Genomic DNA, 72,089 nt, shown 5'->3' with positions numbered 1-72,089 from the left:
GATAAAATACATTGTAGGGTGTAACGGTAATCTAATCCCTTTACAGTGTAGATCATTCATATAGAGGATCATTGATCAAATTAGGATTATAACAATGGATAACTAATGATGTGTCTATGTGGTGGAACATATAGAGCATTCTATATACTGAGAGTGCAATTCTAAGTTCTATGCGTGGATTCAACGAAGAATTAATAAGACAGTGAATTTAGGTTATAAATTCTTGATCTGCTTATGGGAAGCTCGGTTATATAGACCAATGGTCCCCCCACTAGTTGAGACAATATTACTTGTAAGACTCATTTAATTGGTTTTGATTAATCAATTATAATTCTCAAATTAGACTATGTCTATTTGTGAATTTTTCACTAAGTAAGGGCGAAATTGTAAAGAAAGAGTTTTTAGGGCATATTTGTTAATTATGATACTTTGTATGGTTCAATTAATAAATATGATAAATGACAATATTATTTAATAATTATTTATAGTTATTAAATAGTTAGAATTGGCATTTAAATGGTTGAATTTGAAAATTAGCGTTTTTGAGAAAATGAGATGCAGAAATGATAAAACTGCAAAATTGCAAAAAGGGAGGCCCAAATCCACATAGCTATGGCCGGCCACTTTTATAGGCTTTATCATCCGATATTTTTATTATTTTAATGTCAAATAATTCAAACCTAACCCTAGTGGAATGCTATAAATAGATAGTGAAGGCTTCAGGAAATTTACACACTTTACATCTGATTTCCTTCAAAGAAAACCTGAACCTTCTCTCTCTAACCTAGCCGCCACCTATACTCTCTTCATTTCTCTTGAATTTCGAACCTCTTAGTGATAGAGTAGTGCCCACACACAGCAATTGATACCTCAATCATAGTGAGGAAGATCGTGAAGAAAGACATTCAACAAGAAGGAGTTTCAGCACTAAAGAAGGAGAGAAAGAGATCCAGGTTCAGATCTTGATAGTACTCTGCGACAGAAAGGATACAAGGGTTAGAGATCTGAACGGAAGGAGACATAATATTCCGCTGCACCCAATATAAGGTTTCTCACAATTTATATGTGTTTATTTCATAATCGTTTTAGAAGTTCATATTTAGGGTGTTAATTAACATACTTGTGAGTAGATCTAAGATCCTAGTAAAATAATTTCCAACAGTTATTTATTTGGAGCTCCTAATATAGTGAGAATTTGAAATAAGCCTTATCTAAAAATTCTAGAAGAATTTAATACATGTCTTAAGTGATATAAATTCTAAGTCGCGCGCATTATATGACAAAGATCTTTGTATGAAATAAAGACATGTAAGTAAATTATTGTTTGAAAAATACGTATGGTTGTCTATGCAATATAAATTCGTAAATTATACGTTGTGATAGACTCCATGAAAAGTTTTTGATTAATTGAAGAACAACTTTAATTTCTTTTGTATATCAAGAAATATTAAATGTATAAAGTTTGTTCATCAGTATTGAAGTCCTGAAGTACTTCATATGTATCAAGAATTATAGATATATGATCATTTGATATGGAAATTAAGATCATATAACAAGATGGAACAAATATATGGTCTTGGAGTACGATCATTGATTATCACAAATGAAAATTTATAGTACCATTAATGTGTTATGTTCACATCTACTTGAAATTTTAAATTTTAGTATGAACAAAGTTGTATACACACATGAATGAAACAATTAGTTGGATAAAGATTAATATTCCACGAACCCCTTATCTATAATTTAAAAGTCCATACATACTCTGGAAGAGTTATAGAAAATATATGATCAAAGATTGTATATGGTGATATTTTAAAAGTGATAACAATAATCTTATGAGATATATTATCACCAAAAGAATTATGGATCATATGTGCATGAGGGGGAGACATATTCATGTTGCACTCTTTTTCCCTTAGTTCAGGTTTTGTCCCACTGGGTTTTCCTGGCAAGGTTTTTAACGAGGCAACTTGCAAATAATTATGAATATGAAATATATATTGTACTCTTTGTTAGATATATTTTACCAGGATCTAGATTTACTAACAAGTATGTTTCATTAACATCCTAATATGAATTCTTAAACAATGAAATAAACACATATAAAGTTTAGTAAACCTTACATTGGGTGCAGCGGAATATAATGACTCCTTCAGTTCAGATATCTAGCCCTTGATTCCTTTCTGTAGCAGAGCATTATTAATATCTGAACCTGGATCTCTTTCTCTCCTTCCTTTGATGCTGAATCTCCTTCTTGTTGGATGATCTTCCACAGTCTTACACACTATGATTGAGATACCACTTGATGTATGTGGGCACTCACTCATTCACTGAAGGATTTCGAAATTTAGAGAGGAAAAGAGAAGAAGAAGTGGTTCGGCCTATAGAGAAAAGAATAGGAGGCTCAAATTTCATCTGACAAAGTTCACAAAGTTAAGTGTGAATGAGAGCCATCACTATCTATTTATAGGTAACCACCTAGGTTTAAGTTAGAATTATTTGCCATTAAAATAATGAAAAAATAAATGATAAAATCCATTAAAGTGTGGCCGGCCATGGGCTTGGATAATAGGCCTCACTTATGCAATTTTGCTGTTTTATCATTTCTGCATCTCATTTTCTCAAAAACGCCAATTTTCAAATTCAACCATTTAAATACCAATTCTAATTATTTAATAACTAAAAATTAATTATTAAATAATATTGTCACTTAATATATTTATTAATTAGACATATAAAGTCTCTTAATTAATAAATAAACCTAGAATCTCTTTTCTTTACAATTTTGCCCTTGCTTAGAGAAAATTCACAAAGTAGACATAGTCTAACTTTAGAATTATAATTGATTAATCAAAATCAATTAACTGAGTCTTACAAGCAGTATGGTCTCAACTAGTATGGGGACCATGGGTCTATATATCCGAGCTTCCAATAAGTAGATCAAGAATTTATATCTTAAATTCACTGACTTATTAATTCTTCGTTGAATCCACGCATAGAACTTAGAATTGCACTCTCAGTATATAGAACGCTCTATATGTTCCACGATATAGACACGTCATTAGTTATCCATTGTTATAACCATAATGTGATCAATGATCCTCTATATAGATGATTTACACTGTAAAGGGATTAAATTACCGTAACACCCTACAATGTATTTTATCCTTAAAACACTTAACCCTGTATAAATGATATTTCAGCTAAGTGAAATGAGATATCCACCATTTATTTTCATTTGGTTAAGCTCGAAGGAAATCATCTTTTACTTTCTATTCCCAGATAAAAGCTATAGATTCCATATTTATGTTAGCGCTCCCACTCAATTGCACTACCGTGTTCCCAAAATGTACGTATCACCCTGACCAAAAAGTAGGCTTAACTAACAAATCAAAGAACACGAATAACACTCTTGAGATTGAACCTAATTATATCAGGATTAAGATCATTTGATCTAGGATCAACAGGTGATATTGAATTGAATAGATATTACGGTAAATTCTAATATATCTAATCAAAGTTCAATATCGGTCCCTTCCGATGTATACTCCATACATCCGATGCTGGTAAACTTTGCCAATGTTCTGGAAAGGACATAACACTTATCCAAGGTATAAGAATAACTATCGCTGATTATACCATGTTAGTCTAAATCCAGTGTTCTGACAAATCAGGGAATAAACTTTCGAACATATAATTAAGATTATATTCCACTGTGTTGACAACACTATAATCATTAACAAATTGATATGTTCTGGACTTAAATAGAATTTATACATTATGTACATATAATCATAAAATAAATCATGTGAATCATGCAACATTAAATTTATTTCTGATCTATATTAATAAGTAAATCTGATTATATTGTAATGAGCTTTATTTAGGGCATAAAACCCAACACTCTTTTTCCCTAGCTCAGATTTTGTCCCACTGGGTTTTTCTGGCAAGATTTTAAACAAGGCAACTATAAATCATGTTAACATACTTGCATTTTATGAAGCAAGTAGAGAATGTGTGTGAGTGAGATCATTGACATTGCATATTCGGGAAACATATGGATTGCACTCAATAAAGAAGTATCAACCCAAGCAATTCTCTATGGATAATATTGCTTGCATCGCTCAACTAAAAGGAGGGTACATTGAAGGAGATAGAGTTAGAACACATTTCACCAAATTCTTCTTTATGCGCTTCAAGAAAATGCATATTGGTGTTCAACATATTCAATCAAGTGTCAATCTTGCAAACTTATTCACAAAGTTATTACCAACATCAACATTTGAGAAGACGGCAGACAAGATCAAAATTCGACGATTAGAAGATCTCCACAAATGCCTAAATGAGGGGGAGTTAGTTTACACTATACTCTTTTTCTTTTGATCAAGTTTTCAACAAGATTTTTAATAAGGCAATTATTGTGGACATCCAAGGGGGAGTGTTATAAATATTAATAATTATGTGGATGTCCAAATCTTTTATTTATTACTGAAATTCCGTATTTTAATATTCCCAGTTTGATTATTTAATTAAATGATTAATTAAATGCGGAATAATAAAACTGGTACTGAAAACAGTTTTCTGTAGTTACAGAATGCAACTCTGTAACTCCAGAGAAACCCAGAAAAACAAACAGTGCATAAAAGTAAAAACACACAAGATTTTTGTACGTGGTTTCAACAATCCTTTCAGATTGTTACTAGTCCACGGGGCCACGCCCAGAGATAAGATTCATTAGATCGGTATCAAAAATACAAAGTAATTGACTTATGCATAAATAGACTCCCTCTTATTGTATGCCGCAAGCTTGATGTATTCCACCTACTAACCGAATCTTGATAAAACTCCAAGAGCTCGAACTCCCTTCGATCTCCTTGAAGAGTGCTTGAATCCTCCCGATTCAAGGCTTAAAGGCTATCTCCCGAAAGCCTATACAACCATCTCCCGAAGGTTGTGTGCTTGTATCCTCCCGATGCAAGACTTCAAAAGCAATCTCCCGAAAGCTTGTAAATACCTTCTCCCGAAGGTGCACTGATGTTCTTCTTCGTTGTAGACTTGAATACAAACTCAAGACAATACAGACAACAAATAAACAGAGTAAGAGTAGAACAACTCTTCTCTACAAATCAAAGACACTCTTTTCTTATGATATGAAAGTGAATAAAAGAGTTAACATAACAAAGACACTCTTTCCTTAAGATATGAATATAATTCTAAGTGTGTGAAAGAGATACAAAACCTAGCTACTATAAGATGTATTTATAATGAATATACATCTCATAGACAGCTTACATTCGGTCTGAACAAGACCTCAACCCACTAGAAACTTCCCTAAATTAATTCTTCAATCAGTCCAGGAATTTCCGTTTCTGTACCTACAGAATCGTGGGCAGTAACTACAACTTTCCTTTTATAGAAAAGGAAAGTTTAGCTCCGGTTTTCTCTTCAAGAAACCTGATCTAAGAAAATGGGAAACTCAACACAAGATCAGATTACACAGCTGGTTAGATAAAAACGAAATGGGTAACCAAACTTACCATTTTTACCTTTTTTCCAAAAATAGGAAAGCCAGACAACTTTCCTTTCAAGTTTGAATACACCAAATAGGAAACCATATTAATGTATACCAGCCGAAAATATACAATGAATAATAAAATATTTTTGTCAATTAAATATGCCAAAAATGGAATTAACAATCTCCCCCTTTGGCACTTTGATTGACAAAACATTTTATTATAAGAAAACCTACATCAAGTGTTAGAAACCAAAGCAAATAGCTTTTTAGAGATACAAGAGTATAGAAAATACTCCCCCTGCATGAAAGCTCTCTAACACATAAAACATATAACTTTTTTTGGACGGAAAAGCTTGCAAACCGATAACTTTTTTTGGACGGAAAAGCTTGCAAACCGAAGAACACAACTTTTTAAATGGAAAAGTGTTAAACCACAAACAACTTTTTAAACGGAAAAGTGTTAAACCACAAACAAGCAACTCCCCCTAAAACCAAGGGTTCCAGAGTTGTAACAAAGAGTTCAAAAAATAATACTACTCCCCCTTTTTGTCTATCAAGGAGCCAAAGATAACAAAAACAAACATGGACAAAGTCATAAGTTCAAATAAACATTAATAAAAAACAAAAGATAAAGGATTGAACCACTTATTCATCATCATTGGGTCGGAAGTATTTCATGATGCTGTCCATCTTCCTAAGAAGCAGGGCCTGACTTGTCTCCATTCTTCCCAAACGCAAGTTGAATTCTGCCATTTCTGTAGGAGCAGAAGTGGAAGCAGATCCAGCAGCAGGATCATTTGTAAGACCAGGGGAAGCAGACCGAGCCTTTCTTTGAGCAGCTTTTCCTTGAGGAGGCTTCTCAGGAATTTTGAAAGTGGTTCCAACAGCAGGCATCTCAATTGATTCATTCTCAAGAATCAATTCCTCTTGATCAGATAAAATTTTATAGATTAAGTGAGGAAAAATGAGATTGAGCCTAGGTTTCTTACCCTTTCGAAGAGAAACAATTTGCTCCCAAATCATGTCAGCCAAATCAATTTTAGCACCAATTGAAACTTTATATAAAAAGAAAGCAAGTTCATTTGAAACATTTACCGGATTGGAGCAAGGAAACCAATTGGATAGGGCAAACCTCATGAGAGCAGCATGTTGATAGGTGAGTTGAGACATATGCATGGTGTCGGAGAGTTCAATTTCATCATCACCAGAGAGATAACCGAACACCTTTTGACGATCAAACTCCACATCAGTTGGCTCAATTCCCATAGGCAAATTGAGAGCCTCAGCAACATCCTTCACAGTAAAGGAATACCAATGTCCTCTGACAAAAACTTTGCCAAACATGAAAGAGTCCTCATCGAGAAACTCATCAGTGATGTTAGCATAAAATTCCTTCACAATTCTATCCACAACCCATCAAACTCGATCAAGGTATCTACCCATTGTCTTTCTTTCAACATGTTATACACTCCAAAAGGCTTATGAGCAATAACATTAAAATTTTTCTCCACAGTAAAATTCCTATTCTCATAGAATTTCATATCTCTAGCATGATCATTATAACAAAAATAATGAGAGTGGGGCTTGAAGTTATCAAGAGAAATACCAGAGGGTCTTTTTCTTTTCTGTGGAAGAACAGGATTAGAGACAATGGGCCTTTTTCCTTTGTCCTTCTTTGGAACAGCAGGAGGGACTGGAGCAGATCAGTAGGATCTGGTTCGGTTTACGGTTCTTCACTCTCGGATCCAGAATCATCAACAACAGGAAGATCTTTGGGCACAAATTCTTCACTTGAATCGGACAAGCCCTCTGAATCATGATCCTCCTCACTTTCTTCTGGTTCAGAATCCGAGGAAGAAACCGAAGGGGGATTTTCCTTGAGATTTTTGAACTTTGAAGATGAATAAACCACCTTTTTCCCTTTGGATGCAATTTTAGGTTTAACCACTTCAGGCTTTGAAGGAGTGGAAACCTTGGACCTTGTTCGAGAACTCACCGTGGGCAAGGTCACCAAAGCTTGGTCGACATTAGGAGCACCATTCGAAGAAGAGGACTTCGACAATGTGTGATCGGATGAATGAGATTCATCATGATCACCCAACCCAGGTGTTGGAGAAGCAATAGGAGAGGCACCAACAAGAGGAGATGAGAATTTTGCCACTGATTTTTGAGCTTGGGTCTTCGATTTCTTGGCAGACTTCGTCGGAGCAGAAGACGAACCAGAAGCTCCGGTTCTTTGGAAAGCGGGCGGCGCAGGCGGAGTCACCGGAGAAGCAGAAGCAGATCCACGAGTGGGCTTCTTGGATGGTTGGGCATTCTTAGTTTTGGCCATTTTTTCTTTGAAACCCTAGAACACAAACCCTCTTACTTTGAACAATGTTAGACCTTTGAGAAAAAACAATAAAAAGAGAAGAGAGAGAGGTGATCGTGGGATAATGGGAAGTTGAGAATATATAACTTTCAATTTTAAATGCCCAAATTAAAAAAAAAAACTGAAAAGGAAGGTAACTTCCTTGCCTTTGACCAACGTGTGGAAAGAAAAAAGGAAACCAAAGAAAGGTTTTTCAAATGTGGTCAATGTTTCCTTAAATGAAAAAAGGAAACCATATATTCCCACAAAATCCAAGAAATAAAAACCCCACCAAATCCGAAATAGCCACCAAAAAAGGAAACCAACAAATGATTAATTATTTAATTACAAGTTTCCTATACACACCAAAAAGACCAAATCTCCACAAATAAAGGAAACATTCTAAAATAAATACAATTAAAACATGTTTCCATAAAATGAAAAAATAAAAGAAAAAATATAAACAAGGATTCGAAAATGAATTCGAAAAAAAAAAAATATGCCCCCCTTTTTCTTTTATTTTTTCAAAAGATGTCCCCCAAAGAAAAAATGCAAATAATGAACAAGAGAACACACCAAGACACAAAAAACACTAATCACCACTTAAGAGCAAAAAATGTGTCTAAGAACATAATGAAACATAACAAAAAATAACAAAATTTTTAACAAAGCTCACTTGACAACTCGATCACGAACCTTTTTTTTTTTTAATTTTTGATTAATAGACAGAAAAATAAAATAACCTTGATATTTTTGCAACTAGAATTCACAATGTCCATTTGTCTTTGTCCCTGATGAAAAAATCAAACTCATAAGAATAATCAGAAATTATTTTATCAAACTAATGAAGTAATAGAATGAGGTCATACCGGTTCACAGGAAAAATTGACTCCATCACCAAGAATATTAAAGCACATCAAACAGTATGTAATAGCTTTATAACACCATTTTCGAGAATAAACAAATTTTACCACAAACTGTGTCAAGCATTAGTGTGTGAAAGTGTAAGCAGGGAACATTGCCCAATTTGTCAAAAAGACCTTTTCTGATAAATTGTACCCATAGGAGACGCTGTCACACTACCTCAATGGTAGCCCTTTTCAATTGTAGCGTATCTTCTACATAACTCCTAATTACATAGTTCCAACTTACTCAGAGATGGCTTTCACACATTGAGATAGGTAGCTCTATTCATCCAATGGAGCTTGAACACACAGTTTTTGAACAACATTATTCGAAAATGGTAGCTTACATAACACTGTTTGATGAACCTGAATATTCCTGTGAGGAGTGGACAATTTTCCTGACAAACCTGTATGACATCATAATATTACAACATTAGCAATAAAATAATGACTGAAATTCTTATAAGATTGAAATTTTCTTCTAGGACAAAGACAAGACATTATGAACTCTAAGACAACTCAAATATCAAGGACTATGGAAAAATAAAAGCATTAAACAGTACAAATCCCTAAGGATTTCCTTAGAGAAATAAATCGGACCGAGTCAAGAGCTTTAGTAAAAATATCTGCAATTTGTTTGCTAGTTTCAACATATTCTAAGACAAGAATTTTATTTTCCACAAGCTCTCTAATAAAGTGATGACGAATGTCTATGTGCTTTGTGCGAGAGTGTTGAACAGGATTCTTAGAAATGTTTATAGCACTAGTGTTATCACAAAAGATGGTTAAAGTTTTCAAATCAAACCCATAATCTGCCATCATTTGTTTCATCCATAACAATTGGGTACAACAACTACCCGCAGCAATGTACTCAGCCTCTGCTGTGGACAGAGAGATTGAGTTTTGCTTCTTGCTATGCCATGAAACCAAATTGTTTCCAAGATAGAAACATCCACCACTAGTACTTTTTCTATCATCTGCATTACCTGCCCAATCAGCATCACTAAAGCAAACAAGGTTAGAATTAGTGTCTTTTGAAAACCAAATCCCAAAATCAATAGTGCTATTTACATAGCGAATGATTCTTTTCACAGCAGAAAGATGGGATTCCATGGGATTTGCCTGATAACGAGCACAAACACCAACACTATAGCAAATGTCAGGACGACTAGCAGTAAGATAAAGCAAACTACCTATCATACTTCGATACAAAGTTTGATCTACCTTTACTCCTTGTTCATCTTTGCTTAATTTCAAAGTTGTGCTCATGGGAGTGTTGGTATGTTTGGCTTTCTCAAGACCAAACTTTTTCACCAAATTCTTTGCATACTTGCTTTGAGGGACAAAAGTTCCCTCATCTGATTGCTTCACTTGAAGACCGAGAAAATAAGTGAGTTCACCTACCATACTCATTTCGAACTCCTTTTGCATTTGGGAAACAAAAACCTGCACTTCAGAGTTAGAAGTAGTTCCAAAAACAAGATCATCAACATATGAAAAAATAATATCAAATTGAATGTGTGTGATGAACTGTGTTTTAATAACATTTCCTTTTCTATAACCATGAGAGTGTAAAAACTCAGATAGACGCTCATACCAAGCACGGGGTGCTTGTTTCATGCCATACAAAGCCTTGTCTAAAACATGATCAAGAAGGTGGGAATCCTTAATCGCTCCATTTTGTTGTGGGATTTTAGGAGCAGAAAGATTATGAAAAATACCATAGGATTTACAGAATTTACCATACACAGTATTTTCAAAATCTTTTCCATGATTACTCTTACCACGAACTATCTTACCAATGTTGCAATCTTTTTGAACTTTTAATTTCAAGCAAAGATACTTAAGAGCATCAAAAGTATCAATGTTTTCTCTAAAAAATTCTACCCATGAAAACCAAGAGAAATCATCAACACACATAAAAATATACCTCTTACCATTCAAGCTTTCAACCTGGATTGGACCCATTAAGTCCATATGTAGGAGTTCGAGAACTCTGGAAGTATTCACATCAGAAACACTCTTATGAGAAATTTTCAGTTGCTTACCAAGCTGACATGGTCTACATTTTTCCAAGGACTCCTTACCTAATTTAGGTAATCCTCGAACAATTCCTGCATTAGACAATCTCCTCAGATTTTTAAAATGAATATGACCAAGTTTTTCATGCCATAAATCAGTGGTGTTAATAACAGAGTGACAAGTAGCATAGGTAGTGATGGTGTAACAGTTATCATTAGATCTGAACCCTTGCAAGACAATTTCACCAAGAATATTATACACATAACAATGATTACTATCAAAGCTCACAGTATAACCCTGATCACAAATTTGACTAATGCTAAGAAGATTAGTTTTTAGTCCATCAACCAACATGACATTCTTCAATCTAGGAAGCCCTTCGAAATTGAGAGTTCCTATCCCTATGACTTTTCCAACAAGACCGTTACCAAAAGTAACTTCTTCACCTTTGCATTGGTCCGATGTTCTCAAGATATTCTTTTTCACTGTCATGTGTCTAGAACACCCACTATCAAAGTACCACATGTTAGTAGCAATAGTTTTAAAACAAGAAGAACCTACCAAGCATTTATTTTTGACAACCCATTTTTGTTTTTGTAAAACATGTTTATTTCCAAGGTAATTAGATTTAAACATGTTTTGCATAGTGATGCATTTAGGTCGAATGTGACCTTTTCTCCCACAAAAATGGCAAATAGGGATGAAACGTCTTCCATTCCCTTTAGAATTGTCAAACTTACCGTGGTGCTTCTTTTCTGTAACAGTAGAGTGCTTTCTTTGTAGAGACGAAACACGGGAGGTAGAAATAGTTCTTCCAGAAACAAAACTATTAGATTTAACAAAAGTGGTATTAGAATTAGGTTGATTAGAAACATAACCCAGACCAACATGATTGGTTTGGCCAGATTTTTGAATTTTTTCAAAGATGGTGGAACCTGGATTTAGCATTTTCACATTCTTTTTAATGTTATCAAGTTCCTTGGTTAAGGAAATAATTTTAGACTCTTTTAAAGATAGTTCAGATTCACAACATTTAAGTTTATCTTCCAACTCATTAATGTTGTTACACAAGACTTTATTATCTTTAACCAGGGAGCAATTTTCAGCACATTTTTCCATCAACTTACCAAATATTACCTTGTAGGATTCAACCATAGAATTCTCATCAATTTCTGACTCATCTGATTCGGATCTAGATTCTTCCTTGTTGTCATCAATCGAGGTATTATTCATGCACATGAATTTTCCTTTTTCCTGCAAATTTCTTGACAAAACACTTGTTAGAGCAACTTTTTCTTTTTCATCTTCACTACTTTCAGAATCATCACTCCAAGTAACATTCAATCCCTTTTTATTTTTCTTTAAGGTATTGGCACATTTAGATTGAATATGACCATACCCTTCACACTCTCTGCAACGAATACTTTTGTTAGATGAAAAAGGTTTAGAGGGATTGTTACTTGAAATGTTACCATTTGAGTTCTTTGAAAAGTTCATATCTCCAACAGATTTCAAGTATCTTTGGAAATTTTTTGCTAACAAGGCCATTTCATCATCATTTTCATCATCAGAAACAATAATTTCAGAATCATTGAAAGCATTACCATTGATTTTCTCATTCGAGAGACTTTGCTTACTCTTTTTCTTGATCTGTTGATTCAACTCAAAAGTTCTTAAAGATCCCATGAGTTCCTCAACCTTCATTTTGCCAAAGTCTTTTGCCTCTTCCATTGCAAGCAATTTTGTATCAAACCTGTCAGGAAGAACTCGAACAATTTTTCGAACCAAGACAGATTCATCTAATTTTTCTCCCAAGGCAAAGAACTCATTAGAAATATCAGATAATCTTTCATAAAAATCATTTAAAGTTTCAGTATCTAACATTCTCAATTCATCAAATCTAGTTTGCAACATGGTAAATCGTGATCTCTTTACATCAGGAGTACCTTCAAATTGAATTTGAAGGATTTCCCATGCTTCCTTTGCAGATTCACAAGATGAGATTAATTTAATAAAACCTTCACCAACACCATTAAAAATAGCATGTAAAGCTTTATTATTATAACCAGACAATTTTTCATCTTCAGTGGTCCAAGCCGAGTTCGATTTTACCTGAGTATTACCTTTTTCATCATTTTCAGTAGGTTGAGACCAACCTGTAAGAATAGCTCTCCATGCCTTCTCATCTTGCAATTTGATGAATGCTCTCATCCTGACCTTCCAATAAGTATAATTCGACTCATTTAACAGAGGAGCTCGAGAGATAGAGCTTCCTTCTGCAAACAAAGACATCTCACACAAAACAAGTTGAACGGAATAACCTCAAGATCTCACTAAGAATTTAGTGACTTGCTCTGATACCAATTGAAATTCCGTATTTTAATATTCCCAGTTTGATTATTTAATTAAATGATTAATTAAATGCGGAATAATAAAGCGAGATCTTGAAAACGATTTTACGTAGTTACGAGAATGCAACTCGTAACTCAGGAGAAACCCGAGAAAAACAAACAGTGCATAAAAGTAAAAACACACAAGATTTTTGTACGTGGTTTCAACAATCCTTTCAGATTGTTACTAGTCCACGGGGCCACGCCCAGAGATAAGATTCATTAGATCGGTATCAAAAATACAAAGTAATTGACTTATGCATAAATAGACTCCCTCTTATTGTATGCCGCAAGCTTGATGTATTCCACCTACTAACCGAATCTTGATAAAACTCCAAGAGCTTGAACTCCCTTCGATCTCCTTGAAGAGTGCTTGAATCCTCCCGATTCAAGGCTTAAAGGCTATCTCCCGAAAGCCTATACAACCATCTCCCGAAGGTTGTGTGCTTGTATCCTCCCGATGCAAGACTTCAAAAGCAATCTCCCGAAAGCTTGTAAATACCTTCTCCCGAAGGTGCACTGATGTTCTTCTTCGTTGTAGACTTGAATACAAACTCAAGACAATACAAACAACAAATAAACAGAGTAAGAGTAGAACAACTCTTCTCTACAAATCAAAGACACTCTTTTCTTATGATATGAAAGTGAATAAAAGAGTTAACATAACAAAGACACTATTTCCTTAAGATATGAATATAATTCTAAGTGTGTGAAAGAGATACAAAACCTAGCTACTATAAGATGTATTTATAATGAATATACATCTCATAGACAGCTTACATTCGGTCTGAACAAGACCTCAACCCACTAGAAACTTCCCTAAATTAATTCTTCAATCAGTACAGGAATTTCCGTTTCTGTACCTACAGAATCGTGGGCAGTAACTACAACTTTCCTTTTATAGAAAAGGAAAGTTTAGTTCCGGTTTTCTCTTCAAGAAACCTGATCTAAGAAAGTGGGAAACTCAACACAAGATCAGATTACACAGCTGGTTAGATAAAAACGAAATGGGTAACCAAACTTACCATTTTTACCTTTTTTCCAAAAATAGGAAAGCTAGACAACTTTCCTTTCAAGTTTGAATACACCAAATAGGAAACCATATTAATGTATACCAGCCGAAAATATACAATGAATAATAAAATATTTTTGTCAATTAAATATGCTAAAAATGGAATTAACAATTACCATTAATTGTAATTAACATTCCTCTTTTTCTTAGTTTCCCTTTTTCTTAGTTTCTTAATATTTCACTCTTGTATTTGTATAAATAGGGGTTCACCCCATTGGAATAAACAACTGAGAAATTCTCATTCACTTTCTCTTTCTCTCTTCATCTTTTTCTTCTTTCTTCTCATCTACTTTATATAATTTTATATTATTTTATAACAAAAGAGTATTTTTTTTTATTGTGAATACCATATATATATATAAAGGAGAAGTATAAGACGGTGATGTGACAGTCTAAAATCTCTTCAATTAATATTATTTGCTTTCTCCTTCATTCTCTCATTTTTTTAATTTTTTAATTATATTTTTAGTTTATTTTTTAAAAAAAAGTTTAAAATAATATACCCACTAACCATCATTAACGTGTCTAACTACTTATTAATATAAATTTTTTATTTTAAAAAAATTAAAATATCTAAATTTCCATGAGTCTTTTATACATCACTTATACAATTTTTGCTATAAATCTCAAACACAACTCAAGAAAATACACTTTAAATCAAATAAAACCATATTTTTTATCAATCTCATTTCATTTCTCTCTCGGCCTATCTCCTTCTTTTTCTATTTTTTCTATTTTTTATTTTTCATCTTTTGAGATTGTGGTTAGCAATTATAATATAAATCTACCAAGAACACTCATACATATACTCAAAGAAAGAATGATCAACACAAAAGAAGTTTTCAAAAAAAAAAAATGATCAACAAAAAGAAAGAATTGGTTTGGCATTCCTTTTAACATCACTTATTCTTTCATATTATCTTTATGCTATATTATTTCTCTTCATTTCATAACTTCACTATTGTAATTAACTTTTTTTTAATTTTAGTTCTTTCTTCGTACTTTTTTAATTTAAGTTCTCTCTTATTTTCAATAATGATAGAGTATTTTTTTTTTTCTTAAACTTAAATACTCACACAGATACTTGGAATATAAAAGTTAGAGTTTGTAGAATGTAATACTCTCTCAATCCGAAGAAGAATGGAGAACTCACAAGTCTCAATATAGTTTTATTGATGAGAAGGTAATTTTTTTTATTCATATTTACTCTCTATTATTTTTTTTTTTATGAATTTATCAATTATTAAATACTCAATGTGTCTACTATTTCTCCTACATAAAAATTTAATGCATGCAATAATAAGAAAAAAATTAATTTCTAAGTTTAAGAAGTTATTGAGTGAAAATTATTTGTACTAAGTATTTATTAGTAGTTATTATTTGTATTTAAAAAATTTAATTAATCATCAATCATATTTATATTCTAGCATTTTCATATTATTTTTATATTATACATAGATGTTATTGGATGCTTATATGTGTAGAAAATTGAGATTGTTAAAAATATTTATAAGAAAAAAATATCAAAGTTAACAATCTCTCTTTATATATAAAGACATATAAAGATGAGATATAAAAGAGACATAACTCTTTAAAAAAATAGTATATATAAAATATTTGTTATTATTTACCTATTTTCTAATTTTTATTAAATTTTTTTTCTATATTTACAAACAAAAAATCTACACCTAAACCTAATTATCTATTATTTTTTAAAATATTACAAAAATATATATATATTTTTGTAATAGATTATATTATAAAGTTTGGTTTTTCATTATATAAACATTGACACATAAGAGAATAAAGTGGAGAAAATAAATTAATGAAGATGAGATAAATATGTAAATGAGATACAATGATGATAATAATTTTAAATGTAGTTGCTATTACGAATAAGATACGGTAATGACAATAATTTTAGGAATAATTACATAAGGTACAATTTTTTGTAAAAATATTACAATTTTACGTTTAAAGAATTTTTTTTTTACATTTTTACTGTTTTCCATAGAAATAACATGAAAACAACAAGAAAACTACATAAAACTAACAAGAAAATAACATCCACATAACATCAGAACAACAACAAAAAATAACATACAGATAACAAAAATTCAACAACAAATTAACAAGACTACAACATAAAAGACTGGATTTTCTATAAATAAAATCGTAAAAATGTTTAAAATTCCGTACAACCGTATTTTTGTAATTTTTTTTGTTGTTTTTATATATTCGTAAAATAATTCCATAATTTTAAATATAGTGGTAACTATAAGTGACATACGATAATGATTTTGAATATAGTGGTGAAAGTGAAATACGGTAATGACAACGACTTTAATTTTTTTTGTTTGTCTTTCAATTTATATAACTAAAATATAGTTTTTGCATTAATTATATTTTAATTTTATTAATCACATAGCATAAATTCTGTTATTTGTTATGATCAACACATTTCTAATAAATCAAGAATCAGGATTTTTTGTTTTTGTTAGTTTGAAATTTTTAAATGCAAATATCAACTAATTATATCTAATTAATTTATAATACTAAATGTAGATTTGAATTTAAATAAATGATTCATCAATTATTTTTTTAAAATACTTATACTATGACAAACACCGAATTGAATACTAATTTTATTAGAAAGCTTCTCATATTATTTTGAAAAAAAATAATTATAAATTATTATGGTTAAAATTCAATAAATTTTATTACTCAATTATAATTAATTTATTTCATATATAGTTTTAAATTTTTTTAAACATCCGCCTAGGGTTGTACATCGGTCGGTTTAGTCGGTTTATACTACATATTTTCTAACCCAACGTAAAGATCGGTTTATAAAATTCTACATACAACCTACGTACCCAGTTAAAAAAAAAAAATCTTAACCCGACCGACGGTTTGGGCGGTTTGGTCGGGTTAACCCGCCCAAACCGAAATAAGAGGGTTTTTTTTTTAAAAAATTTCAACTGAAATAAAAATTAACCACATAAATACTAAATATATGTAAGAAAGAATTTTATTGAGAGGTTGAGAAAGAATTTTAGGATTTGGGACTTTTTTTTATATATATAATATACATATATAAAATTAAAAAAAAAAATGTAAAAATGGGTTAAATCGGGTTGGGCGGTTTAATTGGGTGGTTTGGGTCAATTTTCAACCCGCCCAATTAACTGATTGGGCGGTTTAGACTTTTGTCGAGTTATGTCGGTTTGTATTTTTTATCGGTTTTGTCGGTTTGGTTTGGGCGGGTTATTCGGGTTGGGCGGTTTACAAAAATTTTTGGGGTAAGTTGAAAAATGCCTCTTTTATTAATCAATTAACTAAATTTGTCTCTAATTTTATATTTATTTGAAACATACCTCTTTTTATATGTATTGTACCTAAAATACCCTGACATAAGAGAGTCACATGGAGAGTATCTTGAAGTGACAGGGGCAAAATTGGTACAATGTTTAAAAAAAATAGGTAAAAATAATAAACTTTAAAAAAGAGGGTAAAAATGAAAGATGACAATATAAAAAGGGTATAGAGTGTAATTTCCTCAAAATTTTTGTACACCCCTACATCCGCTGCCGCGAAGCGCAAATTGTTTACTAGTTCTTATATATGATATAACATTAGACCAAATTAATAAATATTTTAGCTTTATTTTATTTTTTATTGATCTCATGACTTTTTACCTTGGAATTTTTCGCTGCTTTCAATAAAACATAAATAATTGAGTTTTTATTTTAATAGTTTTTAACCAAAATTACTCTTGTCTTAATATCACCACTAAAATAGTATCAAAAATTAAAAACGTCGCCTGAGAGATTCGAACTCTCGCGGGGAAACCCCATGTACTTAGCAGGCACACGCCTTAACCACTCGGCCAAAGCGACTGTGTTGACAACGTTGTCAATATTACTAATTTGAATGATTAATATCTTCCATTCATTATTAAACACTTTCCTCCTTTCAAACTGTTATCACGGTACCTGCCCCTACCTATTAACTAGTATGTATTGCTAGTCAAAATAAACAATTTCATACTAACAAAAAAAAAGTCAAAATAGACAACTATGTCTTAGCTAGAATATTTTGAAAGCTTATAGTTAATAATAGTAATCTTGAAACCAAAACCCCAAAATGGATGAAAGAGTAACAGTCTGTTTTTGTTTCTCCTCAAAGAAATCTAATGGTAAAGGAAGTAGATCGTCAAAGTGGGAAAAGAAAGAGAACTTATTGTCAGATATGAGCACTTTTTCGGTGAAAGAACAAGAACGAAGGCTTAAAAAGGCCTTAAAGGAAGAAGACAAGGCTTCTAAAGAGGCGGAGAAGGTGGTTCAATGGGTCAAGCAAGAATCGGCTAGGATGGACGCTGATGCTATCCACAAAATACTCACCACTCCATCATCAACCACTGCAACTAATCACTTTTAATCATATACATATATAAATATATCTATATCTTTTTTATATGATTGATGCCTTGAAAGTTGAAACTTATGTTTGGATTTTTTTCAGTTCTATTTGGCTGTACTGATGATGAATTTCTCTAGTAAAACTATTACTGTGCAGATTTTTGTTTTGACCAATAAGTAATTGGTAATAAACTATATCTTTCACTCACAAAAGTTTTATTGCTGAGTACGTTTCTTTGTTTTTTCTTCGTTCGCTCACTGTTACAACATACTCATATAATAACTCTTTTTCGATGTCTTATTATGTGGTGCACAGATGCATCTTACAAGAATTCAAGGTTAAACAAGGATAACAAACATTAACGTGGCGTAGAAATGATTAGGAATAAAAAGAAGAATGAGAATAAGGATGGAAATTAAATGAAATTAATTTTAACATTCATACAAAATATTTATAAAAAGATTAATAATTTTTTTTAATCTTGTATTGGAAAAATGATGTTTTTTTCTATTTTAAAATAGAATTGTAGAAAAATCATTATATTAGAATGACATAAATAAATAAAAAATGAAATATAATTTATTTCCACTCTATTTTATAACCTCCAACTAAATAGTATATGCAACAAGATTATTAATTTTTTTTTTTGAAATGAACAGATTATTAATTAAAGAGATATTGGCGGCTAAACCACTTGAACTTTATAGTTCATAATAGTTAACCACAAAAACCAAAATTTTGACGGCAAAACTACCTAAACTCCCATTCTGTTTTACTCTGTACACCTTCGTCCAAAAATCTCATTTAAATGCCACACGTGTAGATATTACTTATTAAAATATTATAAAAAATAATTTAAAATTATAAAATAAATAGATTATAAAAAATATATTATTTTATTTTATTCTTTTCCTTTTTTCTTTTTTTTTCTCCTTTGTTTTTCTTTTTTTTCTTTTTTTTTCTGCTTCTCCTTCGAAAATCCTTATCTCTCCCTCTTCTCTCTTGATAATGTCTATCTTTCTCTTCTGCTTTTTCTTTTCTTTTTCTTTTTTTCCCTAAATAAAACAAATTCTATTCCATTACACTACCACAACACAACAAACACCACCTCCCACAACCATCACCACTTCATATCCTAAACCCCTGCATTTAAAAGCTTCAAAAAATCAAACCTCAAGAAAAAATCAACAATGGCAGTAATTAAAAAAATAAATCTGGGCTTGTAGCTCGTAAAAATGCGAGTCCACATCCTCTTCTTCCTCCTCCTTCAGCTTGTTGCTCGATCGGATCTGGGAGGACCAAACCTGGTCGTCGTTGAGCGAGGAGAGACAAGAATCAAACCTGGCCGTCGTCGTGGCTATGGGAAAATCACCATTAATGGCGTCGAGGGTGAGCTCGTGTGGGGGAGGGAAATCGGAGTTTCGGGTATCTTGGTTTGGGGATTCCGATTTTGTGGTCTGACTTTAGTGGGCTGGAGCTCTTGGTCCGTCGACGGTGCCGGCGGTGCGCAAGCAGAGAGGAAGAGAGAAATATAAGGATTTTCAAAGAAGAAGAAGAATCTAGTATACAAATGAGCAAGAGTTGCCCAAAAACCAAACTGACCAGAGTAGCTCTCCCAAGAGCGCTTTTGTTTCCTTGACCAACACCAACCATTTCACAATCCATGGCTATGGCATCTGTTACACTGTCAAAAAATTTATAAGATCAGATTCTCAAAAGCATGACATTTTCTTTTTGTCCTTTCGAAAGAAGTGATAGTCCAAGCTAAAAACAAGATTACTAGAAAAGAGAGTGACTGAAATAACCTAAAATCATCATTAACAGGAGTAAGAGGATTGACTGAAATTTGGGAATCTGACCTCTCCTTTAGCTTCCCTGAAAAATAAAAAACAATCAATTCATCAAAACAAAGAAAATCATCAATTAAACTTTTAACCCCATTGACCCCGTTTGGAGATTTGGTGAGACGAGAGAGAGAGAGAGAGAGAGAGAGAGAGAGAGAGAGAGGGCTGGGAGGGTTTCTGCAGAAGAAGAAGAAGAAGAAGAAAAAGAAAAAAAAAATTATTTTTTTAAATTAAAAAAAAAAAAAAAATCTGATTTTTTAATTTTACAAAATGTATAACTGAATTATTCAAAAGAAAATGAATTTAATTTTACAAAATAATTGTTTTTCTTTTGAATAAATCATATAATTTTATTAATAATAATTAACTAAAATAATAGCCTACAATCGAGACGCCAAGATTAGAATTAGAATAACAAGCCAAATAATCAACTGCCTAATTTCTAAATTGTTTGACAAAAAAAAATTAAAATAAAATCAAATAAAAAAGATTACAGTATCACAATCTTACGAACACTTATATTCAGTTTCTACTACTGCTCAGAAGACACAACAGTGGAAACTGTTGTAGAAGGTTCATTCAACCTCGTAATTTGAGCACTCAATTATTGTGCAATGTACGTAATTGTGCTACTAACAACCATTTTAGTCACAAAGAATTTGTTATTCACAAAAACTAACAGTGATTCGATCGCAAGTCATTGAAGAACAAAAAAGAACCAATAACGAAACAAAATTATGTTATAGAGACAAAACTAAAACTCTAAATTTATTTATTTTCTTAAAATAAAAAAAAAATAAAAAAATATAAATATTAAAATCTAAAAAAAATTTATTAAATATTTTAATTAAAAAATTAATTTATTTTAAGTATATAACTAAATTAAGTCTAAAATTTAAAAATAAATTAGTATTTTATGTATATTTTTTTAAATAAATATTCTTTAAGGACCACAAATATCGTCATATATCTGGGAATTATGAATAAGGTGGGAGATGAAATCATTTTTTTTATGAAACCTGTGTATCCATTTGATAAAGAAAATAATAGTCCAGGATACAAACAAGAAAATAATGGTGTTCAAAAGACCAGATAACGTCTATTATCTAGGCCTAAACCATACTTTGCTAGGGAATGAGCGGCTGTATTGGCCTCTCGTGCCATGTAGCTAACAGTAGCTTGAGAGAAAGAAGATAATAAGCTATTAATCTCAGTCACAAAGCCCTGTAAATAGATATTGGTGTTGGCAGAATGTTTAAGGCAATCTACCAAAACTTTACAATCAGATTCTATGTAATCAATGTTAAATGAATTTACAATACACCATTTGAGAGCTTGTTGAAGAGAGAGAGAGAGAGAGAGAGAGAGAGAGAGAGAGAGAGAGAGAGAGAGAGAGAGAGAGAGAGAGAGAGAGAGAGAGAGAGAGAGAGAGAGAGAGAGAGAGAGAGAGAGAGAGAGAGAGCTTCCATCATAAGAGGTGAAAAAAACTCTTGCCCAAGGAAAAGATGCAGCGGCAAGGACTGTTCCATTACCATCTCGAAGCAGAAATCCTAGACCCATTTTGCAAGCTTTGAGATCTTATGCTGCCTCAGTATTCAACTTCAAATGGCTAGGTGGAGGCGACTCCCAGTGGGGGCTAGAAAGACTAGCCTGATGTGCCAAGGAGGATGTTGTTAAAGTGTGGAGCACGTGTTGATGTTTTAAATTGATGAGTCATGTAGTTTGTTTAATCTTTTTGCTGAGTCAATATTTTGTCCTATTCTTTAGGTGTTAATGATGTTAATGGGTAAATAACGTGATGTCATGTAGTCATTTCAATGCTTTAACTTTTGTTTGTAATGCCTATATATAGACCAATCAAGTATCAATTCAAGCGGTGTATTATTTAGATTTCTTTACTTTGAGTTTCTTTCGTAAAAATATATATAATATATTTATTGTATCAGTGGTATCAGAGCCAAAATATAAGAGAGAGAAAAAAAAGTAAGTGTGAGATAGAGAGTAATACAGCAGTTTTATTTCTATTTCATTTATTCTTTTGGTCTTGCAGATCAATCATGGCCACCAATAGTTTTGTTCAACCAGCTATTCCCAAGTTTGATGGTCACTATGACCATTGGAGCATGTTAATGGAGAATTTTTTAAGATCTAAAGAGTATTGGCAACTGGTCTCTGAAGGAATTATTGAACCAGCAGGTGACACAGCAGTGTCAAATGGACAAAGAACATAGCTAGAAGCTCAAAGGTTGAAAGATTTAAAGGCAAAGAATTATCTGTTTCAAGCTATTGATCACTCAATCTTGGAGACTATTCTTTGCAAGGACACTTCCAAGCATATTTGGGACTCTATGCAGAGGAAGTATCAAGGCTCTACAAAAGCAAAGAGGCAGCAACTTCAATCACTTCATACGGAGTTTGAAACACTTCGACTGAAAACGGGAGAATCAGTGTCAGACTATATTGCTCGAACAATGGCAATTGTGAACAAGATGCGAATTCACAGTGATAAGATCGAAGATGTCACTGTAGTTGCAAAAATCCTTCGAACCATGACACCAAAATTTAATTATATTGTTTGTTGTATTAAAGAGGCTCATGATATTGATGAACTTTCAGTTGATGAATTACAGGGTTCTTTGTTGGTTCATGAGTATAAACTTACTCAACAAGAAAAGGAGAAAGAGGAGCAAGCTCTAAAGGCATCAACTGAAAACAATACTTAGGCAGCTAATAGATCAGCAGATCGTGGACGAGGACGAGGCAGAGGTAGAGGTCAAGGAGGTCGAGATGGAGGAGCACGAGGCTATGGAGGCAAACAATTTCAGAACTTCAGAACTGAAAATGAGCCATTTTTTCCTCAAAGCTGGGGAAGAGGACGTTCTCAAAAGCTTGACAAATCCAAGATTGAGTGCTACAAATGTCATAAATTTGGGCATTATAAATCTGAATGTTACACAAGACTGCCGCAAAATAGAGAGGTGGAGAAATCAAATTTCGTAGAGAGAAAGGAAGAGGAAACTCTGTTGATGACAACTCATGTAATGACCGCTTTAGTAATTTGGTTTAGTAAAGGCAATTAGCACTAATTTTTATTATTTTATTATTATTTGTGAATTAATTTAATTGTGGACCACAATATTTAGAAATAAATATTAGAGTTATAATTTCTCAATTCCGGAGATTTTATTAGACTCTAGGGGTATTATTTAGTTTATATGTGAAATATAATATTTTTGTAATTTTTGCTCGGCGACAACGGAAAATACGATGGATGGCTAGATTGATCACGTGGGTAAGTTTAGAACCTTATTTCTTAGTGGGAAATATTTTAGAGGAAATAAATTATCGGGGTTGAGCGGGGTTATGGAATTTGACAATTTTACCCCTAGCTTTAAAAATACCTAAGTTATAACTTAAAGGGCATTTTTGTCATTTGGGCAAATGGGGAATAGGTGGCTGCCTAGGTGTTTGACACCTAGCTTAGAATTATTTTCAGCAAGAGTAATTGGAAAAACTCTTTTCATTTGCAGAAAATTAAGAAAAGAAGAAAAAATTGGAAAATTGTATTATTCTTGAACTCTCTCTCTCTCTCTCTCTCTCTTTCCTTCGGCTGAAGCAAACCAGGGCAAAGATCAACTTGTTCATCTTGTTTTTCTGGGATTTAGCTAGAATTCAAGGAGCTTTCATCTAAGGTAAAGCCCTAGAACTTTTGAAGATGTGATTTTAAGCTTTTTCTTTGGTTTGAATATGTGAAATTGTAAATTAGGGGCTGTTAAGGTTTGAATTGCCTAGGGTTCGAATTTTAGGGTCTTGTTGAGTTGATTTTAAGTCCTAGTTGCTGGTTTTAATGATTGATTTAAGTTTTGTGCAATTCTAGGTTTAGAGTTCAAAGCTTTGAGCTTTAATGGCAAATTGATTTTGAATGGTTTGTTCTGTGAATTGCTGGCTGGAATATGTTGTTTATGCCCTAATTAGGTACTCTGGAAGGTTTCATGGCATTTGGTGGAAGATTGAGCATTGAATGAAATGCTTTGGGGAAACTGGTGCAAACCAGCTAGCCGGTTTGCAGGGCCACAAAAACCGGCTAGCCGGTTTTGGCAGGGTTCCCCGGGCCTTTCATTTTCTCAATTTTTGCCATTTCGATGCCTCGGTTGGGTGTTTCCCCATTTCCAGAGTTAGAATAACCCATTATGAGTATAACAGAACCTAGGGTTTCGGTTTTGGGTTTCCCGGGATTAGGGTTTAATTCATGTAACTTACCCGGTCTCCATTGTGATTATGGCATCCATCTAGCACAAGATTTCCATTCAGGTCGGCCAGCACACTTGAATTCGGAAAACAGGTAAGAACTGTGTATAATGTATGATGTAATTATCTGAATTTATGTATGTGTTAATATGTATACATGCTTATTTGTTGTGATTCATACACTACCAACACTTGTACGGTTGCGGTACGGAGTGCATTGGTAAGGTGTATGATGTTTGGAAGTACGTCATGGTGTTACCAGCACTTGTACGGGAAGGTACAAGGTGTTTGTGGTACAACACTTGATAGTACTCAAGGTGCGGTCATACCCTACCTACACTAGTACGAAGGTATACTGTAACACCCAAACTAGCATAGGCGTATTACGTGATTTTTAAACATGATGTGCAGCTCGTTGCTAATCAACGAGGTTTATGGAAAACGTGATTAATTAAAATTTTTTTGCTTTTTAATTAAACTTGTAAAATATTTATAAAAAATACTCGGGATCTTGATTACAAAACCATTTACAAAAGTTTACTGTCTATACAAAATATTTGTCGCCTAGCGACTAGTTACAAAAATAGCCTCATTGTCCCGATGATCGTACGCTCCAGGCCTAACCGCCCCGACATGTACAATCTTCATAGGCTCGTTCACGGTCCATCAACTCTAGCCTTGCCCTTACCTACACATAAACATAGCACTGTGAGTTGACAGACTCAGTAAGAAAAGCATAATAATACTCATACATAAATCCCGGTCATGATCAGACGCCCATACCCCTGACCATAACCCTAACTGCCGTGTCCAACACGATACTGAGTCCCCCTAACTGCCGTGTCCAACACGGTACTGAGTTCTGAACGTTCATAGGGACGGTACTATTGACAAGTAACAGCCTAATCGGTCGAACCGGTCATACTCCGCCGTCGGTCATACTCCGGCTGTCTGCAGACGTGTTACAGTATCAGCCTAATCGGTCGAACCGGTCATACTCCGGCTGCTGGTCATACTCCAGCCAGTACCGACGTGATACGTCAAATAGTATGGAACGACCAACCTAAGTATCAGCCTAATCGGTCGAACCGGTCATACTCCGGCTGCTGGTCATACTCCAGCCTGTACCGACGTGATACAGTGTCAGCCTAATCGGTCGAACCGGTCATGCTCCGGCTGCTGGTCATACTCCAGCCTGTACCGACGTGACACAGTTGGATGGTTCGAAGCCAACATACATATCTAATGTAATCTAACAGGCTTCCTACATGCACGCTAAACATGTAATCTACATATGCATACTGTTATACTAATCTTACCTGGATTCCAAATTCAGGTGTGCCGGTCAACCTGACTGGAACTATCTGCGCGGCGGATTACAGGCTCCTAAACCATAAAAATCACGACACTATAAGTGATACGCTAAATCACTTCCCGGGGACTTAAACTAGGAACTAAAAGTTATCCTATCGATAAAAAGCATGGCAATACCCCAAAAAACATAAAAACGAGGAAATCTAGGGTTCCTGAAATTTCCCCAACCGGTAGACCGGTTGACCAACCGGAATTCCGGTTCTGGGAATTTTCAGAACCCCATCCGGAATTCCGGATGCACAACCGGAATTCCGGTTCCTCGCAGGCAGATTTCAAAAATTCACACAAATTTTTAAGAAGAAGAGATGAGGAGCTAACCTAGCTTGGATTGAACACAAAAGAGATTGAAATCACAAGAAAAATTCCAAGTCCTTTGCTGCACCAAGAGGCCGAAAAAGAGAGAGGAAAAGAGAGAGAGTTTTCCAAATTTTTCTATTTTTTCTAACTTTGAAATTTTTGAAGCTTTGTAAAGTAAAATGAAATAAAAATAAGGGATTCTACTTATTCATTTCAGCCAACAAATAAAATCAAATAACATTTAATTTAACCAAATAAAGTCCACTAAAGGACAAACTAATAATGGGGCAAAATGACCATTTTGCCCCTTCACACTAAAATCACATAAATACACTAAAAGGGTATTTTTGGGAAATTCTAAATTCCCGACCATTTCCGACATTCCCAATGTCTAATAAACCGTCCCAAACTACTAACATACTAAGTTGTGATTTCACTGAGCCAAACACCGAGTTCCATGATACCGGGCACCGGAAATGCAAAATTGAAAATTACTAAATGACATAAAAATGCACCTCTGAATTCAATAATAACAGTATAAATAATTATTAAATAGCTATAAATAATTTCATAAATAAACGTGATTAACTGCTAATTTCCAAATTAAACTAAGCGGTCTTTACAACTATTCCCCCCTTAAAAAGGATTTCATCCCCGAAATCTAACCTGAATAACTCTGGATATTGAGCTCTCATATCTGATTCTAGTTCCCAGGTGGCTTCCTCCACCTTGCTGTTTCTCCAGAGAACTTTGACCAATGCTATGGTCTTATTCCGAAGGACTTTATCCTTTCTATCCAGGATCTGCAGTGGCTGTTCTTCGTAAAACATATCTGGCTACAGTTCTAGGCTCTCATAACTGAGTATATGAGAGGGATCTGAAACGTATTTTCTCAACATCGAGACATGGAATACGTTGTGAACTGTTGATAAAGCTGGAGGCAATGCTAACCGGTATGCCACTTGACCTATCTTTTCGAGAATCTCGAAAGGTCCTTTAAATCTAGGGCATAACTTGCCTCTTTTCCCGAAGCGTTTAATCCCCTTCGTTGGAGATACCCGTAAAAACACATGGTCCCCTACTTGGAACTCAACATCTCTGCATTTCGGATCTGCATAACTCTTCTGTCTACTCTGTGAGGCAAACATTCTAGTTTTTATCTTCTCTATTGCCTCATTGGTCCGTTGCACCGACTCTGGACCTAAGTATTTTCTCTCCCCTGTCTCATCCCAGTGGATGGGAGATCTACATTTCCTACCGTATAACAGTTCATAGCGAGCCATCCCTATCGTACTCTGATAACTGTTGTTGTAAGAAAATTCTATCAACGGTAGATATTTATTCCATGAGCCTTCAAAATCCATAACACAGGCTCGCAACATGTCCTCCAATATCTGAATTGTCCTTTCGGACTGACCATCTGTCTGAGGATGGAATGCTGTACTGAATTTCAGCTTTGTACCCATTGCTCGTTGCAAACTCTACCAAAATTTGGAGGTGAACTTCGGATCCCTATCCGAAACTATAGACTTCGGTACCCCGTGAAGTCTTACAATCTCTCTGACATACAATTCTGCCAACTGATCCACTGTAAACGTTGTTCTAACAGGCAGAAAATGAGCAGATTTTGTGAATCGATCCACCACTACCAAGATGGAATCAAACAAACCCGTAGTTCTAGGTAACCCGACCACGAAATCCATCGTGATATCTTCCCACTTCCATTCAGGTAGGGTTAGAGGCTGCAACAACCCTGCTGGTCTCTGATGTTCAGCCTTAATCTGCTGGCAAGTGAGGCACCTCGACACGAATTCTAGCAAATTCTTCTTCATACCGCTCCACCAGAAGTATGGTTTAAGATCTTGGTACATCTTAGTGGTGCCGGGATGCAGAGAATAAGGGGTAGAATGAGCCTCCTCAAAGATCTCATTCCTGAGTTCCACACTATTCGGAACACAAACCCTAGCTTTATACAGAAGCATCCCGTTATCTAACACTGAAAAGTCCCTGGCTTGACCAGCCAAAACCTCATCTCTGATCTTCACTAACTCTGGATCAGTCATCTGAGCGGCTTTAATTCTTTCCAACAGACCAGATTGCAGTGTTAAGTTGTGAAGCTGACCTACCACAAACTCAATGTCGGATCTAACCATATCCTCTGCTAGCTGAGGTGAAATCTGAACCATGCTAGTTACTTGCCCGGGACCCTTCCTGCTCAGGGCATCGGCCACTACATTGGCCTTCCCAGGGTGATAAAGAATCTCGCAGTCATAATCTTTCACTAATTCCAACCAACGTCTCTGTCTCATGTTCAAATCTTTCTGAGTAAAGAAATACTTGAGACTTTTATGGTCGGTATAGATTTCACACCTTTCTCCGTAAAGATAATGCCGCCAAATCTTCAATGCAAAAACCACCGCGACAAATTCTAGATCATGAGTCGGGTATCGCTGTTCATAATCCTTTAACTGACGGGAGGCATAAGCGATAACCCGATCGGCTTACATCAACACACACCCCAGACCCTATCTGGATGCATCGCAATAAACAACAAATTTCTCGTTGTCCGAAGGCAAAGCTAGCACTGGAGCGGTAATCAACCTCTGCTTCAGCTCCTGAAAACTAGCTTCGCACTTGTCTGACCAGACAAACCGCTGATTCTTCTTTGTAAGTTCGGTTAAGGGCATTGAAATTTTTGAGAACCCTTCTACGAACCTACGGTAATACCCAGCTAAACCTAAGAAGCTTCTGATCTCTGTCACTATCTTCGGTCTCGGCCAATCCCTGACGGATTCTATCTTCCCGGGATCCACCTTGATCCCATCTTTGCTAACAATGTGCCCTAAGAAGGACACCTGAGACAGCCAAAATTCACATTTCTTGAACTTGGCATAAAGCTTGTGTTCCCGAAGCCGTTGCAGTACCATCTGAAGATGTAACTTATGCTCCTCTTCTGATTAAGAGTACACGAGGATGTCGTCGATAAACACAATCACACAGATATCGAGGAAATCCTTGAATACTCTATTCATCAAGTCCATGAATGCTGCAGGAGCATTGGTTAGTACGAACGACATAACCAAGAATTCATAATGTCCATACCTAGTACGGAAAGCCGTCTTCGGAATGTCCTCCTCTCGGATTCTCAACTAATGATAACCCGAGCGGAGATCAATCTTAGAAAAGACCATCTTCCCCTGAAGCTGATCGAACAAATCATCGATCCTAGGCAATGGATATTTATTCCTCACTGTTAGCTTGTTCAATTCTCTGTAATCGATGCACATCCTCATAGTTCCATCTTTCTTCTTGACGAATAAAACCTGGGCTCCCCAGGGTGACACGCTGGGCCGAATAAACCCGATGTCAAGCAACCCCAGGAGCTGAATCTTTAATTCTTTAAGTTTAGCTGGAGCCATTCTATATGGAGCCTTGGAAACCGGTTCCACCCTTGGTGCCAAATCTATCACGAAGTCAATCTCCCGCTGAGGTAGTAACCCTGGAAGTTCTTCGGGAAAAACATCTAAAAATTCCCGAACCACCTTGATGTCCTCTGGCCGAATGGTATCTGGCCGAGTGGTGTCCATCACCACGGCCAGAAACCCTAAACATCCACCGTGCAATAAATCCCTAGCTGACATGGCCGAAATCACTGGAATCCGAGATCCCCGAACTGAACCAACAAACACAAATGGTTCGTCACTTTCCGGTTGGAAGATCACCATCTTCCTTTTGCAATCAATACTCGCCGAATATTTAGATAGGAAATCCATTCCTAAAATAATATCGAACTCTACTAAGCTCACCTCTATCAAGTCAGCACTTAACTCTCTACCATCTATCCTGATCGGCATAGACCTAATCCACCTTTTGGAGATAACTAACTCTCCGCCAGGTAATAGGGTTCCAAACCCTGATTCATATCTATCATAAGGTCTATCCAATTTACTAAAGACCCTGGCCACCACATAAGAATGTGTAGCCCCAGAGTCAAACAGCACTGAGTAAAGCGAGTTATTAACAGACAGCTGACCTGTTACAACTGATGGGCTGGCATCTGCATCAGCCTGAGTGATGGCGAACACCCTAGCTGGAGTGGGTATCGCCAGAGCCCTCGGGGCCTCTGAGCAGAGCTGGGGACAATCCCTCTTGAAGTGTCCGGGCATGCCACAGTGAAAGCATCCCTAACCTTTGCATTCACCCCGATGGTGCCTTTTGCAGCTGGGGCACTCGGGATAGGAGAACCGGGTCTCTGCACCACTAGAACGACTACCTCTATTCTGGTTCCCCCGGAACCTCTTGTTTTGACTCGAGCCACCGGATGCAGTGGATGCTCTCTTCCTCTGATCCATGGCCGAACCACTACTCCCCCTGCTAAAACCTGATGCAGGAGGGGTAGGAGCCCCGCCACTCACCGAAGTACTAGCTGACTCCGACATACACCCAACTGTGCCCTCAGCTCGCAGTGCCTTCTCCACCATCTCAGCATAGGTGGTCTTGTCGTCAGTGGTGATCATCAAGTCATGTTTAATCTTCGCATTTAACCCGTCCAGGTACTTCTCTTTCTTGCTGAAGTCGGTTGGCACAATACCCGAGGCTAACCTCGCCAACCGGTCAAACTGAGTAGTATACTCTGTCACGCTCATATTCTCTCGCTGGGTCAGGTGAGCGAACTCTTTCCTCTTGGCGCTTCTGACCACCTCATTATAATACTTGGCGTTCAAGAGTTCCTGGAACCTTTCCCAGGTCATGGTGGTGACGTCATGGATCTGAGACACCATGTCCCACCAGACAAGAGCGTCTTCCTGGAACTGGAAAGTGGCACACACCACTCTGTCATTACCGGTGACACCCATAAAGTTCAGAATTTTGGTGATCACCGTTAGCCACCGTTCGGCCTTCATCACATCTGGACCTCCCAGAAAGACCAGAGGTGCTTGCTTCCGGAACCGTTCATACAAAGGTTCCATTCTGTTGGCCGCCACTACCATTTCGGCATGAGCAGCAGGGGCGGGTGCCACTGGAACTACTGGCACAGGCACTGCAGGAGTCCCCTGCTGCCTCAATCTCTGTATCTCGAGGTCTTGATCTTTTATTCTGGCTTGCATTTCAGTAAACCTAACCTCCCAATTCTGGGCTCCCTGATCGGCTTGGGGAGCCTAGGCAGCTGTGGCGGGTTATCATCACCCCGACCACGAGCCCTGCCTCTGGGACCTCTACCTCGGCCCCTAGCTGGCGGGGGAAACTGAGCTCCCTGACCTTGATTCGACCCTACCGAATTGCCCTGGCTCCTGGTAGTCCGCCTGGCGTCCATCTAGTCGGAACCGCCTGCGAAACCAAGAGTTGGCATATCAGGTCATATTCAAGGAGAGCTTACTAATGCCACTTAATTTGGAAATTAAAAACGAAACATGCGCCTATTCTACTATCAGGCTACTAACATGCTTCCTATCAGGCTTTTCTTATTCATAAAATAAATAAATAAACTACTAAAGCAATAAAAGCTTACTGAACCGTGGAACGAGCTAACTGCTGATGATGATTGTACATGCCGTGACGATCTTCGGAAGACAACCTGGCAGCTCTGATACCAAATTGTAACACCCTAACTAGCATAGGCGTATTACGTGATTTTCAAACATGCTGTGCAGCTCGTTGCTAATCAACGAGGTTTATGAAAAACGTGATTAATTAATTTTTTTTTACTTTTTAATTAAACTTGTAAAATATTTATACAAAATACTCGGGATCCCGATTACAAAACCATTTACAAAAGTTTACTGTCTATACAAAATATTTGTCGCCTAGCGACTAGTTACAAAAATAGCCTCGCTGTCCCGATGATCGTACGCTCCAGGCCTAACCGCCCCGACATGTACAATCTTCATAAGCTCGTTCACGGTCCATCAGCTCTAGCCTTGCCCTTACCTACACATAAACATAGCACTGTGAGTCGACAGACTCAGTAAGAAAAGCATAATAATACTCATACATAAATCCCGGTCATGATCAGATGCCCATACCCCTAACCATAACCCTAACTGTCGTGTCCAACACGATACTGAGTCCCCCTAACAGCCGTGTCCAACACGGTACTGAGTTCTGAACCTTCATAGGGATGGTACTATTGACAAGTAACAGCCTGATCGGTCGAACCGGTCATACTCCGGCTGCTGGTCATACTCCAGCCTGTACCGACGTGATACGTCAAATAGTACGGAAGCACCAACCTAAGTATCAGCCTGATCGGTCTAACCGGTCATACCCCTGCTATTGGTCATACTCCAGCCTGTACCGACGTGATACAGTGTCAGCCTAATCGGTCGAACCGGTCATACTCCGGCTGCTGGTCATACTCCAGCCTGTACCGACGTGACACAGTTGGATGGTTCGAAGCCAACATACATATCTAATGTAATCTAACAGGCTTCCTACATGCACGCTAGACATGTAATCTACATATGCATACTGTTATACTAATCTTACCTGGATTCCGAATTCAGGTGTGCCGGTCAACCTGACTGGAACTATCTGCGCGGCGAATTACAGGCTCCTAAACCATAAAAATCACGACACTATAAGTGATACGCTAAATCACTTCTCGGGGACTTAAACTAGGAACTAAAAGTTACCCTATCGATAAAAAGCATGGCAATACCCCAAAAAACATAAAAACGAGGAAATCTAGGGTTCCTGAAATTTCCCCAACCGGTAGACCGGTTGACCAACCGGAATTCCGGTTCAAGGAATTTTCAGAACCCCATCCGGAATTCCGGATGCACAACCGGAATTCCGGTTCCTCGCAGGTAGATTTCAAAAATTCACACAAATTTTTAAGAAGAAGAGATGAGGAGCTAACCTAGCTTGGATTGAACACAAAAGAGAATGAAATCACAAGAAAAATTCCAAGTCCTTTGCTGCACCAAGAGGCCGAAAAAGAGAGAGGAAAAGAGAGAGAGCTTTCCAAATTTTTCTATTTTTTCTAACTTTGAAATTTTTGAAGCTTTGTAAAGTAAAATGAAATAAAAATAAGGGATTCTACTTATTCATTTCAGCCAACAAATAAAATCAAATAACATTTAATTTAACCAAATAAAGTCCACTAAAGGACAAACTAATAATGGGGCAAAATGACCATTTTGCCCCTTCACACTAAAATCACATAAATACACTAAAGGGGTATTTTTGGGAAATTCTAAATTCCCGGCCATTTCCGACATTCCTAATGTCTAATAAACCGTCCCAAACTACTAACATACTAAGTTGTGATTTCACTGAACCAAACACCGAGTTCCATGATACCGGGCACCGGAAATGCAAAATTGAAAACTACTAAATGACATAAAAACGCACCTCTGAATTCAATAATAACAGTATAAATAATTATTAAATAGCTATAAATAATTTTATAAATAAACGTGATTAACTGCTAATTTCTAAATTAAACTAAGCGGTCTTTACATATACTGAGTGCATGTGGTAAATGGTACATGGTCGTATCCTAGTTAGAACGTTCATACTCATCTGTTAAGCTCTGTAAATAGGTGTATAGGCGCCTATTTACAGGTCGAAAATTATATGATATGTTATATGCATTTCTTACTGAGTGTGTTGACTCACAGTTTCTGCTTCCATGTGTAGGTAAAGGAAAGGCGAAGGCTGAACAGGAGTGAACCTGAGCTCGGGTGAGATTGTACATGTCAAGCAGCGCGACCTGGAGTGTTCGGTCTCGGGACATCTGGGAGTTGTATTTTGAAAGTCGCTGTGCGACTAGTAAATTGTGTATTTTGGAATGTATATTTTAGAAAGTAAATTTTACAAAGTTTGAAAACGGGATCCCGACACTTGTAAATATTTTATTATATTACCAAGTTTAATATTTAATGCAAAAGTTTTAATTTGACACGTTTTTCGAGAAAATTCTTTGATTAGCAAAGATTGCACTATAATTGAAAAAAACACTGTAGCGTGCCTTAGCATTAGGACGTTACAACTCATGACAACAAGCCTAAGCTAAAAGAAAATATATGGTATTTAGACACAGTCTGCAGCAACCATATGTGTAGAAGTAAGTTATTTTTTTCTCATTTAAATGAGGATTATCACACCACTGTTAGTTTTGGTGATAATTCTAAAATAAATGTTATGGGAAAAGGTGATATCCAGATCAAGACTAATGATGGTTGTGTTCGAGTTATGTCTAATGTGTTTTATGTTCCTGATCTTAAAAGTAATTTGCTAAGTCTTGGACAGCTTCAAGGAAAGGGATATGAAGTTACCATAAAAAATGGTCCTTGTGAGATATTTGATCCAAAAAGGGGTCATGTTGCTCAATCAAAAATGGCCCATAATAGACTCTTTCCTTTGAAAATCAATACAGTCCACGCTTGTCACATGGCCAAAGTTAGCGATCCAACATGGCTTTGGCATTTTTGGTATGGTCATTTAAATTTTAATGATTTAAAAACTCTATATCAAAAAAGCATGGTAATTGATCTTCCTCAAATTATTCCTACTAACAATGTATGTGAGGAGTGCATTATTGGCAAGCAACATCGGCAGCCATTTCTACAAGGGAAGTCATGGAGAGCGAAAAAAGTTTTGGAGTTGGTTCACTCAGACATTTGTGGACCAATAAATTCAACTTCTAATGGAGGTCAACGATACTTCATTACCTTCAATGATGATTATACTAGAAAAACTTGGGTCTATTTTTTACAGGAAAAATTAGAAGCTTTTATTACATTTAAAAGCTTCAAGGCTCATGTTGAAAAGGAAGCAGAAAATACCATCAAAACTCTTCGTACCGATCGTGGTGGAGAATATTGATGATCAAGGAATACGAAGAGAATTAACAACTGCCTATACACCTCAGAAAAACGGTGTATCTGAAAGGAAGAATCGAACAATTCTTAACATGGTGAGAAGCATGCTAACAAATGGAAGAGTTTTAAAGAGTTTTTGGCCAGAAGCGGTAAATTGGAGTGTTCATGTGTTGAATAGAAGTCCCACCATCTTTGTTCAAAACTTAACACCAGAAGAAGCTTGGAGTGGGCGTAAACCAACGGTAGATCATTTCAGAATTTTTGGATGCATATCTTACGCACATGTTCCAGATGAGAAAAGGAAGAAGCTTGATGATAAGGGTAAAAAATGTGTCTTTCTTGGAATAAGTGAAACTTCCAAGGCTTATAAATTGGTCAATCCACTCACAAAGATGATCTTGATAAGTAGAGATGTCATTTTTGATGAAGAAAGCACCTGGAATTGGAATGAGCAGCAGCCTACTCAACTTATTTTTGATATCTATGATGAAGAAGAAAAGCAACAATCTCTGCAAAGACAAAATCTGACAGCTAATACATCCGAATGTCCACCAAATGGAGCTACTACAGCTTCTGAAAATACACCAATGGCAGCAGAAAACACATATGAAGAGGTTGTTTCAAGTTCTCGTCGTGTTCGGAGGAGACCCGCATAGATGGAAGACTTTGAGGTCACAGGTATCCCATCTGAAAATATTGATTCAATTGATTCAATTGCCCATTATGCTCTTTTGTCAGGTTGTGATCCAATTTCATTCGAAGAAGCTGTCAAAGACTCAAAGTGGAAACATGCAATGAATGAAGAAATTGAGTCAATAGAGAAAAATAATACGTGGGAGTTGGTCAAACTTCCAAAAGAGCATAAATTCATTGGTGTTAAATGGGTTTATAAGACAAAGTTGAACAAAGACGGTGGAGTTGATAAGTATAAGGCGCGGCTTCTTGCATTGGGATACAACAAGAATTTGGTGTGGATTACAAAGAGGTGTTTGCTCCAGTTGCAAAGATTGATACTATTCGGTTGGTGTTATCCATTGATGCCCAAAACTCATGGCCTATATATCAATTGGATGTGAAGTCAGCATTCTTGCAAGGACAATTGGAAGAAGAAGTTTATGTCGACCAACCACTTGGATATGTGAAGCAAGGTAGTGAAGATCAGGTATATAAGTTAAATAAAGCACTATATGGACTGAAACAAGCACCAAGATCTTGGTACAGTCGTGTAGCTGCTTATTTCCTTAAAAATAGTTTTATCAAATATCCATATGAACACACTCTTTACATTAAATATGGTCTGAACAAGAAAATTTTGATTGTGTGTTTATATGTTGATGATCTCATTTGTACTAGCAATGATAAAACTCTGCTTGATGAATTTAAGTTGTCTATGATGAAAGAATTTGATATGACAGATTTGGTGATGCACTATTTTCTTGGCATTGAAGTTGTGCAATTATCTATTGGCATATTCATTTCTCAAAAGAAATATGCTTCAAAAATCTTAGACAGGTTCAAAATGAAGGAGTGTAATCCAGTCACCACCCCAAGTGAAGTTAGTCTGAAACTTTCAAAGAATGGTGTAGGAAAGAAAGTAAACACCACAATGTACAAGCAAATAATTGGAAGTTTGATGTATTTGACAGCTACAAGACCAGATATTATGCATGCTGTCAATTTAGTAAACAGATATATGGAGAATCCAATCGAAGTTCACCTCTTAGCTGCAAAAAGAATTTTACGGTATTTAAAAGGTACTGTAGATTTTGGAATTCTGTACAAAAGTGGTGAAAAATCAAGTTTAATTGGGTTTTCAGATAGTGATTATGCTGGAAATCCTGATTATAGAAAGAGCACATCCGGAGCAGTATTTATGTTGAATTCAGGAGCTATTACATGGTCATCTAAGAAGCAACAAATTGTAACTCTGTCAACCACAGAAGCTGAGTTTGTTGCAGCAGCATCAACTTCATGTCAAGCAATTTGGTTGAGAAGATTGCTTGAAATGTTAGACTATCAACAACATGGTCCTACTGTAATTCACTGTGATAATTTCTCAGCAATAAAACTCTCAAAAAAATCCTGTCTTACATGGAAAAAGCAAACACATTGAAGTGGGGTATCATTTCCTATGTGATTTATGCAAAGAAGGAGTTATTGACTTGGTGTTTTGCAGGAGTGAAGATTAAATTGCAGATATTATGACTAAGCCTCTAAAGCTTATGGCGTTTCTAAAGCTTAGAAGTATGCTTGGAATTTGCTCTCTAAATGAAGTTCAGAACTTGGGAAAGACAAATTAATTTTTAAACTGATTTATGCAATATATCAGTTTAAAAGAGGGTGTTAAAGTACGGAGCATGTGTTGATGTTTTAAATTGATGAGTCATGTAGTTTGTTTAATCTTTTTGTTGAGTCAATATTTTGTCCTATTCTTTAAGTGTTAATGATGTTAATGGGTAGTGGGTTAATGGGTAAAGAACGTGATGTCATGTAGTCATTTCAATGCTTTAACTTTTGTTTGTAATGCCTATATATAGGCCAATCAAGTATCAATTCAAGCGGTGTATTATTTGGGTTTCTTTCGTATAAATATAATATATTTATTGTATCAGATGTGGGAATCTGAGTGTGAAGCTGGTATTATTGTATGTAGATCGTTATCCAGTTGAGAATCACCTGCAGGTCGGAAACATTTTGTCATAATTTCCCAAGCAAACAGAGAAAAAACTTGAAATCACTACTAAAGTAATTGTTAGAAACCAAGTCCAATATATCAACAATAGAAAATATGTTATATTTAGTAAGGAAATTTTACTTTTTGGCCTTAATAATACAAGCCATATCAAAATTTATACCCTCCCTTAATTTGTACAAATTTAGTCCATTGATTACATGAACTTCCCATTTTACCCTTTTTTTAAAAAAAATAAAATAAAATTCATAAAACCTGAAATTGGTCTTTCTCTCTCTCTCTCTTCCCTCTCTCTCGTGCACCACTCTCTTTCTCTAGAAAAAAACTGAAAAAACTTCTCAAAAAATTTTATTCAATTCTCGTCCGTCCCACTCTCTCGTCCCTCTCTCTCTTCCCTCTTGAATGGTTGTTTCTCGGTGGGTGTTGGTGGAAAACCGAAGCACAACCCAATATCACTCAAGAATCTTACACCATTATAATGGGTAAGTTGTGTTTTAAGCATTTTGTTAGACTTTATGTAGTTTAAAATTGTTATATGTGTCGTATTTGTTGGAACTGCTGTTTTTTGGTCTGAAATTGTTGAGATGCGGCGGATACGGTTTTCGATCGAAATGCTGGTTTTCCAGTTGTTATCGATGATATATCGATAACTTATCGATGGTTTGTCGATAATTGCACGAGGAAAGGTCAGTGATGATCATTATCGACGTGATGTCGACAGTATGTCGATAGCATGTCGACATTAAACAATCAACATATTACTTACAAGTTGTCGACATTTTTTCGATAGCATGTCGACAAAAAACATTCATCTTTTGTTTAGAAATTGTCGATATTTTGTCGACACCATGTCGACATTATATCGATGAAAATGAAAAAAGCCATAAATAAAACATAAAATAACATAACATAAAATAACATTAAAACATAACATAAAAAACATTAAAAAAAAACAGAAAATAAAGTTCATAAAAAAAAAAACAAACATTAAATAAAACTCACCACAAGCCATAACATAACAAATTATTTTTTAAAAAAAATTCTTTGGCTTGTGGGTGAGCCTTGCAATACTTGCATAATGTTCCAGGCTTCACCGGTTTACCGTTAAAGATGCCTAGTTTGCAACGACGGCATCCTTCGGGGAACCCTGGTGGTGGAGCCGGCGATATATCAGTTTTGCAAAAATGTGCTTCAAGTTGCCTGAACCTGAACTCGTTCCCACATCGTTCTCTTTCGAAAGCTCTATCGGCGTCAAAAACTTTCTGCATTTCAGGAGTAATGATGCCATCATCCTCCTGCTTCAGCTCTTCAGGAGTTAAGATTGGGAATTTGCCCTTGTTCTTTCTTGGCGCCATATTTAGAACTTAATAATAAGAGAAATTTTTTAGAGTAAGAGAGAAGTAGAAGACAAGAGCACCTATGAATAAGAAAGGGATTTGCTTTTATAGAGCAGTATACATGTTGGGAATGTAGGAAAATTTAATGGTCATTAAATGTGTAACTGTACAGGTGAAACGCATGAAATGGTGTATTTGTCGACTGAATATCGATACTATGTCGATATGATGTCGACAACATGCCAATTTAGTGGCACGACTAACTTATTTGTCGATACAATGTCGACGTCATGTCGATAGCTTATCGATAGGACACGTGTCTGACATGCAACGTGGCAGTTGGGAACGTAGGTAAAATTTATTAACAGTAAATGTGTAACCGTAAAATATGAAACGCATGCACTGTGTGTTTGTCGATTGAATGTCGATACTATGTCGATTGTTTGTCGACATAGGAATGGATTTATTACCATTGTACGCGTCTGACATGCAAATTCCTTTGGGAGAATATGTCGATATGATGTCGATGGTGTGTCGATGATATATCGATGAGGAGCCTGCTTGGTATAGTTGTCGACGTTATGTCGATATTATGTCGACAAAATGTCGATAAGTAGTGTCATATTTTCTGCTGTTGTTGTTTTCGACATTATGTCGATTGATATCGATGGGATGTCGATATATTTTTTTTTTTTTGTGTTTTTTCCTTTACTCACCTTGTTTGTTTGGTTTGCAATTGCAGGAGAGAAAGTGTTCCTTGTTGTGTCGTACGATGGTGTTTGGCTATGTGAGAATTATAATTGGATTTACAAAGCAAATAGCAGCTTGACGTTGACAGTTACAACTGAGACAACCTTACAAGAACTGCGACAAATTTTATATGAAGAGTTGGAAGTTGATCCGGTAGCGTATGATTTAAAGTTGGAGATTTGTTCCTTGTACATGAAGGGACAAATGGTTGCGCCAGAGGTTATTAAGAGAGAACGCCAACTGAGAACGTTCTTAGAGATGAGGGCAACAATGTCAAATACAGAGTTTATGCCATTATTCGTGACCAAGGTGAGAAAAGTTGGGAATTCGGAGCCTACGCTGCCTACTAATCCTTTCCCTCGGAGTGTGGTAGGGTCTTGCGTTCCCGAAACAGATGTTGGGATTGGTGTGAATGAGGAGGTTCCGACCAATTTAGAGGTTTCGACCAATGTAGAGCAAGAACAAGAAACGACAGGATTTCATCAGTTTGAAGAGTTCGATACAACCTTCTACAATAACGATCCTATTGTAGATTTGAATATGGACGATGAACATGATTTGACAGTCGATGAAGCCGTAGCGGGACCTTTGTTGAGGTTAGAGTGTGTACCGAGTAACCAAGGTACACAGCGAGAACGACAACCTCGTAGTGAAAATCGCACTACACCTGGAACTAGCAGTAGTCGACAAGGCAGAACTGAAGAACATGCTCGTCATGCAACCTTCTCAACGTTCTCCTCTTTTGAAGTTTGTACCAAGTTCAAAGCTCCCATGTGGACAAAGGAAGATATAATGGAAAATCATGAGCTAACTACTTGTTTACAAAGTAAGGAAGCAAGGGTGATAGAGCTTGGTAATTGTTATGAAAACAAGGAAGAACTGAGACAAGTAGTGGGTAGGTTTGCACTTAATAACAATTTTGAGTGGATGGTGAAGAAGTCATCCCCTGATGTGTTGTACATTACATGCAAATCTCCAGATTGTAAATGGAGATTGAGGGGGAGGAAGAAGATGCATTCTGACAACTTTGAGGTCACTGTATTTCACAATGAACACACATGTAACTTGAATGCGAGACGTTCAGATCACCGTCAAGCAGCACCATGGGTAGTTGGCCACCTTATTAAGGGGAAGTACACCCAAGATGGAACTAAGTACAAGGCTAAAGACATACAGAGGGACATGTTTGACAACTATGGTATCCAGATGAGTTATGTGAAGGCGTGGAGGTGCAGGGAGATGGGACTTACGTATGCTAGGGGTACGCCTGAGTTTTCATACATGAAGCTTCCTGGGTACTTGTACATGCTGGAACAGAAGAATCCAGGTACCATTACTGACTTGTACTTAGAGGATGAGCGGTTCAAGTACTGTTTTATATCACTCGGTGCATGTAGAAGGGGCTTTTTTTTTTGTCGTCCTGTTTTGAGTATCGATGGCACCTTCTTGAAGACGAAGTACGGCAGTATAATGTTAGTTGTTGTGGCATACGATGCAAACAACCAATTGTTGCCGGTTGCTTATGGTATCGTTGACAGTGAGAATAACGACTCCTGGACGTATTTCTTACAGAAGTTAAGGGTAGCAATTGGCGTGGTTGAGAACTTAGTGTTTGTGTCAGATAGGCATCAAAGCATTGATCATGCTGTTGAACTCGTTTTTCCCGAAGCAGTCCACTATGCATGCTATCACCACATTGTTATGAACGTGAACGCCAAATTCAAGACTGATGCTTTTCACAACCAAATATATAATGTTGCTTACGCATGGTCGAAGACTGAATTTGATAGAGAGTTCGAGAAGCTTAGAAAGATGAATCCGGCCATTGCTGCATATGTGGAGAGTATAGGGTTTGAGAAGTGGGCTCACCCTTATTGTTTGGGCGATAGATACAACATCATGACGAGCAACGCTGCTGAAAGCTTCAATAGTGTCACAGAAGAGTTCAGGAAATATCCAATAACTACTTTGGTTGAATTTATCAGGTTCACACTGCAATCGTGGTTTGCTGATCGCCTCGAAAATGCTGACAAATGTACCACCCCTTTGGCCACGCTCTTTGAAAAAAACTTGGCAAAAATTCATGAAAATGCAAGGTACAGGCGCGTCCAACGAAATGGAGCCAATTTGTATAACGTTGGTAGAGGACCTAACGGTGAAAGAGGTGGTGATGTGAATCTAGTTGAAAGAACATGCACCTGCGGCGTGTTCACGTTATTGAAACTCCCTTGCCTTCATGCATGTGCTGCGACATTGAAAACGAACACAAGTGTGCACACGCTTTGCTCACCTTATTATTCAAAAGAAACGTGGAAGAAGATTTACGATGATACCATCAATCTTGCTGGTGACTAGGATGATTGGGTTCTCCTAGAACACATCAAGAATATGAAAGTTGGGGTACCTGTGGAAAAGAAGCCTGTAGGTCGTCCAAGAAAAAGCAACGCTGGAAGAAGACGGGAGAACCGTTTCCCGTCTGGTGATAAAAAAGGTTCTGTACCTCGAAAATGCAGCCGTTGTGGCAGTTCAGGCCACAACAAAGCAACATGCAAAGCCTGCATTTGAGGCGTCCTGTACTTATTCGTTGTAATAACATGTTTTCTATTTCAGGTTCGAAACTGCTTTAAAATAATGTCGAGGTTGAATATTTTTTTAATATTTTAATTATTTTTAGGTTTAATAGTTATTTTTGTTGAATAATATCGATATTTTATATTTGAAACCACGAATAATTATCAAAATTTGAACGAAGAGAAAGTCTATATATACATAACTGTAATGTTAATTACACAAAATATACAATGTCCCAATAATTACACATATAATCAGCCTACATTTTGGTAAAATAAATCAACACACCACCGTTCACAAAACATAACTATCCGGCCTGGCGTCACATCGGTCAATCCACGTTGCATCATGAGATGCTCCACATACTCAATGTAATAGACGCCACAATCACCACTAAAAGCAAAATAAAATGTAAAGTTAGTCTAACGTAAAACATATTTTAATACTATAGTACTTTTTTATCGCTGTGTACCTGGTTGTTGCCTTCGGAACTAAGTCGTGAGTGGCTCGAGTCGAATGCATTTTTGGAAGCATCGTGATGTCCCTGTTAGTTAACGCCATGATCTGGTTGTTACGTGGAAATTCCCCGGTTTCAAGGATTAGCGAGGGCAGCAGTTCTTCCCAAGTCTTCAGGACGGGTTCCATGGCGGTCCAATGACAGACGCTGGAATCACAGTCGTAGACATTAATTTTCCACAGCTCTATGTCAACTTCAACTGTGACCCAGTGCCTTGCCTCGGGAAGATGCAGAATGAAGTAAATATACTCGTTACCCATCCATCTCGAAAAGAACTGGTTCTGTAATTACGGAGAACAACGAAACAATTAACAAACCATAATAATCCTCCCAAACAATTAACAATCGAAGTTATAATCATAGTTCAACATTTAAAATCTTACTAAAACAATACCTTATGAACCCCTTTGCAGTACTCCAGGATATAATCCTCCCACACAAAGTTTCTCCTCGGACCCCTGTGGTTCGTCCATGCACTGCTGATCATGGTGGTCACGAATGTGGAGAGAATGATACCCTTCTGAGGAAATGTCAGTGGATAGTCGGTGCGTCGGCTCCTCAGCATATGCATTGCTGCATCTATATGCTGCATATAAAGGGAAATGTCAGTTAGACAAAAAAATATATTAATTGCACATAAAGTTGTAAAGTGAAGTAATATTATAAAATACTTTACTTACGTCATCTGTAAGCCATTCCTTTGGTGTCAGCAGCTTCCAAAAGAATGATGGACCGTAATCACCACTTCTCAAATCCCGAAGTCGGTGGTTCGGAATGAGTCCAACACACCACTTTCGGAAAGTAACTAACAATTGCTCATCCGGTGGCGCCAGGGGATCAAACGTCGAAGATGGCCTATGTCTCCTCTTCATCTCCGTGTAGTCACCGAACCATATAGGAGGATTTCTCTTCCTCTTCCGACTCTTAACCATTGCAGGTTGTGCCTCTATCGACAGAATCTCACCGTGGGACTCGGTGTCATGTACATGGATAACACCTGTATCGATGGGAGTGGCTGGAGCTCCCTCATAAGGATCGTACCCGTCAGGGAAGACCTCCTCCTCTTCTACTGGGGGTGATGCAGCTGGTGGTGGGGTAGATGGATCTGCTGGGGCCTCCGGTGCTGAAGCTGTCGTTGGCGGACGATTCAACATGGCCAATATGTCTCTGAGCTGCTCCATAATTACGTTCTGACCACCCTTCAGCTCTACATGGCTGGTCTCGTATGCCTTCTTCAGCTCGACATGAACAACATACAGACCCTGAGTATCAGCCTCGATCCTATCCAACCTCGCCACTAAATCAGTGTACTCGGCACCACGAACGCCTGATGAAGATGGTGCACTGGGTTGAGGTTCTGAACCAGTGGCCTGAAAAAATATATACCAAAAAAATACGGTAAGCATACGATAATTCCACAATGTAACAAATATCACAGAACAAAAACAATAAAAAATCAAATATCCAAAAATTGGTACCTGAGTGTCTGTTTTCTGAGTGTCTGGTACCTGAGTCTCTGGTACCTGACTACCTGCCTCAGCCTCTGTGTCATCCACACCATCATCAACCAGGTTCTCCACACCATCGTAAGATATGGTCCTCACAAATGCCTCCTCCTCTGTCCGTGGAAGTAGCCCCTTCACCACTTCAAGATTCTGTTTATGGTTCAAAAAATATCAAAATAGAACCATTTAGCATTTATTACAAGGATTTATGTTAAATAATAACTCTGAACATAAGTGAAATTCATACCCGTCTAGAAAATAATGCGCTAACTTCTTTCTTCCCAATATCACCCTTGCTCGTCCAGCTAAGCATCCTGGGGAACCGAATCCCGTGATTCGTGCCATACCTCTTCCCTACCTCCAAAATGGCCTCGTACGCCCAATATTGTACTGGAGGTGCGAAGCCATATGCTGTGTATTTGCACTCGTGCTGAACATCCGAACTCAGCTTCTTCTCGTAGTTGGCCTTCTGTTTCAACATATCTTTTTGAAGCGAGTGCATGAGTCTGGCAAATGAGTGCTTCCCCCAAGAAATCCGGAAGAAGAACTCGAGGTCTTCGACATATCTAAGTATGTCAGGAGTAATCAGCGCGTTAGCCTCGCGCCCCAGAAGCACTGACTCCACAAACAAGCACAAGCTGAGCTTGTACATGTCTTCCGGGTTCTGACAGTTTGTGGACCTATCTTGGAGTGCTTCTGTCTTCACACTACCAGACCGGTTGAAATATTTGTTGATCAATCGGTCTGAGCCTGAGCGAGCAACCTGCGCAGCCTTCTCCTATACTGTTGGCCCCGAGGAGAAGTCCAGTCCTGTAATGAGTGCAAACTCAAGCACTCCGAATCTGACCTCCTTCCGACCAATGTAAAACCGCATCCTCAACTCCTCCTGGCCATCTACCTTCATTTTGTGGAGCATAAGCTGGTGAAATAACACCGAGGAGAATGTCAAGGGTACGGCATTCCAAAAGTTGCCGAAACGGCTTTCCTTCGCCATGTTATTCAAGTTGTACTCCTCAAACTGAGACTTTATTTTTGCAAAAGTTCTGGTGCCTCTGTAAGTAACGCGTCCAGTAAAATGCTCAGGTGCTGGAATTATGAGTCTGGGAGCCATCTGAAAAAACAAAAACCAAAAAAATATTACTGTCAAAAAATTTGATTATGTCGACATCAAGTCGACATAATGTCGATATTCTGTCGACATAATAAAACAGCAAACAAAAACACAATTTGTTCGACAACATATCGACATATTGTCGACATGTGATCGATATTCCAAGAAAAAGTATCATAATTTGTAGCAAATCAACATTGTCGACATAATGTCGACATCATGTCGACATGACGTCGACATAATCAAACAGCAAACAACAACACAATTTGTTCGACAACATATCGACATACTGTCGACATGTAATCGATATTCCAAGAAAAAGGATCATAATTTGTAGCAAATAAACATTGTCGACATTATGTCAACATGACGCCGACATGACGCCGACATGCCCAACTTGGCTATGTGGACAACTCATTGTCGACATTGTGTCGACAGAAGGTCGACATGTTGTCGACATGATCAACTTAGCTATAACAACTCATTATCGACATTGTATGTCGATATACTGTCGACAAATTGTCGACATTACAGGTCACAAAAAGCAACAAAACTATTTGGTCGACATCCTATCGATATACCCTACGACATCCTATCGATATACATTAACAACACAGAGTCAAAAGTTCACATAAAACAGTCAATGATAAGTCCATCGACATCATATCGATAAATTATCGATAAGTCATCGATAAACCCTGTACATACATATAATTTCGCCAAAAATAATACACAGAATCAAAGTAATCCACAGAATGTACATGAGCAAAGATAAATCACAAGTAATCAAGTAATCCACAAAAATCTAGCAAAATTGAACATTTAAAATCAATTGTTATTTTTTAAAAAAAATGGTACCTTTTTGACTGAAGTGGGCGTCGATTGAGGACGGTGGTGGGTGTCGACTGGATTTTGTGGTGGTTGTTTCGTGGGTTTTGTCGTCCTCGACTGGGTTGTGGGTTTCCTTCATGGGTTCGTCGATTGGATGCACACGAAGACGAAGTGGGTTCTCGGACTTTCGTTGTGGCGAGAGAGAGGGAATGGAGGTTGGGGAAGACGAAGTGGAAAGAGAGAGAGAGAGAGGGAATGGAGGTCGGGAACGCCTTCAATGGAGGTGCCTCGCTGGTTGGGTTTCTCGGAGGTAGGTGGGGGGTTGGGGAAGACGAAGTGGGAAGAGAGAGGAAAGGACGAAGGGGAAGAGAGATAAACTGTTAGAGGGAAATTTTAATTAAAGGGTAATTTGGGTATCTTTTAAAATTATAGGCATTAATTTGTACAAATTAGTTTAGGGTATAAATTTTGATATGGGGTATATTATTAAGGGCAAATAGTGAAATTTCCCTTTAGTAATATGAGCAAAGAAAGGAGTTAGATTCCATACCTTCTGAATAGTTAAACAACTAAAAAGAGCATGTGTTAGGGTTTCTTCTGTCCTTCCGTCCTCTGGCAGCAGTGACAAACTGGATTGTGTATGATTCGCCGGTGTTGAAGCTTGGATCCAGTAGGAAGTGCATCATGATAGACCCTCCAAACAAATGTTTGGTCTTGGAGATGAAATAATTATTGGGAGGGATAACTATTCTTATATAGATGTTTTTATTTTATTTTTATTATTTTGATAAACTATATAGATGTTATCTGAAATAGTTAATTAGAAGAAGGAAGTAGTAGTAAGCTGACAAGAAAAACTAACTGTGGCTGATGAAATGACACCCTCACCTGTGGTCAAAACGTTTATATAAATCATCTTCAACGTAAATTTGTCTTTGATCAATTTTGTATAATCATTAATGATATATAAAAAAATCTTTGTTAACACCGTAACACGCAAATAACTATTTGAACTTTAAGCACACAAGTGACTAAATTAATATAAGGTGTACAATTCAAGACTAACTCCTTGTTTGTTATCACTCTGTACCTCTCTTTTACCAGGAACAGTTAAAGAGTGAACAAAGCCTTTTAATTGAGATTGAGACAACTCATATTGAACTTGAACTTGATCATAAACCACATGAGTGCCTAATAAAATGAGTCAAAAAGGGACATTACTAAATTCATTCCAACAAGAAAATATCAAAAACTGATTACAAAATTCATCAAATGACTAAAACAAAGAACAAAGATTCTATAGGGTCAAAAATAACTGTCATAACTTAAGATCTAGGCTTCTCCTTCTTCTCCTTGAAAAGAGCCAAGAGAGACACTCCAGAGACTTTCACAACCTTGAACCTAACTCCAGGAATATCTCCCACAGCATGACCCTTTCTTCCGAATCCAGCAATCAAAACCTCATCCTAAAATCACAAAACAAGATTTCTTATTTAAGTAATTTCTATGAAAAGGCTCAAACAAACATGAATCCAAAATGGTCATCTGCACAATGCTAAGAGTTTCATTTTAAGTGAACTTACATTCTCTTCAATGTAGTTTAAGCAACCATCGTTGGGGACGAAGGCAGCAATCTTCTTGCCATTTTTAATAAGTTGAACTCTAGCACACTTTCTGATAGCAGAGTTAGGCTGCTTTGCTTCAATACCACTGTGCAACGCAATGAATATCACTAATAAGTTTTTGCATCGAATGAGTTATATTATAACAAAACTTGTCAGCTTTAACAAAGGAGTGCAAATAAACATGAAAACCAATGATCTCACATCTTCTCAAGGACAATGCCCTTTGCGTGGGAAGAACCGGCAAATGGCTTCTTCCATTCGTTACCAAGGTGAGATTTCTTGTATGATTTGTCGGCCCACCTTTGCTTGATACGGTGGCTCTTCAGTTTGCGCCCGGCAACGGTACCACGTGTCTTACTGCAAGAAACAGTGCAGCACTGGCGTTATCACAATGAAATCTTAGAAAATCAACGGCGCTATTATATAGGCATTATCTATATCTATAATAAACATTCCTCAACTATTGCTGATGTATAAATAACAAAACCATAACACACTCAATTGCAGTACTAGAGTTTATCACAATGAAACCTAGAAAATTAACCACTCTAATAGTACATAACCAAATGAATACATACTGATACTCAACAAAAAAAAGTTAGAAACTAACAATTTTTAATTTATCATAACATCAAAAACTAATGAACTAATCAGAATATTGCATAGGGCGGTATCTATGGTAAATATTTTCCAGTTGCTGGTCTAGGCAGTATAAACAACCATTCCAGGCAAGCCAGTATACTCAGTTGCAGTCACAGGATCAGAATATAAACCACTCAAGTAATTCAGTTGTTGGTGTTGTTGCAGGTATGAATAGCAAAACTAATGAGCTCATTCTTAAGAAAGGATTACAAAGTAACATTTTTTTTTCTTCAACTTAATATGTGAATGAAAATTATGCATACATAATACAATTATTCGTGGAGCATAAATTTAATAGTCTCTATTGAAAAGGAAAAAAAGAAAAAGTGAATGAACTACAACCAATGGTAAAGCAAGTGACGCTTTACATAGATTTAAGCAGCTTTAAACGAAGATGTGAAAATTCAAAGGAAGAACGCAGAAATCAATAAAAAGTGTATAGTTCTCTTATGTAAAATTATATTTACGAAAGGAAAAGCATATACCCCATGGCAGCAGAGAAGAGCTCCTGTTTGAGTGGCTAAATCTACTCTGTTCAAAATGGTAGAGAAAAGCAGTGTGAGTTAGGGTTTTGTTTGTCTTTGTAGAGTGGAATTAAAATTTGGGTTGGGCTTCTCTGCTTAAATGAATTCAGGCCTTATATTAAAACGGCCCAAATTTTAAGTACAGAAAAAAAGGGCAATTTTTACAAATACAAAAAAAAAAAAAATAGTTGTACTAAATTTTAAATATTTTTACGATTTTTTAATTTTATTTATAGAAAATACATTCTTTCTATATTGTAGTCTTGTTAATTTGTTGTTGATTTTCTTATCTGTATGTTATTTTTTGTTGTTGTTTTGATATTATTTAAATATTATTTTCATGTTATTTTTATATAATTTTTATGGTGTTATTTTTATAAAAAATTGTAAAAATATAAAAAGGACTAAATTAAACTTAAAAATATAATTAAAAAAATGGTGGTATATGTAATTATTAAAAAAAAAAAAAATTGCTACAAAAGAGTTCCCAAATGGAAGTAAGGTAACGCCTCTCTTTGCTTCGGTGTTTCTGTGCTAAAAGGATTAGAAGAAAGCTTTTGGGGTCATATGGCTCTCATAGTCTCACACATGGCTTCTCCTCCACTCTCCTTCACCCCAAATTCACACTTTCAATTTGTAAATTTACCAAAATGTCCTGGGCAGAACCCTGTATTTTCACTTGTTTTGAGGACAAGGACCATTTCTTCTTCTTCTAGCTCAAGCTTAAGAGCAGAGTCATCACTTGGAGTTGGAGTTCGAGCTATAAGGGAAGAAGTCGTCCAATCCCCAAATTCCGAGTCAACCCTCAATTCTGAAACTACCCTTTCCTCCTCTTCTTCTTCTAAGCTCGTTCTCGTTGTTGGAGGAACTGGTGGCGTTGGTACGCTCTTCTTCTTCTTCTTCTTCTTCTTCTTCTTCTTCTAGGCACTCACTCAATCACTCTTTTTTATCCTTTTATTATTATCTTTTCTTCTACACGCAGTCTTGTTGTAATCATCATCAACTCAAGTATATGTGTGTTTATATGTGTATATATATATATAAATATTCACTTGCTTTTATGCTTTATCTTCTTACGTACGTACTTCAATTCTGTGTTATTTTGTAGTGAATTTATTGAGAAACTAAGCAAATTTTAGTGATTCTTTTATGCTCTTTTCAGGGCAGTTGGTAGTGGCATCATTGCTCAATAGAAACATCAAGTCACGTCTATTGCTGCGCGACCCTGAAAAAGCAGCAACTTTATTTGGTGAACAAGATGAACAAACATTACAGGTTCCAATCCAAATTCATCCTCTCATCCCATGAACTGGGGATTCATTACTAGTTTTCTTATCATTTTTCCTTCAGCCACAGTCGATCACTTTTGACACATTTTCTTGCTTTGTTTGATACGTATTATGTTGTGGTATGTTTGGCTGGTTGGATTTCATTCATTTGTTTGGTTGTTTGCTTGCTTGCTTTATAAAGTATTGAAATAGCTTTTTTCACCATTTTTGGTGGAATGGTTATCCATCCAAAAGTGGGAGGAAATGTCATTCGAATGCACAAATTACTCATGCTATATTTAACTCAATTCATCCATCCCATTACTTTCATCTGTTTTCATTACTCCCAACCAAATACACCCCTTAATGTTGTACAACTTCTTGTTCATTTATAGATATGCAAAGGAGATACTCGAAACCCTGAAGATCTAGATCCAACCTTTTTTGAGGTTTGTCATTTAACTACATGGCTGTTTTTTGTTTTGACATAAGCATTTATTTGTTCATTCATATTTGAACATGTTAATTTTTTTTTATGTAAATCTTTTGTTTTTCAGGGAGTCACACATGTCATTTGCTGTACAGGAACAACTGCTTTTCCATCCAAACGGTGGGACGGAGATAATACTCCTGAAAGAGTAGGTAAATTCATCTACTTGAACTTTTAGTGACCTTGTTGTTGATAAGTCCAGAATCAAAAAGAAATGTCACAATTAATTTTTCTTTTTGTTTACATTGTAGAAATGCTTGTGCAGTATATGTGTTTTTATTTTGTTCATAAAGTTGCGTGCCTTTTCAAGACCCAATTATGCTCATAATTTAAAATACATGCATGAAGTCTGTAACACTCAAGTGTAAGCATGCTTTCAATGCTTTTAACTGTAGTATTTTCCTTTTGAAGATTGGGAAGGTGTGAAAAATCTTGTATCTGCACTTCCTCCCTCAGTGAAAAGGGTTGTTCTTGTTTCATCAATAGGTGTAACCAAGTTCAATGAACTCCCATGGAGGTAAGACTAATGGTGAGTTATAAAGCTAGCAATTGATCTTCTTTTGTATCTATAAGAATTGAGAGAGCAGAAAATAGAGTTCAGTGATTTTGTACTCATGAATGGCTCCTTCCATATTTTTCCAGTTAAAATTTTTTGTTTTTACGATAATTTCTCTGTAATCTTTCCAAGATGGAAATTTCTCAAATAAATTGGGATTATTTTCCTTGTTCAAGATTATATTTTAAAATAGCTAGAACATCATGTAGCCTGAAATGAATCTACCCCTAGAGTACAACTAAGAAAATTACTTAATCAAATATCATTACCAACTATTTAACTGAACCTGTCTTTTGTTTCTATTTTTGGTCTAGATTTTATTATATCTGTATCTTTATGCGCTAAATAGTATACATTTTCTGTCCATCATGTCTATGTTGAGTTCATCAACAGAACCTCAATCTACATGTTTTTTGCTTAGGCTATTCACTAGATACTTGAGGACCCTTTGTTCTCTGAGCAGAGTAACCTCTCCTCCAACTAATCCTTTCCATGTGATACTGTTTCTTAAGGAAGCAGGAGAAAAAGGACATGAAAGTGTCTCGTTACAAGAAAGTTTCATTTAATGCAAAATCTTAAATAATACTATAGTCTATAGATGATCAGTTGTTTTGTTAGGAAATATATTTTCATGAATATTCCATAAGTGGAAAGGTACCATCCATTAAAATAGAGAAGTGAATTCACTACAAGGTTTACACAAGATATTTTTGTGATTGCTATTTACTAGAAATTACGCAACAGGAACTCAGTTTGGATACTAACCTTGGTAGACATTGACTATCATAACATTTTTCCTTTAAATTTTCAGTTTCATTGGTTAACAACTTATGTGTTTTATCTTTTTCCATTAGCATTATGAACCTCTTTGGTGTTCTCAAATATAAGAAGATGGGAGAGGATTTCCTTCTTAATTCTGGTCTACCGTGTACAATAATCAGGTTTGTCAAAAATACTGACACATCGCAAGAGTCCATAATGGCAAAAGTTTGTAATAATCTAAAGTATTCTTTTTTCTTTTGCCATTGCATGCAAACCAGAGCCGGCAGATTAACTGATGGACCTTACACCTCTTATGATCTAAATACTTTGCTCAAAGCTACAGCTGGGCAACGACGTGCAGTTCTTATTGGTCAAGGTATGTTATGTTTAACAATAATATTAGAGGGTATTTCAATAATTATAACTGGAGTGCACACTATTTTAATTTGACTCTATCAGTCTGCTGCTTCTATATCACACCACAATTAGGAGTGGATTTTCTTTAATATGGGTAAAACAGCCAATCGTCAAATGATATCGTAACTGAGTGTTATTAGAGAGTGAGAGAGGCTGCACATATCTGAGTATGTTTGACTAAGATTATAAATTGTTAATTTTGTAAGGGATCACTAGTAGGACTGGACATCTGATCTAATCCAATCCAACATTTTTCTCCTCATCCTATCCAATCCAATTAGTAATTGGATTTAGAAAATTGTCATCCAATCCGATCCAATTATATCTCAAAATCCAGTCTAATTAGTAATTGGATTGGATCAGTTTTGTAATTGGATATCCAATTACACAAACCTAAAACCTAAAAACATGAAGAAAATGATTGATATTGAAAACACGAAAACCTAATTGATATTAAAAACATGAAGAAAATTACATAAAACCTAATTGATATTGAAAACGATTAAAGGGAAAAGGAAGGAACTATTAGGTTTTCTCCTAGGGATTTAAAACTACACACATGTTTAGAAAAACACAGCAAGTCAAGCGTGCTATTCTTTTAGTTAGGTGGAGTTAAATTATTTTTTAGGGAGATTAATTAATTAAATGTATTGGTAAATAAAGAGAAAGCCTAAACAATATAATTCAACTATTCTTTTTTTATATTTTTTTAAAAAAATTTATTGCATATGAATAATATTTTAATATATATTAATTGTAATTGTATTTGATCAGTTTTTAATTGGATTTTGAGATTAACATCCAATAACCGATCCAATCCAACTTTTCACATCCAAATTGAATCGGATTAGATCTTGTTCAGCCCTAATCACAAGTTTTATTATGGCTTGTGGGCATCTATAAGATCCTATCTATACTTCAAATTAAAAACATAAGTGTAATGATTTCACTGAAGATTTGAAGCAGTCAAATATTTTTGTTATCTTTGGAGGGAGAGGGGAAGAAGTTGATTACCCATAATTCTCAACACCACTATGAGGCGGCCTTACGAGTGGAGAGTAGTTTCCTATAATAATTTTCAATTAAAATATGTAGGATGTAATATTGAATTTTCCAAAAATGATATGGCACTTGGTGGTGTTGGGTACCACTAGTGCCCTTTAGCAGTTCTCTTTTGCTTAAACATTCAATGCACAGGTTCTCTACTTATTGGATATTTATTTTTCAAACAACTAAGTGCTATTATGTAAATTGTTGATCCTATCCAAACATTTTTATTTGCATATCTTTGGTTTGGCAAACATTGCAATCAATTCTCAGGAGATAAATTAGTCGGTGAGGTTAGCAGACTCATTGTAGCTGAAGCTTGCATACAAGCACTTGACATTGAATCCACTGAAGGGAAAATTTATGAAATCAACTCGGTTGAGGTAACTCTCTCAAGTTGATTTAGTATAAGTGGCTCTAGACAAAATTTCATTGAAAACTGACTACTTTACTCTGCAATGTCAAAAGATAAATTAATATATTTTAACATCTCTTATTTGTGTAGGGAGAAGGTCCAGGAGATGATCAGCAGAAATGGCGAGAACTATTTGAAACAGCAACCAAATAGCCAAGCTCACTATGTAAATTGTAAAAATAAGCTAGCTACTCCACATGGTAAATTTCATGTAACAAGTATTATTGTCTATAAACTGTATAGAACTATTACATATGTTACTTTTGTTAGGTAAAGTTATTCGTACTCCACTTCTACGGCTTTTGTTATTCAAATCCAGGCACAGGTTCTACAGTGTTCTACTTCCATGTCTACATGTCAGACTTCCTTGGCTTTCTCATTGTTAATAACTTTGAATTCATTGTGTAAATTGCTGTGTATAAACAATTTCTGTGTATAAAGATTTTGCCAAGCAAAAGCATGAGCTTTGACAAATGTACATCTAGTCATTTACAATAATAATAGTTATATTGTAGAAAATAGATTCTTTAGGTGGTGTTTGGTTTGGTAATTGTGATGGTAATAGTAATGTAATGGAATAAGATTGTAATAGGAATTGATTGTTATGTTTAGTTTGTACTTTGTTGTAGGAAAGAATATTGGAATAGGTGGTAAAGTGATAATTATTCCTACTTTAGTAATAAAAAAGTAAAAAATAAGTGTAAAAGATAGGGGATTTTTTATTTATACTAGAAGAGAGTTACGTAGCGAGCTACGTAAATATTAGTTTTATTTTAAGTTTTAGGGGTTTTTGTTTAAGAATTTAGTGACTAATTGTAAATTATGTTATAAACGATATGTTTTATAAAACTAATTGTTAAGAATGTCATGATTGTGTATATAAACCTATAATATACACATTGTTATTCAAATATTTTATGTTATAAGCGATTTTTTTTATATAGAGTTTAAATTTTATATTAATGATTGTTATTTAGGGTGGGTATTGGTGTAGTTTTTTTTTTTTAATTTAAAAAAAGATTGTTTAATTTTTTGGTTTAATTATTGGGTTTAAACGTTTAAAAAAAATTGTTTATTTTTTTTGTTTAAAAAAAAATCGTGTAAGCCTAATCTGTTAAACTAATCGTGTAACAATATTAATATTTGTTAATTTTTTATTTATTTGTTAACCTTTAACTAATAAAAAAAATATCAAACATTGGGATATACGGTTTGTTATGTTAGAGAGATATGTGGCTAGGATGATTTTTTTTAATTTAAAAAAAAAATTGTTTAATTTTCTGGATTTAATTATTTGGTTTAAACGTTTAAAAAAAGATTGTTTAATTTTTTGGGTTTAATTATTTATATATTTTTGAAAGTTAACGGGAGATCAAACCTATCGTTAAATTTAACAAAATATTCTTTTATTTTTAAAGTATATTCTGTTAAACCAAGAAATGTCGTTAGATAGACACTTTTAATATATAAAGATACATAATAATATAAGTATTAACAAATATAACGATAATACTTTAAATCATATGATAAGCGGTAATGCTCTACCTATATATAAATAAATGCATGCAATTCTTTTCTTGGGCCACTATTCAACAGCGCATCTCTCTCTCTCTCTCTTTTTTTTTTTTTTTTTTTTAAATGCATGGCCATTAACCTTTGTTAATTTTTGATTATTTTTTTTTTCTTCTTTTCACTTTTTTTTTTTTAATGGAATTCATTCAATTCAAATAATTACAAAGAAAATAGTTTATCAAACCAAAGAGTTGGACGAATACAAAGGAACAAAACTCCAATCCGCATAGCACTCGCTTTAAAATAACAACTATACTATTAATTATTTTGATTAAAAAATTGTACCAATATAACCTACTCATTAAATGAATTATTTTAACATGTGAGAAGCATATAATTTTACACCATCACAAAATAAGATGTTTGAAACTAAAAGTAACCATTTAGTTTATTTAATAAATTATTAAGAAATAACCAAACTTTATACTCAAACAAATTCATGAATATATACCATACTATTTTTATTTTTTTTTTTTTGAGAAACATATTAAAAGTCTTTTTAATTGTACTAATCTATAAAAAAAATTAATTTTATAGTTAAGAGTTACTAAATGTTATTAAAAAAATAAGACACTGAGATATATACTAATTGATTTTCCATTTAATAAGTTCTATTTCGAAATCATATTATCTTATATACATCCTTGTTACCTACTAATTAATTACTTTAAAATTATAGTTTCATCTTACCTACCAATTAATTACTTTTAATTTCAAAACTATACTTTTCTTTATATAATGTTGTTGATCAAGAGATATTTATGTTATATATGTATATATAAATACATATAACTTTTACGTTACCTTCATATATATTTAAAATTAATATATTATGCATTAAAATATAATAAATTATTATGTAGTTTCTTAGTCAAATTTATAATTTGTTCTATAATATTTAAAATACTATCTAGTTTCTTTATAAGTTATTCTTAAAATAAATTGATGTTAACAATAATTTAATTAATTTCAATCATTACATAAAAATATTTACTTTTAGTAACTTATAAAAATAGTTGGTATTTAGTCATTTAAGTTAAAGTGTTAAATATGTATATATATAAAATATATAGCTTATTATATAATTTATTAGTAAAATTAATATATATAATAATTTTTATAGCAACTAATTTTATTATGTTTAAGATACTATTTGGTAATTTTATAAATTTTTATATTAACATATCAAAATGCTTTATTATATAAATTTTGTTATTAATATACCATATCGTAACTTTTAAATATAATATAATAAAAGATTTTATAGTAATTTATAATCTTATATATAATTTGCAATTGACATTGGTATGCATAATTAATTCTTATTAATTTTATGGCTGGTTACTATAAGTGTCTTATTATTTCATATTTAAATGTAGCATGATAGTATCTAAATAAGTCTATTTTATTATGTGATTTCCATAATTATTTTTTAAAAATATATATAAGGAAACTAAATCGTATCTTAAGTACCACATAATTAGTTACATTACAAAAATATTATTTTAGTTAATATTATGTTGTCTTATTGTTTAAAATATTTTAACTTATTAATAAAATTAGTAGATGTAATGTAGTGTTTAAGATACTATTTGATTACTCATAAATTTTTTTTCTTTGTTATAATTACTCATAAATTTTTTATATTCATATTAAATAAATTTATTCTAAGTATATCATATAGTAACTTTTTTTTTTTTTTTTTATGTAAATCATTTGATAACTTTAATATAAAATAACAAAATAGTTGACTAGTCTATGACACTAGTTTGTATTTTTTTTTTCTTTTAATTATGAATTTAGGCTACCTTTTGTTAACAAAATATTTGTTCTTATAAAAAAACCAAAATGATTTTGATGATAGTAGTAACTTATTTTACAATATCTTTTTTATTAACTCATAAAATTGATTTGTATATTAAATTTTATTTGAGTTGATAAAAAGTAATTAAAAAGTTACATTTTTTTTTATAAAACCTATTTAAATGGTTCAATAAAATTTATTTATTAAGAATTACTATATGAAATTTTTTAAATATAAATAATAAAATACTTTTTAGTAATCACTTAATATCAAATGATTTGTTGGTTTGAAAATTTGGTTATTTGAATAAAAAGAAAAAAAATTAATTTTTTTTTATTTGCATATCAAAATATTTAATTAAAAAAATAAATTACAGTGATATAATTTTTAGCTCTTGCTCGTGAAGTTTAAAAAATTTATATAGAATTTCACCAAAAAAAAAATCTAATGTCATTAAAAAAAAGCTAAGAGAGTGAAGTAATACATTGTAAAAAAAAAAAAAAAGTAAAATAATTAGTGAAGTGGAGAGTGAAGTTAATGTCAGAAAAAGAAAAAGCATACGCAAAGAAACAAAAACTGGGTGGCTAACAAAAGAGAGGAATAGTTGTTTTCGGTATACGCGCATAAGCAATTTATTAAAGAAATTCGGTACTTTACAACATTAAAATGTTAAAGTCTATTTTTATAAATATTTTACAAAATACGTTTTTGTAGGTAATTTTCTCTAAAAGATAGTCATTTTAGGTAATTGTAATGAGGATTCAAACTTACACATTAATTACACCTTAGTTGTAAAGTACTAACTAATGAGGTGTAAAAAACTAAGTAATTAAGAGTGTAAATGGATTAGGTTGGATCTGATTCGGTTATGATTTGGTTTGATTCAAATTATGTAATGATATGTCCTGTCCTGCCCCGTTAGGATTAGATCTGACTTATCTTTTTTGGATTGATCTAATCCGACCTGATTTATTATTTTTTTTTAAGAATTTTAATTTTATATCGAAACATAATTTTGTTTTACTAAATCTATTTTTTAAAAACTAATAATGCATCATTTTTTTCTTTTATTTGCCAAACTCAAAAGAGAATATCAAATTTTTACCACATTAAAAATGTAATTTTACTCTAAAATTAAAAAAAATTACTAAAATTTTAAAATCTATTACTAATATTATCATTAATAATATTAATTAATAATTGAGGTTGTGAGGACTCTGTCAAAATTGAGAAAAAGAAAATAAATAAATAAATAAATAATAATTAAGGATGTGACACCCACAATTTTTTTATTCTTTATTAAATTCTCTCTCTCTCTCTCTCTCTCTCTCTCTCTCTCTCTCTCTCTCTCTCTCTCTCTCTCTCTCTCTCTCTCTCTCTCTCTTCATCTCTTCAAACACTCAAGAAACCACCACCACCATTGGCGACCATACTCCAACCACCTCCTAACCCACGGACCAGAGCATTAGACTCCCCACCCGCTGGTGATCTCAACCCTCAAGCAGTACATCCTCATTTGCCACTGTTAGCGAGAGATCACGAGTCAAAGTTTTGAGGTTCAAACTTTGAATTAGTTTTTCAATCACCTTCGGTGTTTGTTTGACGATCTGTCTTCACAGTAGCACATGCAAGTGGTAGCACTGGTGGACCCACATGAACACAAGAGGGACAGCCGCTAAAAAAAAATTATATGGGTATTCAAGGATAATTAGAGCATCTAATATTTTAGAGAATATTTAATTAAGGTAGAAAAGTTTAGGTGGCAAAATATAGGGATGCTATACTATTGGAGATAAAAAAGAAAGATAATTGCATAAGGTACTATTCATTATTTTTTGTAAAAAAAATTTATATTTTTACGTTTTAATAATTTTTTTTACGAAAATAACAAAAAAAGCTATATAAAAGTAACATGAAAATAATATCAAAACAACAACAAAAAATAACATACAAATAACATCAACAACAAAGTAACAAGAGTACAACATAAAAAGACCGTATCTTTTGTAAATAAAATCAAAAAAATCATAAAAATGTTTAAAATTCCGTGAAACCGTATTTTTGCAATTTTTTTTGTTGTTTTTGTGTATTTGAGAAATAATTCCTAAAAAAAAATATTATTCTTGAAATTTATATTGATACCTGACATTAATGTTATATTTTTTAAAATAAAAAATAAAAGATGCAATATATATAATAGTTTAATAAAGAAAAAAATTATACATATAATAATGTGTAAAATCATAATTACAGCATTTTTAAAAATGTGCTATAGTATTGGAGTATTTTTAGAAGTAAGAGTGTAAAAAATAATGTGAAAAAAAGATAAAATAAAATGAGTAATTTGCGGTATAAATACCTAAGTTTAACTCTCAGTTGTAAATAAATACCTAAGTTTAATTTTTGGCGGTAATAATACCTAAGTTATAATTTTGGAACTTCTGTAGGTACTTGGTTGTTAAGTGTTAAGTAAATTGTCACGTGGCAATCCCGGATTGGTCCAAATCTTAAAATTTTTATTGTAAAAAAAATAATTTAAATATGCCAATAAGAAAATGACACATGATAATGACTTAATATTTAACGGTTAGGTACTTATAGAGTTTTAGAATTATAACTTAGTTTTTATTACTGCCAAAAATTAAACTTAGGTATTTATTTACAACTAATAGTTAAATTTAAGTATTTATAATGTAAATTACTTAAATATGATATTATATTTTTAAATAATGTAAAAATATATTACACCTATAAAAAATATTATCATTAGAGATGCTCTAAGACTTACTCCACTGCCAATGAGAGGAACCAGAGTACCATAGGTAAGCCATAAATATTTAAAAAAAAATTAATATTTATATTAAATTAGTGTTTAAAATAAACAATTTTATATTATTCAAGTATTTTTTATTTTACTATTTTATTTATTAAATAAAAATATGATAAAAATTTTATTATATATTTATGATATATACTGGATTATATAGGATATATTTTTTTTTATTTTATTTTATAATTTAATTATTTTTATTTTTATTTTTTTGTTGTGATTTATTCATTTTTATTTATTTATTATTATATATTTTAATTTTAATTTATTATTATTTATTTTTATTTTAATTTAAGTTTTTCTTTTTCTAAAAGAAAATAAATAAAATAGTCCAGTCTATTCTTAAACCAAACACAGGATTACTTTTATCATAATCCAATCTTGTTCAGTCCAGTCCAATCCAGTCCAATCCTGTGTACTAAACGGGCTCTAAAAGTAATCAAAAAGTTGATATTAAATATTATTATGGGTATTTTTTTAATATTTTTCTTAATTATTTAGGTTTTTTTTATTATTTTTGCCTTATTTATCTAAATGTTTTTTTATTGGTATATGTGCTGTTTCTTGGAACTATGAATACCAATTCTATCATTTATAACACCCTAAAATGAGAGCATGTGCACCTTCCTAAAAAGTCATATACATAAATATATATATTTATAGATTTCAAAGGGAGGATAAAGTCGAAAAAGGTATTATGTTTTGTATTTGTTCAGTGTATACCACTATTGATATAATTAAATAACGAGTCTCATATAATTTGAAAAAATAAATTTTAACAAATATTACTAACTAATTATAGAGTGATACCTATAAAAAATAATAAACAGCACCATTGATACTAATATCTAATAACAATACTCTATACTTGGTTCTTTAATAATGGGTATGGGTTCATTATATGCTCTTTCTAATGTGGAAAGAATACAACTATTTTTTTTTATTATTATTATTATCTTGTTTTTTGGTGGAAAGAATACCATGATTAGTCTAATACATAGTGTTTTTTTTTTCCCATTTCCCTTTTATGTGCATATATTAAAGTGTTGTTTTGTTTATTTTGTGGTGGTGTGCTAGTCATAAATGATTAAATAAAAATTTCATGTAAGTTGATACTTCTATCTGTTGGGTTTCATGCCCTAAATAAAACTCTTTACAATCTGATTAGTTATCAATATAAAAAATTTGAAGTGATTGATATTTGCATGAATTTCACATGCTAATGGTTTAATATGTTTATTACATTCATACACACAAAATCAGTTAAATCTAGATCATATGTTTATTCACAATTACAGTATCGTCAACACAGTGGAATGTGATTGTGATCATATGAATCAAAAGTTTTGGTCCCTGTTTCATCAGTGTTATTGGATTTACACTGATGTGATAATCAGCGATGATGTGTACTTACACTTGGAGTAAGTGTTATGTTCTTTCTAGGACATTAGTAAAGTATACTAGTTTCGAATGTATGGAGTATACATTGGACTGGACCGATATTGCAACTAAGTTAATATATTACAAACTTACCGTTATACATATCTTTCCAAGTCAATATCAGTAGTTGATCTTAAGATTAAAAGAATCTAAATCCTGATATGCTTGGGCTCAACTCAGGAGTGCTATTCATGTTCTTTGATTTATTAGTTAAGCCTACTTTTGGGTCAGGGTGATACGTATATTTTGGGAACATGATAGTATGATTGAGTGGGAGTGCTGAACATAAATATGGAATCTATAGCTTCTACTGGTGTATAGAAGTCAAGTGATGATTCCCTTCGAGCTTAGCAAATAGAAGTAAATGGATGAGCTCTTGTTTAACTGACTAATTATTAGATCACTAAACACCATTTACAGGTAGCTAAGTGTTTTAAGGGGCAAAATACATTGAGGGGTGAGAACGGTAAAGAAATCCCATCTCGATGTAGATCATCTATATAGAGGATCTTTAAATCACAATAAGATTATAACAATGGTTAAATGAGATAGTATATTGATATCGTGGAACATACAATATGCTCTATATAAGTCTGAGAGTGCAATTCTAAGTTCTAAGAGTGGATTCAACGAAGAATTAATAAGTAGAAATTTACTTGGTAAATTTGGTTCACTTATTGGAAGCTCAGCATATAGATCCATGGTCCCCATTCTAGTTGAGAACATTCTGCTTGTAAGACTCATTAATTGATTCGTGATTGATCAATTATAATTCTAAAGTTAGACTATGTCTAATTTTATGAATTTTCACTAAGCAGGGGTGAAATTGTAAAGAAAAGAGTTTTCTAGGTTTATTTATTTATTAATGGACTTTATATGTCTAATTAATAATTAAATTAAATGACAATATTATTTAATAATCTATTTTAGTTATTAAATAATTAGTTTTGGCATTTAAAAGGTTAGAATTGGAAAATTGGCGTTTTTGAGAAAATAGAGATAAAATTTGATAAAACTGCAAAATCAAGTGAGGCCCATTAACACACCATGGCCGGCCACTTAAATAGGTTTTTCAAATTAATATTTTCATTATTTTAATGCCAAATAATTCCTAACCTAAACCTAGTAGTTGCCTATAAATAGAAAGTGATGACTCAGTCAAATCATAAGTTTTTCAACACAAGTTTTCACAAGCCTTTCTGACAGAAATTTCTCTCTTCAGAAAAACTGAGCCTTCCCCACTTTCTATACCTGGCCGAAATCCCTATTCTCTTTTCTCCTTCATCTTTTTCGACCCTAGTGAAAGAGTAAGTGCCCACACACAGCAAGCAGTAACTCAATCATAGATTGGAAGACTGTGAAGGATCAAAACTTGAAGAAGAAGGACATTCGGGCTCAGATCTTGATTATACTCTGCTACAGAAAGGATTCAAGGGTTAGAGATCTGAGTGGAAGGAGACATTAATTCCGCTGCATCAATGTAAGGTTTTCTTAACTTTATATGTGTTTAATTTATCGTTTTAGAAAGTTCATATTTAGGGTGGTTAAACAACATACTTGTGAGTAGATCTAAGATCCTGGTAAAATAATTTCCAACAACTGGCCTCAGAGCCATGATAATTGATTTACTTACATGAAATTTGGACTTTAAAACGATTGTTTGTTTGTTTTTGGATGGTATCATGTTGTATTGAGTGTTATTTGATGATTGATTGATGTTTGTAAATTTTCGTGAAAAATAATTGCGATTCTGTTTCTGGAATTATTTTTATTGGATAGTATGGAAAAAATTAAGCAAGTTAGCCTTTTACAGAACTCAATTTGGATTTTATTTGAATTAGTTATGAATTTTTGAAGATTTGAAAAAATCGGGGCTGTGCTGAAATTTTCCTGCGATCGCGAAACTGTCCGTACAGTTCACAATTTTTTCGTTTTTCTTCGATTTTTCATGCTTTTTCATGGAATTAACTTCCGATTTTTTTGTATAGTTTTGTATATATACTATTTCTATTCCTAATTCAATTCTAATTATCATTTTGAATTCATTTAATATTTTTTAAATTTAATTCAAGATATTAGTGTAATTTGAATTTGAATAGAATTAGTATCTATCTTCTTGCTTAAAAATCTATCTTATTTTTAAATTTGATTATATCTTATCTTATTTTTAAATTTAAGGTCATTTTTTATGTATATATTTTTTTTAAAAATTAAATCTTTTTAGATATTTTGACCTTATTTAAATTTAAAGTAAGATATTTATAATCATGTAATTTTAAATAGATATAAGATATTTTGCTAACTTTTAAATTTTGTTATTTTATTTATTTAAATTAAATTTAAAATCTGAAAAGATATTTCATTTATCTTTTCTAATTTTTATTTAATTTTTATTTTTTAAAATAACATTTAATTTTTAAAAGTAGTTAGCAAATTTTTGAAATGATATTTAGGTTGGTTGAAACCTAATTTTTCAAAAAGTAGGTTTAATTTTAAATATTTATTTTTTAAATAATTTCGAAATTTAAATTTTTTTTATTTCCGAAATTAAATATTTTTTTTTAAATTTTATTTTTTCGAAAATTAAAATATTGTTTATTTAATTATTTTTTTTGAAATTATTTATTTAAAATTAAATTAATCCTACTTCCAACTATCCAGCTAACCTTGTTGCAGGAGTATGTGGTTTTAACTTGTGTGTAAGTTTTCAAAACCTATTATTACTTGATTGCAAATAGCCATGGTTACTTTTTGCCAGATCTAATGATCTGATGGCTCCCTTGGTCAAGTTAATAATTTGTAACAGGTAAATTTTACAATCTTCTTTCATCTGTGTATGACCTAGCAACATGATAGGATCCATCCAAAGTGTGCCTGTGTGAGCCTATATGTTTATTTTGTTTTAATATAGATACATATAGGTTGTTGCTAAATAAAATGTCACACCATGATAGATTTTATTTAGGTCCATTTAGTTCTTGGACCTATTCAATTAATAACAGTTATTTATTTTAAGGTTAAATTCCTCTCTTTTGGGCCTTGTGTGAGAGTTGGGAGCCATAGAAGTGGGTACGACATACTGAACCCAGCACCCCCTCACATGAACTTCCCCAATTGTGAAGGCCCATTTGCCTGATTTAAATAACTGTACTAGGTTAATTATATTAGTTTGACCTAATAAAATTGAATTAGCAACATAATTAACTTTTAAAATATATGAAATTTATTTTCATTTTAATATTTTAAAGTTAATTTTAAGAAAAACACTTTTAGTTTAGATATTATTTCTAGACAAACTATTTGTATTTTTCTTGTATTTAATTAAATATAGAATTTTAACTAACTAAGATTCTTTCTAGAGCTTATTTAATTAAATATTCCTATTTAAGTTATAAATTAGTTATATCAACTGATTTTTCTTATCTAACTTAAATTTGAATATTTGATTTAAATTTTAAATCAAGTTGAGGAATCCTAGGCATTAGTTATTAAAGATTCTTAAGATATTTTTTAAGTTAATATCTTTTCAAATATTAACTTAAAATGGAATATTTTAGATATTTTTTGGTTAATATCTTTTCAAATATTAACTTTAAAAAGATATCTTCAAATTAAGTGGTTACAACTTAATTTTTGATATTTAATTAAATCTAAATTTGAAATTATTTAAGTTTTAGATTTTTTCTATCTAACTTAAATTAGATATTTTTCAAATTTTTGAAAAGATACTTAGTCAAATAAGATATTTTCTAGATAGTAATTTCTAGACTACTTATTATTTCTAATATTTAAATAGGAAAATTATACTTTGTGAAATTAATTATTTAAATAATTAATTTTGGTACAATTTTATTAAGTATATTTTTCCTAGTATTAAATAGAAATTAATAATTAAGCCTTCTCTACACTTAATTATTTATTTCTTGAATTTAATACATTTAATTAACTTGAAGAATCTAAATATCTAAGTTGATTTTCATCATGATACTTAAATATTTATTGTTTTTTCATGACACTTAATTAAATAGAAAATTATTTTTAGGTTGAAATTTAATTTTTCAACTTAAATTTAAATAATTTTCAAAATATATATATTTTTATTTTATTAATCAATTTCGAAATTTGCATTTTATTTATGCAATATTTTCGAATTTTTTATTTTGAAAAATAGATTGAGTTGTAAATTAATTATTTATTTTAATTAATTCTTGGACCAACTACAATCAATGATTTTTTCATTTAATTGATTAATTTAAAATAAATGAATTTAAAATATATATATATATATATTATTAGAAATTGAATTAACTAGTCAAAAGAAAATCTAGATAGGTGATATTTTTGCTTGAAGTATTTTTTTTCTATTTTTTATTTTCGAAAATTGTATTTTTATATACTTTAAATTTTCGAACCCAATAAATATATTCTCAAAGGAAATTTTTAAGTTGCTAATTATTTATTTAATTCAACTTAAATTAATTTCCTTAATATTTATATTTAATGAGATTTATTTATTAGAATAATAAAGAAAATACATTTTAAATAATGAGCTTTATTATTATTAAGATATTCGATCTCCATTGTGGGTTTTACACCGCGTTTGTTTTAGTGAGTAATCCTCCCTAATGGAGGAACGTTCATTAGCAATTTCACACCGTTTAATCTCGCATGATAAGTGGTTTGTAAGTGTTTTATATGGTATAGATCACCCTAATGGTGGCGACTATATTTGACTTGCAAATTGCGAAACAATGGTAGAAGCTCATGAGATAGAATAGCCTTGACTCTCGCCTAAACGGGACAACGCTGGATTCCAATCTTGATCAAATAAAAGGTTACTAGAATGTTTAACATTTTAGATGAGCTGACAACTCTATTCAATGGATGGTAGCTTTGACTCTCGCCTAAACGGGACACTGATATCAGTTTGTTGAAAAACCTTAGAAATTATTTAGGATTGAATTTTTAAGTATTTTCTCATATCATTCCTACTTGCTATGTGCTTATAATTTCTGAATTGATTTTGTGTTAAACCATTATTAATTTCTATTTGTTGATTTCTATTATTTTGTAGTATCCTGTTTTGTCAAAATGAATCCCATGTTATCACTCTTGACTGAAAACAAGCTGAATGGATCTAACTTTAATAAGTGGAATGAGAACATTAATATTGCGCTCATAGGAGAAAGTGCCTTGTTTGTTTTAACTGAGCCGTCACCTGAAGTGCATGAGGACAATGCTTCCAAAGCTGTGAAAGAAAAGTATGAGCGTTGGCAGAAAGCAAATGACAAAGCTCTATACTTTATGCTTTCTAGCATGGTTGACACCCTCAAAACTTGGTTTTCTAAAACCGAGAAGGCTGCTGAAGTTATGACGAAGTTAAATGAACTATTCGGTAAGGCATCACTTCAGTCACGCTTTGACGCGACTAAGAAGTACATTAATGCACAGATGGAACCTCATCAAAACGTGCGTGACCATGTTCTCCTCATGTCTAGTTATTTCCAAGAAGCCCAGGATCATGGTGCTGAAATGGACAGTGCTACTCAAGTTAGTGTTATCTTGAATAGCCTGACTCCAGCATTTCTACCATACACATCAAATTATGTCATGAATAAGAAGGAAATTGACTTTCATGAATTAGTCAATGACCTTCAAACTTATGAAAATTTGATTGGAGGACCCAAGAAGAAAGGGAGTAAACCTCACAATCCTGGGAATGGTAATGGGACGATAAAACCTGAAGCAAATGTTGCCTCTGCTTCAAAGCCCAAATCGAAGAGGAAGTGGCACAACACCAAGAAGCGAACAAAAGCCAATAAAAAGGCTGCTCCTTCCGGTGATGCTACACTTAAAGGAAAGTGTTTCTACTGCAATGAGAAAGGTCATTGGAAACCCCAGTGTCCTAAACTTCTTGCAAAGAAACAAGGTATTTCCATTTATAAACTTTAAGAGTTTTAGTGAATTATTATCCAATTGGATTTATGATTCTGGACTAAACTTTGTTTATTTATTTTCTTCTTCTTATAGGCCAAGCTGCTTGAACTCAGATGAGTTGGATCAGCAAGCTGGTCCAAGGGTGAAATCGTCCAGATGAAGATGAAGCTCTTCAATTTAATTTTTTGAATTAATTGTTTTAGTTTAAAGACAATTTGGATTTCAAATTTTAGTCAGGGATATTTATCCCTGTTTCTCTCATATTGTTGCAATACATTTTTTTTATTAATAAAGTTTCTAATTTTCGAAATTTACTATTGCAATTTATGAGATTGAGCTTCATTTAATTTATCTTCATCAATTATTACCACATTATATTTGTATGTTTGTATGTGTAAGTGTTTTTATTATTGATCCAAATTCTATAATATTTTCAACTCTTCATAGAGTTATATTATATAAACACTAGAAATTATTTCTATGTTTATCAATAATTGTTCATTCTCATACAATTATTAAGAATTTGTTTAATAAAAGGATCTTATGATCTGATAGGAGTGGAGAAAAGTTAAGAAAACTATGCAGTTCAACGATCTTTTATATCTAATGAACTCTGGATAGTATTCAACTCCACATAAACTCTATCACACTAAGAGAATCATGATCTTTACAACCTTTAGGGGTGGATCATAATCTCTATATACTTAGGGGTGGAGGTTATCCATAGTACCCTATATGTATATTCTTAGGGGTGGAGTCCATTCCACAATTCCCTATGAAACACATATCTTGTTTAAACATAGAAGTAATATAATGAGTCAGCTATTGTCAATATAAATTCTTGATCTTGATTGTATGTTCCATTTCGATTTTACTGTTGTAAGTAAAAGATTGATACCTATGAAAGTTCTTTGTTAAAGTTTCACACTACCTTAATTGAGTGGGAGAATTTTAAAATTCTATACCCATCTTCATTAGGTTGATACTTGTGACAGATACTTAAGAACACTACTGAAAAGCAAATCTAACCATTCACATGGATAGGAATAGCTTATCAGAATTATGAGAATAAGATAAAGAACTCTAGTTCAGTCCATTCGAATGACTTAAACCAAGAATTCTTAATCCTCATAAAATTTGATGGTATCTTAATTTTGATTACTTTATCTCTGGCATGTATTTTTCACTTCAAATACTAGTCTGATATGTTGATGACTTAGTCTTGACTTAAAGTTTCAGACTAATACAAAAGTCACAACTAGGTAACTCTCCAAACAATCAGAGGTTAAAAGTATTATTTAACCAGACATCTGCTATTGAGTGGGAGCTATCTGAGATGTAATCAAATAGGGAACATTAGAAGATATTCAAGAAGGATTTATGAAAGTGATCTATATGTTAGATATTAAGGAACTGTGTATCAGTTGTCCTTGTATCTCACCATCTAATTTCGAAATTTCTATGAGATGGTGCTTACTTTAGGGGTGGAGGAATTATTGTATAATAATTCAAGCTCTACCAGAGAAGAATTATAACTTTGTGTATTCGAAATCCCAGAAAGTTATATCACTGAAGAAAAGTCTACACTGTATTATCTCAATTACATATTTTAAAATATGAGAGATATGTCTTTTGTTAATTCAGATGTACTTTTAAAACAGTAAAGATTTCAGTATCCCTTGATGAGTAAAGCATATAGTAAAGGATGTTTCATAAGTGTATTTATGAACTAGTTTCCAGAAGTTTGGGTGGATTCAAATATACTACACTTGATCTGAAGATCAAGACATCAGATTGACCTATTTGCACAGTTTGTTTTATATTAGTGCAAGTGGGAGTTTGTTGGGTTTTATGCCCTAAATAAAACTCTTTACAATCTGATTAGTTATCAATATAAGAAATTTGAAGTGATTGATGTTTGCATGAATTTTACATGCTAATGGTTTAATATGTTTATTACATTCATACACACAAAATCAGTTAAATCCAGATCATATGTTTATTCACAATTACAGTATCGTCAACACAGTGGAATGTGATTGTGATCATATGAATCAAAAGTTTTGGTCCCTATTTCATTAGTGTTATTGGATTTACACTGATGTGATAATCAGCGATGATGTGTACTTACACTTGGAGTAAGTGTTATGTTCTTTCTTGGACATTAGTAAAGTATACTAGTTTCGAATGTATGGAGTATACATTGGACTAGACCGATATTGCAACTAAGTTAAGATATTACAAACTTACCGTTATACATATCTTTCCAAGTCAATATCAGTAGTTGATCTTAAGATTAAAAGAATCTAAATCCTGATATGCTTGGGCTCAACTCAGGAGTGCTATTCATGTTCTTTGTTTTATTAGTTAAGCCTACTTTTGGGCCAGGGTGATACGTATATTTTGGGAACATGATAGTATGATTGAGTGGGAGTGCTGAACATAAATATGGAATCTATAGCTTCTACTGGTGTATAGAAGTCAAGTGATGATTCCCTTCGAGCTTAGCAAATAGAAGTAAATGGATGACCTCTTGTTTAACTGACTAATTATTAGATCACTAAACACCATTTACAGGTAGCTAAGTGTTTTAAGGGGCAAAATACATTGAGGGGTGAGAACGGTAAAGAAATCCCATCTCGATGTAGATCATCTATATAGAGGATCTTTAAATCACAATAAGATTATAACAATGGTTAAATGAGATAGTATATTGATATCGTGGAACATACAATATGCTCTATATAAGTCTGAGAGTGCAATTCTAAGTTCTAAGAGTGGATTCAACGAAGAATTAAGAAGTAGAAATTTACTTGGTAAATTTGGTTCACTTATTGGAAGCTCAGTATATAGATCCATGGTCCCCATTCTAGTTGAGAACATTCTGCTTGTAAGACTCATTAATTGATTCGTGATTGATCAATTATAATTCTAAAGTTAGACTATGTCTAATTTTATGAATTTTCACTAAGCAGGGGTGAAATTGTAAAGAAAAGAGTTTTCTAGGTTTATTTATTTATTAATGGACTTTATATGTCTAATTAATAATTAAATTAAAAGACAATATTATTTAATAATCTATTTTAGTTATTAAATAATTAGTTTTGGCATTTAAAAGGTTAGAATTGGAAAATTGGCGTTTTTGAGAAAATAGAGATAAAATTTGATAAAATTGCAAAATCAAGTGAGGCCCATTAACACACCATGGCCGGCCACTTAAATAGCTTTTTCAAATTAATATTTTCATTATTTTAATGCCAAATAATTCCTAACCTAAACCTAGTAGTTGCCTATAAATAGAAAGTGATGGCTCAGTCAAATCATAAGTTTTTCAACACAAGTTTTCACAAACCTTTTCTGACAGAAATTTCTCTCTTCAGAAAAACTGAGCCTTCCCCACTTTCTATACCTGGCCGAAATCCCTATTCTCTTTTCTCCTTCATCTTTTTCGACCCTAGTGAAATAGTAAGTGCCCACACACAGCAAGCAGTAACTCAATCATAGATTGGAAGACTGTGAAGGATCAAAACTTGAAGAAGAAGGACATTCGGGCTCAGATCTTGATTATACTCTGCTACAGAAAGGATTCAAGGGTTAGAGATCTGAGTGGAAGGAGACATTAATTCCGCTGCATCAATGTAAGGTTTTCTTAACTTTATATGTGTTTAATTTATCGTTTTAGAAAGTTCATATTTAGGGTGTTTAAACAACATACTTGTGAGTAGATCTAAAATCCTGGTAAAATAATTTCCAACACTATCTAATACCATGCAAGTGTGAATGGATTTGTAACATTAAAATACTACCTTAAAGTAATCAGTGGGCAAGAATCCAACCATGAGAAAGGACCATGAAAGTGACCAATGTTTACCAGCCCCACACACACCACCCAACAATAATGATACAATTCAACATTATTTCAATATTTAAAATTCACATTAATATATTAAGATTTGGATATTTTATTAGTATTTCGTTAAGTGTAAAAATGTATATATAGTGAATAATTTGTCAAGTACTGTAGAACTTTTATCCAAATTTTAGCGGTGACCCTTAACAATCTTTCACCACCACGTATGTAGATTTATCTATATATCTCAGTTAATTAATCGAATTTTAAAGAGAAATGTTAAAAGACACTAATATAACACTTAGTTAGTACTATCTTAAGTGTCATAT

General features: G+C 33.6%; 4 protein-coding genes and 1 non-coding gene across 5 annotated transcripts; 2 read left to right on the top strand and 3 right to left on the bottom strand.

The window, feature by feature from the left end:
* Positions 1-18,074: 18,074 nt before the first annotated feature.
* Positions 18,075-18,156, bottom strand: TRNAS-GCU (transfer RNA serine (anticodon GCU)). Its single transcript has one exon. It is a non-coding gene; the product is annotated as a tRNA-Ser (tRNA).
* A 17,767-nt stretch (positions 18,157-35,923) lies between these two features.
* Positions 35,924-37,761, top strand: LOC133038207 (uncharacterized mitochondrial protein AtMg00810-like). Its single transcript, XM_061116293.1, has 3 exons — positions 35,924-36,235; positions 36,346-37,312; positions 37,706-37,761. The coding sequence occupies exons 1-3, from the start codon at positions 35,924-35,926 to the stop codon at positions 37,759-37,761; spliced, it is 1,335 nt and encodes a 444-aa protein (XP_060972276.1).
* A 4,839-nt stretch (positions 37,762-42,600) lies between these two features.
* On the bottom strand, positions 42,601-47,663 carry LOC133037844 (uncharacterized). Its single transcript, XM_061115501.1, has 6 exons — positions 46,609-47,663; positions 44,887-45,750; positions 43,815-44,789; positions 43,529-43,720; positions 43,090-43,415; positions 42,601-43,010 (listed from the first exon to the last, which is right to left on the bottom strand). The coding sequence occupies exons 2-6, from the start codon at positions 45,289-45,291 to the stop codon at positions 42,872-42,874; spliced, it is 2,037 nt and encodes a 678-aa protein (XP_060971484.1). The 5' UTR covers positions 45,292-45,750; positions 46,609-47,663; the 3' UTR covers positions 42,601-42,871.
* Positions 47,664-47,781: 118 nt separating this feature from the next.
* On the bottom strand, positions 47,782-49,483 carry LOC115717299 (small ribosomal subunit protein uS12). The gene is made up of 4 exons (XM_030646269.2): positions 49,334-49,483; positions 48,408-48,563; positions 48,165-48,291; positions 47,782-48,047 (listed from the first exon to the last, which is right to left on the bottom strand). Exons 1-4 carry the CDS (start codon positions 49,336-49,338, stop codon positions 47,907-47,909), a joined length of 429 nt encoding a protein of 142 aa, XP_030502129.1. The 5' UTR covers positions 49,339-49,483; the 3' UTR covers positions 47,782-47,906.
* A 365-nt stretch (positions 49,484-49,848) lies between these two features.
* Positions 49,849-54,801, top strand: LOC115717089 (sanguinarine reductase). The gene is made up of 9 exons (XM_061115500.1): positions 49,849-50,252; positions 50,535-50,647; positions 51,036-51,089; positions 51,198-51,282; positions 51,542-51,647; positions 52,541-52,627; positions 52,727-52,824; positions 54,186-54,295; positions 54,418-54,801. The coding sequence occupies exons 1-9, from the start codon at positions 49,940-49,942 to the stop codon at positions 54,478-54,480; spliced, it is 1,029 nt and encodes a 342-aa protein (XP_060971483.1). The 5' UTR covers positions 49,849-49,939; the 3' UTR covers positions 54,481-54,801.
* Positions 54,802-72,089: the final 17,288 nt, after the last annotated feature.

This window comes from Cannabis sativa, chromosome 5 (assembly GCF_029168945.1).
Source record: "Cannabis sativa cultivar Pink pepper isolate KNU-18-1 chromosome 5, ASM2916894v1, whole genome shotgun sequence".
NCBI lineage: Eukaryota > Viridiplantae > Streptophyta > Magnoliopsida > Rosales > Cannabaceae > Cannabis > Cannabis sativa.
This window is presented reverse-complemented; position numbering and strand designations above follow the sequence as displayed.

What these genes read in the sequence shown, in the direction of transcription:
- LOC133038207 (XM_061116293.1), top strand. Translation starts at nt 35,924, where the DNA reads ATGGAAGACTTTGAGGTCACAGGTATCCCATCTGAAAATATTGATTCA. An exon ending in TGGGATACAACAAGAATTTG is followed by an intron (nt 36,236 to 36,345) that starts GTGTGGATTACA and finishes TTGGATGTGAAG; the next exon opens with TCAGCATTCTTGCAAGGACA. An exon ending in TGGTCCTACTGTAATTCACT is followed by an intron (nt 37,313 to 37,705) that starts GTGATAATTTCT and finishes CTATTCTTTAAG; the next exon opens with TGTTAATGATGTTAATGGGT.
- LOC133037844 (XM_061115501.1), bottom strand. Translation starts at nt 45,291, where the DNA reads ATGTACAAGCTCAGCTTGTGCTTGTTTGTGGAGTCAGTGCTTCTGGGG. An exon ending in AGGAATGGCTTACAGATGAC is followed by an intron (nt 43,721 to 43,814) that starts GTAAGTAAAGTA and finishes CTTTATATGCAG; the next exon opens with CATATAGATGCAGCAATGCA. An exon ending in ACTGCAAAGGGGTTCATAAG is followed by an intron (nt 43,416 to 43,528) that starts GTATTGTTTTAG and finishes CCGTAATTACAG; the next exon opens with AACCAGTTCTTTTCGAGATG.
- LOC115717299 (XM_030646269.2), bottom strand. An exon ending in GGCATTGTCCTTGAGAAGAT is followed by an intron (nt 48,292 to 48,407) that starts GTGAGATCATTG and finishes TGCGTTGCACAG; the next exon opens with TGGTATTGAAGCAAAGCAGC. An exon ending in TAAACTACATTGAAGAGAAT is followed by an intron (nt 48,048 to 48,164) that starts GTAAGTTCACTT and finishes TTGTGATTTTAG; the next exon opens with GATGAGGTTTTGATTGCTGG.
- LOC115717089 (XM_061115500.1), top strand. Translation starts at nt 49,940, where the DNA reads ATGGCTCTCATAGTCTCACACATGGCTTCTCCTCCACTCTCCTTCACC. An exon ending in TAGATCCAACCTTTTTTGAG is followed by an intron (nt 51,090 to 51,197) that starts GTTTGTCATTTA and finishes TTTGTTTTTCAG; the next exon opens with GGAGTCACACATGTCATTTG. An exon ending in TTCAATGAACTCCCATGGAG is followed by an intron (nt 51,648 to 52,540) that starts GTAAGACTAATG and finishes TTTTTCCATTAG; the next exon opens with CATTATGAACCTCTTTGGTG.